We start from the raw sequence: 72,089 nt of genomic DNA, 5'->3' as shown, positions 1-72,089 counted from the left end.
ATGAGAATTGATTGATATATTATTCAAATAACTTATTTTAACTGCATATCCTTTTTTGACTTGCCAACGTGACATATATATAAAATTAATCTCAAATTAATGTTAAATGCAGCTCCAGTGGCCCTTACAAAAATGCTTTAAAGAAGTTTAAAATAAGGAGTCTATAAGTTTTAATGCTACAGGATCTCTGTTTGCTACAACTAAGCAATCAATTTCAGAATTACTTTTATTAAGTTTTGATTATATATTCAGGACTAGAACTAAGAGTTCTTGCTGAAATGTTCACAAGCTGTTTTTTTCCCGAAACAACTAGGTTACACACCTTGATATCATTCCGGAGAACAAACCGGATGTCTTGAAGGTTCATGGTCCGATTCTGAGGCTTTACTTGAAGCCCAGTTCGCACAATGTCGTAGTATGGCTTAGGAACTTGTTCATCTACGGCTAAATATCGCCCAGCTGCTATTAACTCCTTCAGTGCGAATCCATCCAGATCTTCCCAGGGAACTGCATCTGCAGATAGGTGGGAAGTTCATCAATGAGAAACTTGGTAGTCTATCACTAACTGACCTATTGAAATAAAGTAGGGCACTAGATAAATGAGTTGCCCACAATACCACAAATTTTAACAGCTTGGCAAAAGAACCAGAGGGGAGATGAGCAGAATTTTTTTTTTACGCAGCGAGTTATTATGATCTGGAATGCACTGCCTGAAGGGTGGTGGAAGCAGATTCAATAATAACTTTCAAAAGGGAATTGGATAAATACTTACAGGGGAAAAAATTCCAGGGCTATAGGGAAAGAGCAGGGGAGTGGGACTAATTGGATTGCTCTTTCAAAGAGCCGGCACAGGCACGATGGGCTAATGGCCTCCTTCTGTGCCGTGAGATTCTACAATTCAGCCCAGTCAGTCGAAATGATCCATATGATGAACCAAAATGTAATTAAAAAGAAATACCTGAAATGCATGTTACTCCACCCTTGCTGTGACTCACTTATAATGATCTAAGTATTAGGATTTCAGTAAAGCATAATGTAGGAGAAGTTTTCATCCTAAGTCCACTTGAACTGCGAAAAGCATGTAATAATGCAATTATAGAGTTTGGGGATGAAATTCTATGGGGATTCCACTGGTCTCCCACTCTAACACTGGAACTCCCAGGGAAATGGCAGAACTAGTGGTCTATTTTACAGAAACTCTGGGTGGAATTGTTCAGTATACAATATCCCTACCAACATTTTGCGGGGGGTGGAGGGGAGGGGGAGGTGATGATGTGCAACAATACCCTCTATTTTGGGCTGCACATCAACCAGGCAGGGAGGGGGGAGTACCTGTAGAAAATGACCTGACCAGCAGGGAAGTTCCCAGCCATTGCTCAAAACTGGAAAACACACATGGGGAATTGCAGGCACAAGCCCGTGTTCTTCTACTGTATAACATAGTACGTTGGAACTCCAAGGTGGTGTGCCTTTGTGCCACCTTTATGTGTTTTTATTTGTACTTCTCAGAAACTTTGTGATTATCAGGAATAAACATAAGGAAATCGAACACCAGGAGTAAATGCAGAGTACTCTCTGATGACACTCATGTCCCGACTCTATAAATAAGTCCTTGTAGAATTTTGTTGCCCATATGTAATTTATATTCATATTATATAGTATTACATAGAATTTGCAGCACAGAAACAGGCCATTCGGCCCAACAAGTTTATGCCGTGTTTGTGCTTCACACGAGCCTATTAGGATATTAACACCATCCTATACATTAGGACTCTGGACTATACCTGTAAACAGTTCCTGAATAAGAGTACAAAGGCTGTAGATGTCTGACTTGATAGTGGCAGGTTTGCCCCGAATTATCTCTGGTGCTAGCCAGTTATAAAACTGTGGAGGGAGAGGGAATCGGGAGAGATTGCTGTGCGTTCCTCCATCAGTGCTGTGGAAGTATTAAAAAAAAATTATATTCATGCATTTCTGAACTAAATTTGATTAAGGTGTTTTGAGTTTTTTTTCTGTACTATAATGATTAGGGAAACTTTAGATTGTGATTGTAAACTTTATTTTACATTTTAAAGTTTAAGTCTTCATTTTAAACTTCTCCCTTGCCCGAGTGGTAGGGAGCTTGGAGAAGAGACAGGGAAGCAGCAGAGGGTGGGTGGGAGAAGGTCAATGCCGGGCAAGACTGGGTAAAGGTGTCAAAGGCTGCCAAGCAGCAGCAAGGTGGCCGTGGCCAACAATGAGTCAGAGAAGCGGAGAATAGGCCAGGGAACGGCAAAAAATGGATAGGAGGAAGTTCACGCCAGCCAAGACTAGGTATAAGAGAAGCCAAGAACAGACGGGAAGGGGAGAACTGACTCCCTGTCTGTCTTTTTGGTATCATTTTGATACGTTGAAACGTGACGGTTTCACACTAGATGCCAGACTCTCAAATAGATACACAATTGGACAGACATAAAGACCTATGACAGAGAGACGGAAGTACAGATCCTCAAGCAGTCAACAGAGGTCTCATTGCCTGAATCCCGGAGCAGACTGTCAATGTCATTTGGCAGAACGCCTCATTGCCAGAGCTTTCAAACAAGCACCAAGACCTAGCTTGGCTGGTGGTGAGAAGGGCCCTTCCCGTCGGATCCTTCATGCACTCCCGGAGTCTCAGCGCCACCGCGCGCTGTCCCAGAGGAGGCTGCGGTGGAGACGAGACCGTCAGCCATCTCCTTCTGGAATGTGCCTTTGCAAAGAAGGTCTGGAGAGAGATGCAGTGGTATCTGTCCAGGTTCATCCCGAGCAGTTCCGTAACACAGGATTCTGTGCTCTTCGGGCTGTTCCCGGGGACGCACACTGAGACGGACATCAACTGCTGCTGGAAGACCATCAACTCGGTGAAAGACGCCCTTTGGTCTGCCTGAAACTTGCTGGTCTTCCAGTGCAAGGAGCTGTCCTCGACCGAGTGTTGCAGACTGGCACATTCCAAGGTCCAGGACTACGTGCTGAGGGACGCACTGAGGATGGGTGCGGCCGCCGCAAAGGCTCTGTGGCAAAAGGCAACCGTTTAGAGCCTTCCCGCCATTGTATACCAAGGGGCTGCAATCATGGAAAACCCCCCCCGGGCAGAATGTAAAATTCTAATTGATGTAATGTAACTGTAATGAACCTGTAAAGAATCTGTAACGTACCTGTTATCAATAATCTGTATTGAGTGTAAGGCAATGAGGCACCCTAGAGTGTCATGAACTGTAATTATGTCCAATGTGTTCATTGAACTGTACTTGACGTAACCTGCAAATTGTATGATCTGTATTGTGTACGTTTGGAATGTGATATGACAACTGTATTGTATGTATTGCTGCAAATTTTATGAATAAAGTATATTTTTTGAAAATAAAACTTAAGGTTCTATCATGAATCTGTAATGTACCTGAAATGAATCTGTAATCAATAATCTTTATTGAGTGTAAGGCAATGAGACACCCTAGAGTGTCATGAACTGTAATTATGTACAATGTTGTGGAGATGCCGGTGATGGACTGGGGTTGACAATTGTTGGACTATAACTTGGTGTTGTAAAATTATGTACAATGTGTTCATTGAACTGCACTTGATGTAACCTGCAAATTGTATAATCTGTATTGTGTACGTTTGGAATGTGATATGACAACTGTATTGTATGTATTGCTGCAAATTTTACGAATAAAGTATATTTTAAGAAAAAAAAATCACTTAAGGTTCTATCATTTTTTTCAGCTGCAGTACCTCATAACACCAACAGAGGCCTCACTGTCACATCTCAGTTATTCTTCATGTAATAACTGATAATAGGGACAGAGACTGCCCACACATTAAGTACTTTGCACTGCACTACCATAGGAAACCAACAGAGGCTTTTAAAACTACAGCAACATCCAGTGTCTTACTGAACAATAGGGGTCTCTGCTTCTTGTTTGTAAGGGTGTACATAGTTTTAGATTACTGGAGTCTCAAGCACAAGTCTCTGCCTTGTCACCTCTCATCTTGCTTTCAAAGAAATCCTCAAGACATTTATTTTCAACTGTATCTTTGGTTCCCCATCCCAGCTTCTCCATTCTCCTCCCTTTCCCCATACTCAGTGTCCACTATATATCTTTCCTCCTTCTTGTATATCACAGGATATTAGGTTCCTGTCAAGAGGACCTCAAGGGCTGCTGGATTAAATTTGCTGGTGAATTATAGAGAAACGCACTATCGTACAGGTATAATAGATATTGGAAATCAGTAGATTTGTACCTTTCGACCATGAATTCAAAGTTGCTTAATTTGGCAATGCCCGGCAAAACAAGCTGCACAGCATGAGAGGTGACAGCTCGATGGATGTACCCCCGTGAGTGAAGGTAAAGGACAGCATCAGTAATCTGCAGTAGCATCTGTACAATCGTCTCCACCAGCAAGATTGGGAAATCTGAGCGCTGAAAGACAAAACAGTTAAATAAAAGAAACTGTACGTCAACATCAAGTATAAACGTCATTACTACCATATAGCAGACCCAGCATTAATAATGACCTTCATGGGCAGTATACTGATCTGCTGACTGGGTTTTGAAACAAATTATTTTTTCACTTTCCCTGTCCTCTCCTGAAAGTGTGGATGCATACAGTTCTACTAGTGTTGGCACCATTGAGGCCAATTTTAGCACTCCCACTGCTGTCCCAGATGTCACAGAACAGAACAGGTATCGATCCTACAACCTTCAGGCCTGTTTGGCTTAGTACAATACTGGATAGTATGTTTAGCCATTAGTCTATCTGGGGAGCCCAAAATTATTAATTCTGAATCTAATTCTTCATTTTCACATGTAAGCTGACTATTAAGTAACGGGACTGGCACATTATACTGGTAATGCAGCAGAACAACACTGATACTGTTAACTGCTAAATATTACACCAGAATGCACCCATTTTCCAGTTCTAATCCTGTGATTCATTGTGCACACTACGCCAGATTCCTCTTTAATGGAAATGATGGAAAACAGTGCATCCTATATTAAATATCGTGCAACAGATCCTAAAACCCGTCCAGTTTCAATTCATTCGGAATTTTATACTTGTATGTTTTTATATGAATTTGTAGTTTGCCTTAGGCACTGGAATCTTTGAAGTGGAAGTCATTGCTGCTGTGATTCAACATTGTACTTCTGCTGGGACCATTCTTTCCTATGTGAAACACTGTGGGATATTTTATTATAATAAAGGCATTACATAAAAGCGAGTTGTTGTTCAGTTTTCTCTTCTGCCGTACTGCTATATGAGTTTATAGTGGCTCCGTGAAGTTAATTTCTCAAGTTTTGCAACATGGACTCATGTTCAAAAGTTACTGATGAGAACTGTTAAGACTTCAAAACGTTTATTGTTATGGAACAGGTGGTATAAAGTTAAGTTATCTAATCTGATGATTTATTATTTTGCTTCTGTATTTTTTTCTTATAATAAATTGAATTAGTAATTTTTAGCCTGAGCTACATGGTCCAAATTGTAATAATATTACTGAAAAAACATTATTTATTTCAACAGGCTGTCCATTCAGCAAATAGTATCTAACACAACCCAACATTAATCACTGTAAGATCTAAGTTATAATAAGAATTCAAATTTTAAGTATTGACGTACCCTCTCATGCAATACACCATAAAGGGAACCAAGATTAATCCTCTCATAAACTAATCGGATCTGATCGAGATCAGACAACTGGCACACAGCCATCAGCAGCAAGAAGTTTGGGTGCCGTAGTTTACTGCAAGACACAACAGAGTGTGGACATTGTTTGTGAGGAAAAATGTGGGGGTATTTCTAACCTAACCCGCCCAGTGAGACGGGGGCAGTTTCGTGTCGGACGCCTGTTTTACACCCCACCTGACTTTACGCTCCATTAACTAAAATCGCGCTGGGTATAAAACGGGCGGCTGACCCGGCGAGTGAGGTTAAAATGACCCTCCGCGTGTTAACAGTTTAAGTCAATGACCTAACGTCGTAGTGATTACTCTATTTATAATATAATGACACTTTTACAATTACCCCAGTAATCGCTGCTGATGTTTTCTCAATAGACTTGCAGTAATTACAGCTGATAACCCTCCTGTGTGAATATAATCAAGCATCAAAGACATTCAGTATACTAACATTATATTAACAATCAGTGTTCATCACTGCTCTATTTACAAGAAGTCACAGTGTAGCAACAGGTTTGCTGTTGACAATTATTTCCCAATGGCTTTGATATTTTAACAGCTAGTTCACTGGGTTAGCTGACATAATGGACACTGGGTAGTTTAATTGTTATTTTGTCAATCAGATTGAGAAATTTACTTTATTAATAACCAGAATTGGGTGCTACAATTAGAGCATTTTCCTTAACCCTTGGGCCCTGAGTTTAAATCCAGACTGGGCTGATGGGACAGTGTCCAATCTCTCACCCTGACAGCCCATATGGAAAGTCGGTGTGGGAGAAGGAAAACGTCACACGAGCAGTGGAAGGAGTGCTCTTCTGATGTTGAGGTTAAAGTGCTTTGTTGGAGCAGCATTGAGGGAGCTTTACTCTCTACCTGGCCACGCTGCACCTGACTTGGGGGTGTTTGAGAAGTTCAACAAAAAATAAATGATTTAAAAGAAATTGTTGACACCAAACCAATCACCAAATGTTGTTTGTATCAAACCGTTTATAAATAGATTTTCTAAGACAAATTTCACATTTACATGGGTTAAAATAGGAGGTTAAGTGGAACAAGATACTAGGCTAAATCCTTTAAAATAAATGGGGGTTAGTATCTGTTAAAATAGCAGATAGAGAAATGCCAGATGAACATGTTAGGTGTCCATCTGCTAGTATCAACAACAGTAATTTCTAGCATGAGCTGTGCAGCATGCTTCTGCTCCAAAGATCTGTGCCGTAAAGTGGTAGGATGTGGGTTTGACTATGTGATAACCAGATCTTGGCTATTCAGGCAGGCAGAAGTGATGAATTAAGGATAGGCACTTCTCTAGAGGGAGATTTACCTAGGTCACTTTCACATTCCTCCTAGCAATTATCTCAAAAGCAACAGAGGTGAATGACTAGGAGCAGATTTCCTGCACGCTCCAGCCTGTGTTATCCCGTACACAATGCACTCCCAGCTGTCTATTATCCTGTAGGTAACACAAATCAGGCTGTATTATCTGTATATTACAAACTCCAAACTGAAAATGATCCTGAATGTAACACATTTAGACCACTCCCCTGACAAACCCCTCCTCTGATCAAAAAATGTTGAAATTGGTGTTTATGGATGACAACACAAAAAGCGTCTTAACAACACTTACCATTTTGAACCGCTCATTGTTCGACATGACATCAAAGGCATCATTCTCACAGGGAAAAAAAACTTTGGACCCCGCTCCCAATTCCTGTTTCTCCCGTTGTCTGGCACAGCTAACTGACATAGCGTGAGACTAATTTCCCCCTTCTGTGCAGAGCCAAATCATTTAAAGTGGAGACATTTTCAGACTAACCTTCAGAAACAACGCCGTGAATTCACCCAATTTTGCTCTGATTCTACATTTTTATACAATGGAAAGCACTGATGAAATAAGTATATTTTATTCAACCGAATAATGGCGAAACCCCAAAAATTAAAACCGGAAACCAGAAACTCGCTCCAGCCTATATGTTATCTTGTGTGCCACACATGCTGGTCTGTGTGTTATCTTGTATGTCACACACTCTGACCTGTATGTGTGTGAGTCACACTCTCCAGCCTGTCCATGTCTCACACTCTCCGGCCTGTCCGTGTCTCACACTCTCCGGTCTGTATCCCGAGTGTAGCACACTCTTGGCCAAGGAATGGTGAATGATGCAGGGGAGCCTAAAAGAAAATCAAAATTCTAGCCCTACTGGAGCAGAAATATGCCATAATACCGAATAATATTTATAAAGCTGTTATCTTTGTTAGCTGACCTGTTGTATTCTTGTTCTGCAATCAGCAAGTCAGCCGACAATCGTTTGCTGCAGTTTTGATGTGTGGGAAGATTCATATGTTTCACTGTGACACGATTTCCATTCCAGGTTAAACTGAATCAGAAATAATATTAAACGTACTACAGCTTATCCAATACAAAACTAATTTGTCATGAAGATCTTGACTTCCTTACCTTCCACGTATGGAAGTTGATGAAAGTGGATCTCCTTGGCCACTTAGCGAGATTATAAGGAGACACGAGGCACACATAACAGGATGGTCCCAGGTTGGTTGGTTGATAACTGATCTCAGCCAGGGCATAGGTAAGGGAATACAATTGGCCTCAGCATGTTTTGGTTAAGGAGGTAAAAACTGGCCAGGGTTTCTGCCCCTGATTGCTATTCAGCAACCCCCGGAGGAAGTACAGCTGTGATTGTCAGGTGACGACAATATCAAGCTCAAATGTCATGCTCATGAATGTCATATATAACCATTCTGTCTGGACATACATATGAAGAATGGCCACTTGTGCAAGGTAGCAAAGGGCAACTAGCACAAGTGGAACAATATTCCAGTAAGAAGTCAACATCTTCAAAAAAGTTGGTGGGGTGGGGGGAGCTGGGGAGAAATTCAATGTTTGGATCATGATTGTGCTTTACTCAGTTCTGAGCTGATGCAGATTACGCACTCCACCAGAAAAGGGCACATTTTCCTGCCTCTCCCCTTCACCAGCACTAGACAGATGTAATACACCTGAGGTGCACTAGAAATTCCTGTCCTGGGCCATTTCCATGGCCCAGGGCGCATCCTCAGCATGGGCCTGCCCCTTGGAAGGGGCTGGCGAACATTTTTTTGGGGGGGGGGATGGAATTTTAAAAATAGTAAATGTCCTCACCTTCAAGTCTTTGACCTGTCTTCAGGACCTCCAAGGACCCTCCAGTCAGTAGGGGTGCGTTGGCAGGTCACATCACCATGTTCTTTGGGCACACCTGCCCTGGGACACCCAGCACGCAATCAAACAGGGAAATGAGGCGAGAGGCCAAAAACATCCACTCCCATCCCAAAAGCGTCTGAATGGCCTATGCCTGCAGCAGGCGCAGGCCAAGCTCCACCCCCTGAGGAAAGCCTCAGAAATCCCTTGTGCTAGTTGCCCTTTGCTACCTTGCACAAGTGGCCATTCTTCATATGTATGTCCAGACAGAATGGTTATATATGACATGCATGAGCACGACATTTGAGCTTGACACAAAAGGGGCGGAGACCTGGACGATCGGGATCTCCACCTCTTTTTCCTGCTCTTTGCGCTTAGAGAGCTGGGTGTTCCCTGGGGACAGGAAATCTACCCTAATGAGTTATTCGTTCACTTTGGCTCTCAGTTGAAATCAGCCAAGTGGGAAAGGAGTGGGACATTTCTAAAATATATATTTTTAAAATTTTCTTTGGAAGAAGTGAAGACTTGAAAGCAATTCCTCTACCAGAGCCCCAATCACCATATTCCACTCACACCAACAGTAAGCCCTGCCACCAGTGTGGGCATCAAGTTTTCCCTGGTAGGCATTATTACTGTCAGGGGAAACCATTACAACACTGGGTAGTAAGAGAAAGACTTGCATATGTATATAGCAACTTAGAAACATATTAGAAACATCCCAAGATGCTTTATATACAACGAATCACTTTGAAGTGCAGTTGGTGTTGTTTGTAGACAAAAGTAGCATCCAACACAACATTTGGCTTATAATCATTAACCCAACAGCTTTCGGTCATTGCCCTTTCAGCACTCACACCAACCTCACTCCAAGACAACAGAATTCTGACTAGTGCCAAACAAAAAGATGTTAAAAATGAACCATATTCCTTTTATCTGTTTGAATTATTGATCTATTTATCACAAGATCAATTCGGATGATTCCCATTCACCCCATTCCAGCTCATCCATACAGAAAAAAGTCTACTGTCCCCTAAGATTGTGAGATTTTGTCTCCATGCCCTACATGCAAGTCCAATTCATGTACTGATCACTTTTTGTATAAAGACCCTCCTCACATCAGTCCTAAATTTGCCTTTCACCAGTTTGAGCCTGTGCCCCTCGTCCTACAGCAGCAGTTTAACTTGAAATAGTGTCTAAGTAGATCTACCGTTCTATACATTGAATAGTTTATGCATTTCAACAAGGTTCCCTCTCAGCTATTTCCTTTCACAGATGAAGAGCCCATGTTTTTCCAGTCATTCCTCATAACTCAGTCCTCCGACACAGGAGTCAGTTTCTTGCCTCTTCTCTGCACTGCCTCCAGGGCTTGAATGTATCTCAGTATCCAAAACTGGACATAGTACTCCAGGTACAGTCTAACCAGCACAGCTTGAGCATGATTTCTTGGCATTTCACAATGTACATAAATCCTTCTGATTTACCATACAGCACAATATATACTGTACATAGATCATCCTGATTTTCACAAATCAATATAGAAATATAAAAGGATATTGTACCTTAAACACTTACTTAGTCATTGTCGTGTAAGGACCATTTGCATAGGAGAAAGTTGGTTCATCATCTGCCTGCACCAATTCCTTCTCATTAACAATTGGGATGGAAGCAAGATAAGCCAAATGTGCTGGTCCATGCACATAGAACTGTAAATACATAGATCTAAGATAAGGAAGCAGTGTGAAATTGGATAGTTATCTCAAGGAGAGAAAGGGAAAGGAGGAAAGCTTAGTTTTGTAAAAGACTTAAGGGAAAGGGGTCTCTCCCAGTCAGCTGAGAAAAACATTTGATTTTATTTTCTCAAATCTATTTTATCATTTATTTGTTTACCCTTTTTTCCCAACTGGTTGGTGGGAGGGAAATGGAGGTAATTGAGTATTCCAGTTATTGATATTAGTACTATATACTTAACCCAAGGAAGGTTGGTCTCCCATCAGCACAAATAAAAAGAAAAATGGCAAATGCTGGAAAAACATGGCAGTTCTATCTAAAAACAATTAACTTTCCAGGTGTAGCTCCTACATCAGTTCTTTTCAAACACATTTAGGATTTCACTAGAGTAGCAATCAGAGAAAAACTTCCCACTATGTTTATGATGCTACTAACACATAGTGATCAGAGGAAACCTTCCCGCTATGTTTCCAATGTTACTAGCACACAGCAATTGGAGGAAACCTTCCTCCACAACCTCTGCAGCACTTGTCACTATTGCAGGTCCCTGTTGTGTGACCATGGGCAAGCATGGGTTATATCCAGGGCCAATCATTTGTGGTGACAGAATAAATCAAATTCACTTTTATTACATGGTATTCTGGGAATTTTAATTGGTGTTTTTGGGGATTAAGCGCCTTGGGATGTTTTACTACGATAATTGCAGGTTGTTGTTGTTGATTACATTCCATAATTTTGTTTGCCTACAATTAGGGCCATTGGTTTATTGTGGCTGAATAAGTTAAATTCCATTTCTATCACATGGTGTTTTGGGGATCAAATTCTATGATTCTGTCCATTTTACTGTGAAAATTGTCAGTCAGTGGCTTTGGCCATACTTTGCTTTTAATTAGAACTTATTAGTGAGCTTCTGATCTCAGAAAGAACTGAGTGGATTCCATGTAGTTCCTCGTCAATTGTCCAGTTTAAGAGTGAAATAAGACAGAGGCCTGGGAGAAGGTTACTTGGTTTGGTGTTTGCCACAGGAGAACTTAAGGAGGTGAGAAAAGAAAATAGCATAAAGGGACGATTTTGTAAAGTGTCAATTGTGATAAGGATATCATGAACGTTTATATCTTCCGTTTTAAACATTTCTGCACATATGTCCAGGTCTGAATCCTTACCTTCCCAAATCCAAAGCATTGAACACCTTGTGTTGAAATACTTCTGGCTGCAGGGATGCTGAGAAACTCCACATCTTTATTTCTTAAGAACAAAAAGGATCATAGTTTACTACTACACAATCAATATAAAATTATGCATTAACATGTATTCCATTATTTTTATAAGTAAAAATGAACTTTTAATTCTTAACAGCATTATAATCAGCCTACCATGTCACCGGGTAATAACTGAAAGTGCAGTCTCTGGAAACTGCACGACAGGTGAGGACAGGACTGGGCTCGGTTGTGAGGACTCCACAGTCATATAGCTTCCTGTCACTCACCGTCAAGGCCACTTGACCACAGCAAACAGTCAGTGGCTTCCACAGAGGAGAGGGAAGAAAACTGTGGTAGACAGTAATACAAGTAACAGTAATGAACTGGAGCAACATTTGGCAACAATGGATAAAAAAAAATGTTTCATTCCCCAAACACTAATATTATTCACATAATGACTGACCACAAACATTTACACCCCAAATACCTTTTAACTTATTTTTCACTTCTATGAAAGATACTAGAAAATTGCCAGGTTTGACTGAGTTAATGATTGGCACACAAATTGTGTCTGAGTTGACTGCATAATCAAATAGAATTTGTATCTCCTGAGTAGCTTTCCTCGGACACTGCTTTTTCATTTCAAATGTAAACTTTATTCAGAAATCATAATAAATATACATTTGGGGTTTCACATCCTCTGGTAATGCACTGGTTAATATGTTTATATAAAATTGCTTTGTGCAGTATTTTGATGCCATAGTTAACCCATTAGATAAATAAGCAACACTATTAATATAGCACACAAAGGTACTTTACTTAAATGAACCGACCAGTGCACTACCAGAGAAAATTAAACCCTATATTCAGCATTCAGTTCCCACACAATACAGTTAAGATGCAGTATAGTGCAAATACAGTGTGCAGTATCAAACTTTGTTGCCTGTCTATTGATTTTACTGTTGGGTTGTACCTCTCCCGGAGGCTCTGGTTGTCTATTGTTTTTAATCAAATATACACATGGTTAACTTTACTGATACCATGCAGTTTCAGAATGCCTTGAATCTGAGGGTAGACACAGTGAACAATATCAACAATGTGTATTTCCAGAATTTTCTGCTTTTTGAGGACAGTGTGTTGAGTTGTAGAATCTTTGTCTGGTGCATGAAAGACTTGACAATAAATCCACCAGCCAGGTGGTACTGTGGTGCCTGTTTGACAGAGCTAGTGATGTGGCATTCTGTTCACATAGCACTCTGTTCAGGAACTGTCTGACATTGTCCACCACCTTCACCTTTCAGAGTGCTCTGAGGGCATTCGGTGTGGACCACTGCCTGCTGGACTTGCCTATTTTATTGTTACTAGAAATGGTATAAATCTCTCACCCATAAGTGATTTTGTTCAGTATGGAAGGGTTCCGTATCAGTGCTTGTGACGAACTGCCAAATCGGCGTGAATTACTAGAGACAATCTGTTGTGTGATTCCCTGCATGTGTGAAGCGCACCTCTGCATGAACTCCAGTATCTGGAACAGAGAATTATTTGGGAAATTACAAGCAAAATGGTTTTAGTATAGTATAACGTTATAGTATCTCACATGGAATTGTGTAACTCCAAATACTTTCTCAAACAATAGCTTTTATATCCAGTCCCTGGTCTGTGCTAAGTTAACTGATCTAGGCATGGTGGCAATAGGGGCACTCCTCCCGGGGATGCACACCGAGACGGACATCAGCTGCTGCTAGAAGACCATCAACTCAGTGAGAGACGCCCTTTGGTCTGCCCGAAACCTGGTCTTCCAGTGCAAGAAGCTGTCCTCGACCGAGTGTTGCAGACTGGCACATTCCAAGGTCCAGGACTACATGCTCAGGGACACAATGAAGCTGGCTGCGGCCGCCGCAAAGGCTCTGTGGGGAAAGGCAACCGTTTAGAGCCTTCCCGCCATTGTATACCGAGGGGCTGCAATCAGGGGGAAAACCCCCTCGGGCAGAAGGTAAAATTCAAATTGATGTAATGCACCTGTAATTAATCTGTATTGTACCTGTAATGAATCTGTAATCAATAATCTGTATTGAGTGTAATGCAATAAGGCACCCTAGAGTGTCATGAACTGTAATTATGTACAATGTGTTCATTGAACTGTACTTGATGTAACCTGCAAATTGTATAATCTGTATTGTGTACGTTTGGAATGTGATATGACAACTGTATTGTATGTATTGTTGCAAATTTTATGAATAAAGTATATTTTTTGAAAAAAAAAGGGCAAGGTTTCTGCTCCTGCTCGCTATGCAGGAACCCCGTTGGAATTGCACAGGGGTAGGCATCAGGTGAGAACAGGATTGGGTTCAGCTGTGATGCCCCTGTAATTGAATAAAGAAAGAATAAACTAGCAGTTATGTAGTGCCTTCATGACCTCAGGACATCCCAAAGCGCTTTACAGCCAATGAAGTACTTTTGAAGCGTAGTCGCTGTTGTAATGAGGGAAACGTGGCAATGAGATAAATGACCAGATAATCTCTTTTAGTGATGTTGTCTGAAGGATAAATGATGGCCAAGGCACTGGGAGAACTCTCCTGCTCTTCTTCAAATAGTGCCATTGGATCTTTTACATCCACCTGAGAGGGCAGACAGGGCCTTGGTTTAATGCCTTACCTGAAAGATAGTGCCTCTGATAGTTCAGCACTCCCTCACTACTGCACTGAAGTATCAGCCTAGATTATGTGCTTAAGTCTCTGGAGTGGGCCTTGAACCCACAACCTTCATGAGTCAGAGGCGAGAGTGCTACCACTGAGCCAAGCTTGATAAATCAGCACTCAGTAACATATCCACGGGCGAAATACCAGAGGGCACCCAGCATGACCCATTGCCTTCAGGATCAGAGGGAAGGAAATTGGCAAGGAAAAATAATATATCCCTTTTGAAAAATTATACTTTCACCCCTCTTCTCAGACCTCTCCATACCACACAGTATTCCCTGGTCAGGATGTAGGCAGGTAGAAAACCTAGTCCTTTGCCTTTGCTAACGTCACTCTGTAACCAGCTGCTAGGAGATACACAAAAGGTGATTCGCTCCCTAATTGTCATCCCTTTTCTCTGGGAAAACATCCCTGCACCTCCAGCAGTCCACCCATGAATGGGGACTTACTGTGTGGGAATTGGTTGTAATAGTGACCTCTAAACTACTAACTAAACATCAATAAACCAGTTAAACTCAGCTCCATCGCTTCGTACCCGAGTACTGCGTTCCTTCCCAGCTGACTTGGCCCAGATACGGGGTATTCTTCCATTTTTATCATTCAGTCGCAGATCACCACCAGCATCCAGTAATTTACTGAGAATCCACTGATTGCATGAAAAAGCTGCTGCATGCACTGGAGTACTCCGATCTTCACACCGACTAGATAGAATGAATTGTTTAAAAGAAACAGATTAGTCCACTGGTGTTCTTCCCAACCCAAATGTCAAGTGGTTACTATTCCCTTTATTTAGGATTTTGAATTTTCCAAAAAAGCTTGCTAAACAGCTCTGGAGCTTTGCTAAACTGGTTTGCTCAAATATCTGCATAAATATTTGACTTCTAAGTTAACCAGCATTTTTTTATGATGTGGAGATGCCGGTGATGGACTGGGGTGGACAAATGTAAGGAATCTTACAACACCAGGTTATAATCCAACAGTTTTATTTGAAAATCACAAGCTTTCGGAGGCTTTCTCCTTCGTCGGGTGTGTGACGAAGGAGAAAGCCTCCGAAAGCTTGTGATTTTCAAATAAAACTGTTGGACTATAACCTGGTGTTGTAAGATTCCTAGCATTTTTTCAGAAAGCGTTAATAGGGCATTGCATCGATTTTTGAGGATTGAATCTGGATGGACAACTTTGGGTTAACCACTCAGAACAATGAATTTCTTCTGCAACTTTCAAAGTATTCTACATGTGTCCCTACCATGCAACCTCTGCAAAACACGATGTCCTGCAAATTTCCAGCAATAAATGTTAAAATTCAGAATAACAAGACTATGTAAAACCACACGAGGTATATTTATTCATAGCTTTCAGTAGTAAAGGGAAAGAATTGATGGCGTCATCTCCAAAATGTTAACTTAATCTATTTATTTTCCGTTATCATATTGTTCACTTGTTTAGAACTGAGCCACCTGCACCCTGTCCCGCACTAAGACCCACTTGCCCATCACCTCCTACCATACCCCCCCCTCGCTGACCTAGACAGGCTCCCTGTCCCACACTAAGTCTCACTTGCCCATCACCTCACCCCTCACTGACCTACACAGGCCTCCCTCTCCCGCAGTGCATTAAATTTGGCATCTTCATCCTAATCTTCAAATCCGGCCATGGCCTCACCCCACCCTTACTCTGCAACCTCTTCTAGCCTACTGCACCCTTCAGTCCTCTGAATCTGACCTTTTGTGCAATCACTCCTCTCTTTACCCTAGTTTTGATGGCAGAGTCTTCAGCCGCCTTGGCCCTACTCTCTAGAATTCCGTCCCTAGCCTCCTCTACCTCGCCACCTTTAAAACCCTTCTCAAAACCCATCTGTCCGATCATGCTTTTGGTCACCTCTCCCAACTCTCCCATCATTGCTCGGCATCTTTTCCTTCATCCCTTATATCTATTTCATTTATTTTCTTCTCCCCATTCTGCAAAGCGATTTGTTCTATGTTAAAGGTGCTATATAAATGCAAATCGTTTTTTTTCAAATCTGCAGATACTTACTGGTTAGGGTTTGCTCCAAACTCCAATAGTACATCAACAACCTTGACAAGGTCCAGCAATGCAGCTATAAACAGTGGAGTCTGCCCCAAACTATTTATAGTGTCTACTGCAGCACCTGGAAACAAGAAACGGAAATTAGGCCATGCAAAACTAAAGCGGTGATATGCGATTTAATTTCATATACTTGTCAGTTTCGGAGCAATATCATGTACACATTATGTCCAAACGTGCAGGTTACATGATGTATTTGCAACCTTTGATATCAGATGATCATTGTGCAGCTGCACTCACAGCTCCCAATGTTCACTGCCAACAGCCTCCTCGTCCAGTCCACTCACTCCAAAAGGATGCTGCCCATTTTCCAGAGGTGAAAATGGTGCTGAGGAAAACAATGTGAGATATATTCTACAAAATAACAAATGATGCATGAATAAATTACTGGTCCTTATCAGGTGCTGTGTTGATTTTGACAGTGTACATTTTGACAACCCTTGTTTAACAAAGGATGCATACGTTGGTCCCAACCATAAAGGGCAAAAGAGTAACTAGGGAGAGAGTAGGGCCTCTTAAGGATCAACAAGGTCATCTATGTGCGGAACCACAAGAGATGGGTGAGATCCTGAATGAATATTTCACATCGGTATTTACGGTTGAGAAAGGCATGGATGTTAGGGAACTTGGGGAAATAAATAGTGATGTCTTGAGGAGTGTACATATTACAGAGAGGGAGGTGCTGGACATCTTAACGCGCATCAAGGTAGATAAATCTCCGGGACCTGATGAAATGTATCCCAGGACGTTATGGGAGGAAATTGCGGGTCCCCTAGCAAAGATTTTTGAATCATCGACAGCTACAGGTGAGGTGCCTGAAGATTGGAGGGTAGCAAATGTTGTGCCTTTGTTTAAGAAGGGCGGCAGGGAAAAGCCTGGGAACTACAGACCGGTGAGCCTGACATCTGTAGTGGGTAAGTTTTTAGAGGGTATTCTGAGAGACAGGATCTACAGGCATTTGGAGAGGCAGGGACTGATTAGGAACAGTCAGCATGGTTTTGTGAGAGGAAAATCATGTCTCACGAATTTGATTGAGTTTTTCGAAGGGGTAACCAGGAAGATAGATGAGGGCTGTGCAGTAGACGTGGTCTACATGGACTTCAGCAAAGCATTTGACAAGGTACCGCATGGCAGGTTGTTACATAAGGTTAAATCTCACGGGATCCAAGGTGAGGTAGCCAATTGGATACAAAATTGGCTTGATGACAGAAGACAGAGGGTGGTTGTAGAGGGTTGTTTTTCAAACTGGAGGCCTGTGACCAGCGGTGTGCCTCAGGGATCGGTGCTGGGTCCGCTGTTATTTGTTATTTATATTAATGATTTGGATGAGAATTTAGGAGGCATGGTTAGTAAGTTTGCAGATGACACCAAGATTGGTGGCATTGTGGACAGTGAAGAAGGTTATCTAGGATTGCAACGGGATCTTGATAAATTGGGCCAGTGGGCCGATGAATGGCAGATGGAGTTTAATTTAGATAAATGTGAGGTGATGCATTTTGGTAGATCGAATTGGGCCAGGACCTACTCTGTTAATGGTAGGGCGTTGGGGAGAGTCATAGAACAAAGAGATCTAGGAGTACAGGTTCATAACTCCTTGAAAGTGGAGTCACAGGTGGATAGGGTGGTGAAGAAGGCATTCGGCATGCTTGGTTTCATTGGTCAGAACATTGAATACAGGAGTTGGGATGTTTTGTTGAAGTTGTACAGGACATTAGTAAGGCCACACTTGGAATACTGTGTACAGTTCTGGTCACCCTATTATAGAAAGGATATTATTAAACTAGAAAGAGTGCAGAAAAGATTTACTAGGATGCTACCGGGACTTGATGGTTTGACTTATAGGGAGATGTTGGATAGACTGTGACTTTTTTCCCTGGAGAGTAGGAGGTCAAGGGGTGATCTTATAGAAGTCTATAAAATAATGAGGGGCATAGATAAGGTAGATAGTCAAAATCTTTTCCCAAAGGTAGGGGAGTCTATAACAAGGGGGCATAGATTTAAGGTGAGAGGGGAGAGATACAAAAAGGTCCAGAGGGGCAATTTTTTCACTCAAAGGGTGGTGAGTGTCTGGAACGAGCTGCCAGAGGCAGTAGTAGAGGCGGGTACAATTTTGTCTTTTAAAACGCATTTGGACAGTTACATGGGTAAGATGGGTATAGAGGGATATGGGCCAAGTGCAGGCAATTGGGACTAGCTTAGTGGTATAAACTGGGCGACATGGACATGTTGGGCCGAAGGGCCTGTTTCCATGTTGTAAACTTCTATGACTCTATAACTATTTTCTGTGATTTAAACAATCTTTCCGGTAGTCTACATGTACCTTTGCACACTTTTGTTCCCCAACCACTCTTTCCCCTCATTATAAATCCATCTGCAGCAGGGAGGCAGAACACGCAGGTGAAGGATTTATCAATGATCACCATCGATGGTGCTCTGTACTTGACTATTGGAATATACAACTGTATCGGGTGGAACAGTACCTTTCAGCACGGGCTGCATTTGGACATGCTACTGAGGGATGGGCAATAAATGCTGGCCTTGCCAGCGACGCCCACATCCCGTGAACGAATAAAAAAAAAAGTGCAATGTTCTTGTGTAACAGAAACCAACAGTCCAGCATGAGCTCAGAAAACAGCAACTCGAAGATAAGTAAGAACAGTACAGGTTGACTCATGCTCTGATTAACCTCCTGATCACAGTACACTCAGATGGCTGGCTGAGATCAAGAACTCATTGCAAATAAAATCCATAATCTGTGTCAATAATGCAACACTCAGTCTCAGACAGCTGCTTGCTCTGGAAGACTGGCAAGTTTTGGGCAGACAGAAAGGTCGTTTTCACCGAGTTGAAGACTTTCCAGCAGCAGTTGATGTTTGTCTCGGTGCTCCCCCCCCCCTCCCCGGAACAGTCCGTAGAGTCCTGTGTTACAGAGCTGCTCAGGATGGACACTGACAAAAACCACTGCATCTCTCTCTAGACTTCCTTTGCAAACGCACATTCCAGAAAGAAGTGGGTGATGATCTCTTCTCTACCGCAGCCATCTTGAGGACAGGTGTGTATGAAGAATCTGATGGGAAGGGCCCCTCTCACTGTGAGCCAAGCCATGTCTTGGTGTTTGATCGACAGCTCTGGCAATGAGTCTGCCGAATGGCTTTGACAGTCTGCTCGGGGAACCTTCCCACAGGATCCACCATCTCCTTTCCCTGCAGGGCCTCCAGGAAGTTCCCCGCAGACCACTGTCTGATTGATTTGTGATTGATGATGGTGTGGTCTTGAATGGAGCCCTCCACCGCAGAGCCGAGTACAGCTCAACCTGTAAGCTGTCGCTTTTGGGAGTTTTATTTGTCTTCACGTATAGCCCTGTATAAAAGGATTTGCTGATCCTTACTATGCCAGGCTGTGAGGATGTCACTGAGCCGTCTTCCTTCTTCAGGCTGCTGATCACAGATGTTTCTCTGTGCAGCTTCTGGAAGAAGAAGCGCGAGCACTTCTCGCCCTGCTCCACAGAGCAGACTCTGGACCGGAAGATGATCTTTGAGACCTCGGAGGTGAAGAGCGAGGCTTGCTGACCCTTCACCTCTCGGAGTTTCTCCCTGATATCGACTCCTATCGACTGCAGCTGGAGCAGATCCTGCATGCTTTTTTGGAGTTGTGACATTTCCTCTTTCTCTCTGTCTCGCCTTCTGAATGCCTTTGAGGATAAAGAACTTCTTGATGTTGGCCTTGATCGCTTTCCACCCGTGCACGGTGGAGTCAAAGAGGGTTTTCACAGTCCTCCGACCTGTATAATCCCTCCTTAGTTCCATGATGTTCTCCAGGGTCAACGGTCTCATGTTCAGCTTCCATATCCCCCTGCTCAACTTCTGGTCCTCCTGCGGTTAATATTCGGCCAGTAGGAAGCAGTGGTCAGAAAACAACACCAGCTGGAAGTTGGTGGATCTGACGTTGAGCATTGCGGACACAAATAGTAAGTCTGTCCTGGAACGGTCAGACCCGTCTGGCCTGGGCCAGATATATCTCCACGGCACTCCGTCTGCAGGGTTGCTGAAAACGTCGCGAAGCTTTGTGTCGTTCACTTCATTCATCAGGAGTTTGGATGTATCATCCAGTATTCCGTGGGCCCTGCTGGATCGTCCAGCCGCATCGCTGATACAGTTGAACCGTCCAGCGAGAACAACCGGCCTGGAGATCACCAGCAGCATGGGGAGATGTTATTAGACCTACGGCTGCTCGCTCTTGAATGTCAGCGCAAACACACTGATCAGTCGGAGCGGGGCATTCTTATACAGTCTGTTACGAGTAGGCGGCCCACATCTACTATTGATGAACTCTAATGTAACAGCCTACCTTATTATCACAAGCAGTCTGAGAACCAGGACAAGTGAAACACCAGCAGCTGCTCACTATTGTATTGACACTTGAAAATATATAAGAAAACTGTTTTTTTTAAGTTAAATAAAGACGAACCACTCAGACTGTGTCCTCTTCCTCCAGCTCTCTATGAGAGAGAAGGAACGCTCATTTTTTTTTTCAAAAAATATACTTTATTCATAAAATTTGCAGCAGTACATACAATACAGTTCCAATATCACATTCCAAACATACACAATATAGATTATGCAATTTGCAGGTTACATCAAGTACAGTTCAATGAAACACATTGGACATAAATACAGTTTTGTTTTCCAAAAAATATGCTTGTGGTAAGAAGGGCCCTTCCCGTCAGATCTTTCATGCACTCCCGGACTCTCAGCCCCACCGCACACTGTCCCCGAGGAGGCTGCGGTGCAGACGAAACCGTCACCCATCTCCTTCTGGAATGCGCCTTTGCAAGGAAGGTCTGAAGAGAGATGCAGTGGTATCTGTCCAGGTTCGTCCCGAGCAGTTCCGAAACACAGGACTCTGCTCTACGGGCTGTTCCCGGGGACGCACACCGAGACAGACATCAACTGCTGCTGGAAGACCATTAACTCGGTGAAAGACACCCTTTGGTCTGCCCGAAACCTGCTGGTCTTCCAGTGCACGGAGCTGTCCCCGACCGAGTGTTGCAGACTGGCACATTCCAAGGTCCAGGACTACGTGCTCAGGGACGCACTGAAGCTAGGTGCAGCCGCCGCAAAGGCTCTGTGGGGAAAGGCAACCGTTTAGCGCCTTCCCGCCATTGTATACCGAGGGGCTGCAATCAGGGAAAACCCCCCCGGGCAGAATGTAAAATTCAAATTGATGTAATGTACCTGTAATGAATCTGTAATCAATAATCTGTATTGAGTATAATGCAATGAGACACCCCAGAGTGTCATGAACTGTAATTATGTCCAATGTGTTCATTGAACTGTACTTGATTTAACCTGCAAATTGTATAATCTGTATTGTGTACATTTGGAATGTGATATGACAACTGTATTGTATGTTTTGCTACAAATTTTATGAATAAAGTATATTTTTTGAAAAAAAAGTCTGAGAATCAGGACAAGTATTTTTTTCAAAAAATATACTTTATTCATAAAATTTGCAGCAGTACATACAATACAGTTGTCATATCACATTCCAAACGTACACAATATAGATTATGCAATTTGCAGGTTACATCAAGTACAGTTCAATGAAACACATTGGACATAATTGCAGTTCATGACACTCTGGGGTGCCTCATTGCATCACAATCAATACAGGTGATTCATTTCAGATACATTACAGATTTATTACGGGTACATTACATCAATTTGAATTTTACATTCTGCCCGAGGGGGTTTTTCCCTGATTGCAGCCACTCGGTATACAATGACGGGAAGGCTCTAAACGGTTGCCTTTCCCCACAGAGCCTTTGCAGCGGCTGCACCCATCCTCAGTGCGTCCCTAAGCACGTAGTCCTGGACCTTGGAATGTGCCAGTCTGCAACACTCGGTCGAGGACAGCTCCTTGTACTGAAAGACCAGCAAGTTTCGGGCAGACCAAAGGGCGTCTTTCACCGAGTTGACGGTCTTCCAGCAGCAGCTGATGTCCGTCTCAGTGTGCGTCACCGGGAACAGCCCGTAGAGCACAGAAACCTGTGTTACGGAACTGCTCGGGACGAACCTGGACAGATACCACTGCATCTCTCTCCAGACCTTCTTTGCAAAGGCACATTCCAGAAGGAGATAGGTGACGGTCTCGTCTCCACCGCAGCCTCCTCGGGGACAGCCCGCGGTGGCGCTGAGAGTCCGGGAGTGCATGAAAGATCTGACGGGAAGGGCCCTTCTCAACACCAGCCAAGCTAGGTCTTGGTGCTTCTTTGAAAGCTCTGGCGATGAGGCGTTCTGCAAAATGACATTGACAGTCTGCTCGGGGAACCAACCGACAGGATCCACCATCTCCTTTTCCCGCAGGGTCTCGAGGACGTTACGTGCGGACCACTTGCTGATCGCCTTGTGGTCAAAGGTGTTTTTCTGCACAAACTTTTCCACGAAGGACAGGTGAGGCAGAACTGTCCAACTGGACGGAGCGTTCCGTGTCAGCGTGGCCAGGCCCATCCTTCTCAACACCGGGGACAGGTAGAACCTCAGCACGTAGTGACACTTTGTGTTTGCGTACCGAGGGTCTATGCACAGCTTGATGCAGCCGCACACAAAGGTGGCCATCAGGATGAGGGCCACATTGGGCACGCCTTTCCCCCCTTTCTCTGGAGATTTGTACATCGTGACCCTGCGGACACGGTCCATTTTTGATCTCCAGACAAAGCGGAAGATGGCTCGGGTGACTGTCGCGGCGCGCGAGCGAGGTATGGGCCAGACCTGCGCCACGTACAGCAACACCGAGAGCACCTCGCACCTGATGACCTGGTTCTTGCCCACGATCGAGAGGGATCGTCGATCCCACAGTCCCAGTTTCTGCTTAACCTTGGAAATACGCTCCTTCCAGTTCTTGGTGCACGCCCCGGCCCCCCCCCGAACCAGATCCCCAGCACCTTCAGGTAGTCCGACCTGACGGTGAAGGGGACAAAGGATCGGTCGGTCCAGTTCCCAAAGAACATGGCCTCACTCTTGCTACGATTTACCCTGGCCCCCGAGGCCAATTCGAACTGGTCGCAGATGCTCATCAATCTGCGGACTGACAGCTGATCCAAGCAAAAGACAAGTGAAACACCAGCAGCTTCTCACTATCATATACACAAACACTTCAAAATATATAAGTCTGTTTTTGTAAAGTTCAAGACTAACCACTCAGACTGTGTCCTCTTCCTCCAGCTCTCTATGAGAGAGAAGGAACACTCATCAATGGTAGAGTGCAGCTGCCAAAAGCAGCACTCACTACCTGCTTCCTGCTCAGAAGAGAACACTGTAAATCCTCCTCGTGGTTAGTGAGACCAAACACTCCAGAAACACATTTCTCTAGAAAAAAACTATAGAAATGATCCCTAAAAGTATAGTCTTAAAAAAATACAAGCACAAGCTCAGGTGGCAATACCAGGGATACACATCACAGTCATAGGCATGATCTCTAAATTATAGTTTTCTTTACTTATGTATTTGCCTATTATTCAATCAACGACTGTATTCCAAAATAAATATACCAAAAAAGGATTCTTTTTTTCACATGTAACATTGGAACCATCAGATCAGTGAGCTCTAATTTTCATAACACAGTCAATTCACCAATCAAAAGCTACGAAATGTGTCACTGACAACCAGCAGGCAGTGTCACGTGACATATCCTTTTCATATTCACCAATCAGTGTGACACTGTACGTCATCTAAATAAGTCAGTCAAATATTAACCAGGAAGTGTTACTGGATAGTCCCCAAGGGTTAGGTTGGTAAAAATACACTGAAGTCCACATTTTGGGAATTATTTTTAGCTCAAAATAAACTTTTTTCATAAAATTTAAAGATACACACAGTTCAATGTAAAAAGACACACTTTCAAGCAACGTAGTTCAAACCAATACAATACAGATCGTACACAGTACATATCTTCTAATACATACTGTACAATGCAAAGTGGAGTGGCCTTACACGGTGCCCTTTCCCCATAGAGCCTTTGCGTAGGCCACGCTTCGCTTCAGTGCGTCCCACAGCACGTACTCACGGACCTTGGTGTGTTCCAGTCGGCAACACTCGGTCATGGACAGCTCCTTCAGCTGGAAGACCAACAGGTTTCGGGCGGACCAAAGGGCCTCCTTCACCGAGTTGATGGTCTTCCAGCAGCAGTTGATATCTGTCTCGGTGTCCCCCCCGGGGAACAGCCTGTAGAGCACGGTGTCCTGTGTTACCGAACTGGGACAGATACCAACGCATCTCTTTCCACAACTTCTGTGCGTAGGGGCAGTCCATCAGGTGGTGGACGACAGTCTCGTCCCCGTCCGCAGCCTCAAGGGCAGCTCGCGGTGGCACTGAGATTCCGTAAGTGTTGGAAAGACCACGCTGGGAGGGCCCTTCTCATCACCGTCCAGGCTACATCCTGGTGTCTGTTGGTCAGTTCTGGTGACGAGACTTTCTGCCAAATGGCATTGACCGTCTGGTTGGGGAAGAAACTGATCAAGTCGACCCTCTCAGTTCTTTGAAGGACTCTGAGAATGTTTCGTGTCAACCACTGTCTGATGGCCTTGTGATTGTAGGGGTCCCTCCTCAGGAACTTTTCCACCTGGGTCAGGTGGGGGTGGACGGTCCAGCTGGGAGGAATGTCCTGCGCCTGCTCAGCCAGCGTGGCCAGACCTAGCCTTCTCAGTGTGTTGGACAGGTAGAAACTCAGCATGTAGTGACATTTGGTGTTTGAGTACTTTGACTCTACACATACCCTGAGGCACCACACACAAAGGTGGCCATCAAGATCAGAGCGGCATTGGGGACGCTCTTCCCCCCTTTGTCTGGGGTCTTGTACATGGTGGTCTTGCGGATGCGTTTTACCTTGGACCTCCGCACAAAGTGGAAGATAGCTCGGGTGACTGTGACGGCGGAGCGGCGGGGAATGGGCCGGACCTTGGCCACTTAGAGCAACACCACGATTACCTCACACTTTATCACCAGGTTCCTGCTAGTTATGGAGAGGGATCGCCCCAACCTCATACCAAGCTTCTGTTTGGCCTTGGCAATCTGCTCCTCCCAGTTCTTTGTGCAGGCCGGGGGCCCCCTGAATCAGATCCCCAGCACTTTCAGGTAGTTGGACCTGACGGTAAAGGGGACAAAGGATCGGGTCTCCCAAAGAACATGGACTCACTTTTATTTTGGTTCACTCTGGCCCCCAAGGCCAGCTTGAAACGGTCGCAGATGTCCATCAGTGTGTGGACTGACTGCTGGTCGGAGCAGAAAACGGTGATGTCGTTCACGTACAGGGAGGCCTTAATCTGAGAGCCTCCACTGCCTGGGATCGTCACCCCGCTGATATCTGCGACCTTCCTGATGGGCACGGCAAACGGCTCGATACAACATACGAACAAGACGGCGGAGAGAGGACAGCCCTGCCTGACTCCAGATCTGATCGGAGAGCTCTATGACTCCCACCCGTTGATTAGGACTGCGTTACGGATGTCCGTGTAGAGCAGTCGGATCCAATTGCTGATTCCATCCCCAAAAACCATTTTGGAGAGCACGTGTGTGATATTCTGTCAAAGGCCTTCTCCTGGTCCAGGCTGATGAGGCGGGCGTTTACCCCCCTGTCCTGCACGTAGACAATTGTATCCCTGTGCAGCACAAGGCTATCAGAGATCTTCCTGCCGGGTATAGTGCAGGTCTGATCCAGGTGGATCACCCTCTCCAGAACAGACTTGACAATGGCCTTGGACAGAATCTTGTAGGTGACATTTAGCAAGGAAATGGGTCGCCAATTTCTGATTTCTTCCCTCTCCCCCTTCCGCTTGTAGATGACAGTGATAATGCCTATCCTCATGGACTCTCACATGCTGCCTGCCAGAAGCATACTCCCGTACACTTCCAGTAGGTCTGGGCCTATCCAGTCCCACAGAGCCGAGTACAACTCAACTGGTAAGCCATCGCTTCGGGGAGTTCTACTCTTCTCGAACGCCTTTGTCAGCTCGTCCAAGGTCCAAGGCTCTCCCCCTCGGTGTTCTCTAAAACATCTGTCATAGGACAGGAAGAACTGGGAGTCTGTGCTGTCTGTGGGCTTCGCGTCATACAGCCCGGCATATAAGGATTTGTTGATCCTCAGTATGTTGGCCTGTGAAGACGTCAGCGAGCCGTCTTCCTCTTTCAGACTACTGATCACAGATGTTTCTCTGTGTAGCTTCTGGAAGAAGAAGCGCGAGCACTTCTCGCCCTGCTCCACGGTGCGGACTCTGGACCGGAAGTTCATCTTTGAGACCTCGGAGATGAAGAGTGAGGCTTGCTGACCCTTCACCTCTCGGAGTTCCTCCCTGACATCGACCCCCATCGGCTGCAGCTGGAGAAAATCCTGCATGCTTTTTTGGAGTTGTGACACTTCCCTCTCTCTCGCCTTCTGAACATCTTTGAGGGTAAAGAACCTCTTGATGTTGGCCTTGATCGCTTCCCACCCGTGCACCGTGGAGTCAAAGAGGGGTTTCACGGTCCTCCAACCTGTGTAATCACTCCTTAGATCCTCGATGTTCTCCGGGGTGAACAGTCTCATATTCAGCTTCCATATGCTCCTGCTCAACTTCTGGTCCGCCTGTGGTTAATAGTCGGCCAGTAGGGGGCAGTGATCAGAGAAGAACACCAGCTGGACGTCCGTGGATCTGACCTCAAGTAAGACTATCCTGGAACGGTCAGACCCCTGGCCTGGACCGGGTGTATCTCTGCGGCATTCTGTCTGCAGGGTTGCTGAAAACGTCGCGAAGCTTTGCGTCTTTCACCACTTCCATCAGGAGTTTGGATGTATTGTCCAGTATTCCGTTGGTCCTGCTGGAGTATCCAGCCGCATCGATGATGCAGTTGAAGTGTCCGGCAAGAACGACCGGCCTGAAGGTCGGCAGTAGCATCAGGAGATGCATGAAGACCTCCAGCCACTCGGTCTTGAATGTCAGCGGGTACACAATGATCAGTCGGAGTGGAGCATTCTTCTACAGAATGTCGACTACGAGTAGGCGGCCCCCAATTTCTATTGATGAACGGTAATGTAACAGCCTGACAATTTTTTTTCAAAAAAATATACTTTATTCATAAAATTTGCAACAATACATACAATACAGTTGTCATATCACATGTCAAATGTACACAGTGCAGATTATACAATTTGCAGGTTACATCAAGTACAGTTCAAATATGATTCTAACAATACAGTTACACATCGTACATAATTGAAGTTCATGACACTCTAGGGTGCCTCATTGCATTACAATCAATACAGATTATTGATTACAGGTACATTACATTTCATGACATCAATTTGAATTTTACATTCTGCCCGAGGGGGTTTTTCCCTGATTGCAGCCACTCGGAATACAATGGTGGGAAGGCTCTAAACGGTAGCCTTTCCCCACAGAGCCTTTGCGGCGGCTGCACCTAGCTTCAGTGCGTCCCTGAGCACGTAGTCCTGGACCTTGGAATGTGCCAGTCTGCAACATTCGGTCGAGGATGGCTCCTTGCACTAGAAGACCAGCAAGTTTCAGGCAGACCAAAGGGCGTCTTTTACTGAGTTGTAGGTCTTCCAACAGCAGTTGATGTCAGATTTTTTTTTCAAACCAGCCTGCCAATTACTATTGATGAACGCTATCATAAGCAGGGGAGAGACCTTGATCACGAAGGAGGACGGACAATCAATCGGACCTTTTAGAGCCAACCTTAGATCTGAGCTAACCAGAACGCCGGCTTTGATCTTATGTGCTTGCGAAGTGCTCACTTTGCAGCGATAGGTCGTTTTGTGTGCTGGCTATGCCCCTACATTCGCATAGGGGCTCCATCAATACTGCAATGGCAGTGAAGGGCAACCAGGGACTCGGCCATGGTGTGCGAAACACCGTCAGGGTGACGGTGAAGACAGTTGAAAGCGTTACGCCGATGGATCGTGCGTTTTTTGTGAAACAAGTTTTGTTGCACAGTTGTGGATTCAAAGCAACAGACATCTTCTGCCTACAGGATTTCCCTCGAAGCGGATATTTCGATGTCACTTTCAAGACCATTGCTGGATGCCAAAAGTTTCTTCAGGTGTTCAAGGAGAAGGGGAGCGAAGGACCGCTGGCGATTCTCACTGGGGAGCCGCTCTTCACCCTCCCAACGCAGAGGAATTGGAAGCTGATTGTACACATGTACAACCCACACGTCCCGGTCATCAATGTGCTGACCTTCCTCGCCAGATACGTCAACGGGGCGGAGAACAGCGTTGACACCAACGGCAATTTCGGGATCTGGACCAATAAGAGAGAGATCACAGCAACGTTGAGAGTGGACGCCCATGGCAACATCCTCCACCCCCCCTCCAGCTTTGCCATTGGAGGAAGTCGAGGGTACATCATTTACGTGGGGCAACCCAGAGTCTGTCGCACCTGCGGCAAATCCGGCCTCATGGCGGCCTCCGGCACTGCAACTGTCTGCAAGAACTGCAAGCAGGAAGGGCACCAGAGTAAGGAATGCAAGGAGAGCAAGCGCTGCAACCTGTGCGGGGAGGAAGGCCATCTCTACAGGGCCTGCCCCAAACGCAGCTTCAGCTACGCCCAGGCGGCCAAGAGCAACACAACGGAGGAGGAGGGGGCAACAAGCAAGGCTGCCCCAAAGAAGGCCAAGAACCCTCGCCCTGCTGCGACCCCCCCCGAAAAGACCCTGACCCAGGAAGACAAGGAGTGAGGAAGGAGTCAGGCTGGAAACTGCCAGACCTCGACATCCAACTCCGAGCCTCCCCACCAGACGACAGAGTCCATGGACGAGGAGGCAGCAGAGGGAGAATGGCAGCTTGTCAACAAAAAAAACAGGAAAAGAAAGCCAGAGGAAAAGAAACGAGCCCCTACTGACACTGCAACCAGGGGGTAAAAGAGCGCTCGAGTCGCAGTCGGACTGCAGCGACTACCCCGCGTCTGACGAGGAGGGACGACAGAAGCAAGGCAGCCAGGTTTCACATCGAAAGCGTAAAAATACACAAGGCGACAGCGACGGGATCAACAGCCCCCATCTCCAGAACACTGGAAGTGACAACGCCTCCAGCACCCTCCAGCTCCGGAATGCCGGGAGCAGTGAAGTGCCCAGCGCATACAAGCTCCGGGAAACCGGGAGCAGCAACAACGAGGAGCCCCAGCCGATCGAGGATCGCACGGGCCCTCCCCCTGACACCAAGCCGCCGATGTCACCCAGGCGGAACTACGACCCCCTCTCTGAGGCAGAACAGGACTCGTACCTTAACTCAGGGAACGTGGAACACTTTGCAAAGATCACCTGCATGCAGAGACACGGCCAAGAGCTGGAAACAGCAAACGGACTGTTGGGTGAGACTTTAAACTGTTGTTAAAATGGGTCTGAAAGTCGCATCCATTAACGTGCGTAGCGTTAAATGCACTACACGATGTGTGTCGACCCTTGGACTACCTGGCCAAGGTCAAGAGCGACCTGCTGTTCTTGCAGGAGTGTGCACCTCAGCAATTACCGGCAATGGTCGCAGCGGTGGGCCCACGGGCCGTCGGTCTGGTCGGGAGGCAATGACAGCCGTGCCTCTAGCCTGGGGATTCTGCTGCGGGGAGGCAACTTCTCGTAGCAGACATAATGTACAAAAACACTCCGCTCCAGCTGATTAACATGTACGCCCCGACTCTAAACAGCGAACGGCTGGCCGTCTTCCAGCAGCTCCCACTGCTGCTGGCCACGTCCAAGTCGGTCATTCTCAGCGGGGACTTCAACTGCATCATCGATGCGGCTGGACGATCCGACAGAGCCGACAACAAACTGGACACAACATCCAAACTCCTAATGGAAGCGGTGAAAGACGCCAAGCTGTGCGACGTCTTCAGCAACCCTGCAGATGGAGCGGCGCGTCAGTACACCTGGTCCAGACCAGACGGGTCCATCCATTCCAGGATAGACTTCCCATTTGTGTCCCCGAAGCTCAAGGTCAGATCCACCAAAGTCACACTGGTGTTCTTCTCTGACCACTGCCTCCTCCTGGCCGACTGTCACCTACAGGACAATCAGAGAGTGGGCAGGGGCACATGGAAGCTGAACGTGAAACTGTTGACCCGGGAAACAATGAGGAACTGAAGAGGGATTACAAAGGTTGGAGAACCGTAAAGCCCCTCTTTGACTCCCCAATGCACTGGTGGGAAGCCATCAAGGCGAACATCAAGAGGTTCTTCATCCTCAAAGGTGTTCAGAAGGCGAGAGAGAGGCAGAGGGAAACATCCCGACTCCAGAAAAGCATGCAGAATCTTCTCCTGCTGCAGTCGATGGGGATCGATGTCGGGGAGGAACTCAGAGAGGTGAAGGACCAGCAAGCCTCGCTCTTTGCCTCCGAGGCCTCCAAGATCATTTTCCGGTCCAGAGTCCGCTCCGTGGAGCAGGACGAGACTTGTTTGCGTTTCTTCTTCCAAAAGGTGCACAGAGAGAGCTCTGTGATCAGCAGCCTGAAGGAAGAGGACGGCTCGGTCACATCCTCGCAGCCCGACATAATGAGGATCTGCAAATCCTTTTATGCCGGACTGTACGACGCGAAGCCCACAGACAGCGCGGCCTCCCAGTCCTTCTTGTTGTCTATCACGGAGGTTTTAGACGACAGCAAGCAGGAGAGTCTGGATCAACAGCAAACTCTGGACGAACTGACAAAGGCCGTCCGTTCCTTTGAGAAGAGTAGAAGTCCCGGAAGTGACGACTTACCAGTGGAGTTGTACTCGGCTCTGTGGGACTGGATAGGCCCAGACCTGCTGGAAGTGTACGGGATTTTGCTTCTGGCAGGCAGCATGTCAGACTCCATGCGGAAATGCATCATCACCCTCATCTATAAGCGGAAGGATGTAAGGAATCTTACAACACCAGGTTATAGTCCAACTATAACCTGGTGTTGTAAGATTCCTTACATTTGTCCACCCCAGTCCATCACCGGCATCTCCACATCATAAGCGGAAGGGGGAGAGGGAAGAAATCAAAAATTGGCGACCCATCTCACTACTTAACGTGGACTACAAAATTCTGTCCAAGGTCATCGCCAATCGGGTCAAGTCAGCCCTGGAGGTGGTAATTTACCCCGATCAGATCTGTGCCATGCCCAGCAGGAAGATCTCTGATAGCCTGGCGCTACTCAGGGATACGATCGCCTACGTACAGGACAGGGGGGTGAATACCTGCCTGATCAGCCTGGACCAGGAGAAGGCCTTTGACAGAATATCCCACACGTACATGATGGACGTGCTCTCCAAAATGGTGTTTAGGGAGGGAATCCTCAATTGGATCCAACTGGTCCACACAAACATCAGTAGCGCCGTTTCAATCCACGGGTGGGAATCAGAATGCTTCCCGATTAAAGATGGAGCCAGGCAGGGCTGTCCTCTCTCCTCCGTCTTGTTCGTGTGCTGCATCGAACCCTTTGCCGAGTCCATCAGGAGAGATGCGGGCATAAGAGGGCTGACGATCCCAGGCAGCGGAGGCACTCAGGTCAAGGCCTCCCTGTACATGGACGACGTCGCCGTCTTTTGCTCGGATCAGCTGTCGGTCCGCAGATTGATGAGCATCTGCGACCAGTTCGAACTGGCCTCAGGGGCCAGGGTAAATCGCACCATGAGCGAGGCCATGTTCTTTGGGAACTGGACCGACTGATCCTTTGTCTGCTTCACCGTCAGGTCGGATTACCTGAAGGTGGTGGGGATCTGGTTCGGGGGGGCCGGGGCGTGCACCAAAAACTGAGAGGAGCGTAATTCCAAGGTTAAGCAGAAACTGGGACTGTGGGATCGACGATCCCTCTCGATCGTGGGCAAAAACCTGGTCATCAGGTGCGAGGTGCTCTCGGTGTTGCTGTACTTGGCACAGGTCTGGCCCATACCTCGCTCCTGCGCTGTGACAGTCACCCGAGCTATCTTCCGCTTTATCTGGAGATCAAAAATGGACCGTGTCCGGAGGGACACGATGTACAAATCTCTGGAGAAAGGGGGGAAAGGCGTGGCCAACGTGGCCCTCATCCTGATGGCCACTTTTGTGTGCGGCTGCATCAAGCTTTGCGTGAACCCTTGGTACGAAAACACAAAATGTCACTATGTGCTGATGCTCTACCTATCCCTGGTGTTGCAAAGGATGGGCTTGGCCACGCTGCCACGGAACACTCCGTCCAGTTGGACCGTTCCGCCCCACCTGTCCCTTGTCGAAAAGTTTATGCAAAAAAACACTTTCGACCACAAGGCGATCAGTAAGTGGTCCGCACGTAATGTCCTCGAGACCCTGCGGGAAAAGGAGACGATGGATCCTATCAGTTGGTTCCCCGAGCAGACTGTCGATGTCATTTGGCAGAATGCCTCATCGCCAGAACTTTCAAACAAGCACCAAGACATAGCTTGGCTGGTGGTGAGAAGGGCCCGTCCTGTCACATGCTTCATGCACTCCCGGACTCTCAGCGCCACCGCACACTGTCCCCGAGGAGGCTGCGGTGCAGACGAAACCGTCACCCATCTCCTTCTGGAATGCGCCTTTGCAAGGAAGGTCTGGAGAGAGATGCAGTGGTATCTGTCCAGGCTCGTCCTGAACAGTTCCGTAACACAGGACTCTGTTTTTTTTTCAAAAAATATACTTTATTCATAAAATTTGCAGCAGTACATACAATACAGTTGTCATATCACTTTCCAAACGTACACAATACAGATTATACAATTTGCAGGTTACGTCAAGTGCAGTACAATGAACACATTGGACATAATTACAGTTCATGACACTCTAGGGTGTCTCATTGCATCATACTCAACACAGATAACACAGGACTCTGTGCTCTACGGGCTGTTCCCGGGGACGCACACCGAGACAGACATCAACTGCTGCTGGAAGACCATTAACTCGGTGAAAGACGCCCTTTGGTCTGCCCGAAACCTGCTGGTCTTCCAGTGCATGGAGCTGTCCTCGACCGAGTGTTGCAGACTGGCACATTCCAAGGTCCAGGACTACGTGCTCAGGGACGCACTGAAGCTAGGTGCAGCCGCCGCAAAGGCTCTGTGGGGAAAGGCAACCGTTTAGAGCCTTCCCGCCATTGTATACCGAGGGGCTGCAATCAGGGAAAACCCCCCCGGGCAGAATGTAAAATTCAAATTGATGTAATGTACCTGTAATGAATCTGTAATCAATAATCTGTATTGAGTATAATGCAATGAGACACCCCAGAGTGTCATGAACTGTAATTATGTCCAATGTGTTCATTGAACTGTACTTGATTTAACCTGCAAATTGTATAATCTGTATTGTGTACATTTGGAATGTGATATGACAACTGTATTGTATGTTTTGCTACAAATTTTATGAATAAAGTATATTTTTTGAAAAAAAAAGTCTGAGAATCAGGACAAGTATTTTTTTCAAAAAATATACTTTATTCATAAAATTTGCAGCAGTACATACCATACAGTTGTCATATCACATTCCAAACGTACACAATATAGATTATGCAATTTGCAGGTTACATCAAGTACAGTTCAATGAAACACATTGGACATAATTGCAGTTCATGACACTCTAGGGTGCCTCATTGCATCACAATCAATACAGGTGATTCATTTCAGATACATTACAGATTTATTACGGGTACATCACATCAATTTGAGTTTTACATTCTGCCCGAGGGGGTTTTTCCCTGATTGCAGCCACTCGGTATACAATGACGGGAAGGCTCTAAACGGTTGCCTTTCCCCACAGAGCCTTTGCAGCGGCTGCACCCATCCTCAGTGCGTCCCTAAGCACGTAGTCCTGGACCTTGGAATGTGCCAGTCTGCAACACTCGGTCGAGGACAGCTCCTTGTACTGAAAGACCAGCAAGTTTCGGGCAGACCAAAGTGTGTCTTTCACCGAGTTGATGGTCTTCCAGCAGCAGTTGATGTCCGTCTCAGTGTGCGTCCCCGGGAACAGCCCATAGGGCACAGAATCCTGTGTTACGGAACTGCTCGGGACGAACCTGGACAGATACCACTGCATCTCTCTCCAGACCTTCTTTGCAAAGGCACATTCCAGAAGGAGATAGGTGACGGTCTCGTCTCCACCGCAGCCTCCTCGGGGACAGCCCGCGGTGGCGCTGAGAGTCCGGGAGTGCATGAAAGATCTGACGGGAAGGGCCCTTCTCACCACCAGCCAAGCTAGGTCTTGGTGCTTCTTTGAAAGCTCTGGCGATGAGGCGTTCTGCAAAATGACATTGACAGTCTGCTCGGGGAACCAACCGACAGGATCCACCATCTCCTTTTCCCGCAGGGTCTCGAGGACGTTACGTGCGGACCACTTGCTGATCGCCTTGTGGTCAAAGGTGTTTTTCTGCACAAACTTTTCCACGAAGGACAGGTGAGGCAGAACTGTCCAACTGGACGGAGCGTTCCGTGTCAGCGTGGCCAGGCCCATCCTTCTCAACACCGGGGACAGGTAGAACCTCAGCACGTAGTGACACTTTGTGTTTGCGTACCGAGGTTCTATGCACAGCTTGATGCAGCCGCACACAAAGGTGGCCATCAGGATGAGGGCCACATTGGGCACGCCTTTCCCCCCTTTCTCTGGAGATTTGTACATCGTGACCCTGCGGACACGGTCCATTTTTGATCTCCAGACAAAGCGGAAGATGGCTCGGGTGACTGTCGCGGCGCGCGAGCGAGGTATGGGCCAGACCTGCGCCACGTACAGCAACACCGAGAGCACCTCGCACCTGATGACCTGGTTCTTGCCCACGATCGAGAGGGATCGTCGATCCCACAGTCCCAGTTTCTGCTTAACCTTGGAAATACGCTCCTTCCAGTTCTTGGTGCACGCCCCGGCCCCCCCGAACCAGATCCCCAGCACCTTCAGGTAGTCCGACCTGACGGTGAAGGGGACAAAGGATCGGTCGGTCCAGTTCCCAAAGAACATGGCCTCACTCTTGCTACGATTTACCCTGGCCCCCGAGGCCAATTCGAACTGGTCGCAGATGCTCATCAATCTGCGGACTGACAGGTGATCCAAGCAAAAGACAAGTGAAACACCAGCAGCTTCTCACTATCATATACACAAACACTTCAAAATATATAAGTCTGTTTTTGTAAAGTTCAAGACTAACCACTCAGACTGTGTCCTCTTCCTCCAGCTCTCTATGAGAGAGAAGGAACACTCATCAATGGTAGAGTGCAGCTGCCAAAAGCAGCACTCACTACCTGCTTCCTGCTCAGAAGAGAACACTGTAAATCCTCCTCGTGGTTAGTGAGACCAAACACTCTAGAAACACATTTCTCCAGAAAAAAACTATAGAAATGATCCCTAAAAGTATAGTCTTAAAAAAATATGAGCACAAGCTCAGGTGGCAATACCAGGGATACACATCACAGTCATAGGCATGATCTCTAAATTATAGTTTTCTTTACTTATGTATTTGCCTATTATTCAATCAACGACTGTATTCCAAAATAAATATACCAAAAAAGGATTCTTTTTTTCACATGTAACATTGGAACCATCAGATCAGTGAGCTCTAATTTTCATAACACAGTCAATTCACCAATCAAAAGCTACGAAATGTGTCACTGACAACCCAGCAGGCAGTGTCACGTGACATATGCTTTTCATATTCACCACTCAGTGTGACACTGTACGTCATCTAAATAAGTCAGTCAAATATTAACCAGGAAGTGTTACTGCATAGACCCCAAGGGTTAGGTTGGTAAAAATAAACTGAAGTCCACATTTTGGGAATTATTTTTAGCTCAAAATAAACTTTTTTCATAAAATTTAAAGATACACACAGTTCAATGTAAAAAGACACAATTTCAAGCAACGTAGTTGAAACCAATACAATACAGATCGTACACAGTACATATCTTCTAATACATTCTGTACAATGCAAAATGGAGTGGCCTTACACAGTGACCTTTCCCCATAGAGCCTTTGCGTAGGCCACGCTTCGCTTCAGTGCGTCCCACAGCACGTACTCACGGACCTTGGCGTGTGCCAGTCGGCAACACTCGGTCATGGACAACTCCTTCAGCTGGAAGGCCAACAGGTTTCGGGTGGACCAAAGGGCCTCCTTCACCGAGTTGATGGTCTTCCAGCAGCAGTTGATATCTGTCTCGGTGTCCCCCCCGGGATTACGCTGAGAGACTCTGCCGCCGTACCTCTCGCACACTCCGCAACCATCTCATACACCAACTCTACAGCAGACGCCACAACCTCGAAACCAAGATAGAGTCCATACTCTCAACCTGTACTCAGGACACAGCAGACCAGCTACGTTATACCGCCAAACAGACGAGGCAACGGAACTACGCTGCCTACATGAAAACCAAGAGCAGGAAGCTTGAGAAACTCGGCATCACCACCAGCATCGACCAAGCTTCCCCTGGTACCACGGTTCCAACCACAGGGAAGTCTATCGTCAATTTGTCCGACCACACCCTTCAACCAGACGAAATCGAAGTTCTCAGCCGAGGGCTCAATTTCTGCCCCACTACCAAAATGGACCCCACGAGTCTCGCGGCGGACACAGAGGAATTCATCAGGAGAATGAGGCTCCGGGAATTCTACCACAAACCCCAAGATTTCAACAGCGAACCCAATGAGACAATCGACGATCCGGAACAGCAGACAGAGGGATCCGCGGTACAGCAACCGAAGAGGAAAGAGTCAAACTGGACTCCTCCGGAGGGTCGCTGCCCTCAGCTGGACATGTATGCTCAAGCTGTCAGGAAATGCGTCAATGTCAGATTCATCAGCCGCACTCAGAAGACAGTCCAGAATGTCACCCGAGCACAACGCAACGCCATCAACGCTCTCAAGACCAACCGCAACATCGTCATCAAACCAGCGGACAAAGGAGGAGCCATAGTCATACAGAACAGAACGGACTATTGCAAAGAAGCATATCGACAACTGGACAACCAGGAACACTACAGACGGTTACCCGCAGATCCGACCAAAGAACACACCCACCAGCTCAACATACTGATCAAGACCTTCGATCCAGACCTTCAAAGCATCCTACGCACTCTCATCCCACGTACTCCCCGCGTGGGAGACTTCGACTGCCTCCCAAAGATACACAAAGCCAACACACCCGGACGTCCTATCGTATCAGGCAACGGAACCCTGTGTGAGAACCTCTCTGGATACATCGAGGGCATCCTGAAACCCATCGTACAGGGAACCCCCAGCTTCTGTCGCGACACTACAGACTTCCTACAAAAACTCAGTACCCCGGACCAGTTGAACCAGGAACACTTCTCACCACGATGGACGTCTCGGCACCAGTATCCCCCACGATGACGGCATCGCTGCGACAGCATCAATACTCAACACCAACAACAGCCAATCTCCGGATGCCATCCTACAACTCATCCGCTTCATCCTGGATCACAATGTCTTCACCTTCGATAACCAGTTCTTTACCCAAACACACGGAACAGCCATGGGGACCAAATTCGCACCCCAATACGCCAACATTTTCATGCACAACTTCGAGCGGGACTTCTTCACTGCACAAGACCTCCAACCAACACTATACACCAGATACATCGACGACATTTTCTTTCTATGGACCCATGGCAAGGAATCACTGAAGAGACTACACGATAACATCAACAAGTTCCATCCCACCATCAAGCTCACCATGGACTACTCCTCAGAATCAGTTTCTTTCTTGGACACACGAATCTCCATCAAAGACGGGCACCTCAGCACCTCACTCTACCGCAAGCCCACGGACAACCTCACGATGCTCCACTTTTCCAGCTTCCACCCTAACTACGTCAAAGAGGCCATCCCCTATGGACAGGCCCTGCGAATACACAGGGTCTGCTCAGACGAGGAGGAACGCGATGGACACCTATAGACGCTGAAAGACGCCCTAGTAAGAACGGGATATGACGCTCGACTCATCGATCGACAGTTCCGACGGGCCACAGCAAAAAATCGCATAGACCTCCTCAGGAGACTAACACGGGACACAACCAACAGAGTACCCTTTGTCGTCCAGTATTTCCCCGGAGCGGAGAAACTACGCCATGTTCTCCGCAGCCTTCAACATGTCATCAATGAGGACAAACACCTCGCTATGGCCATCCCCACACCTCCACTACTCGCCTTTAAACAGCCACCCAACCTCAAACAGACCATCATTCGCAGCAAATTACCTAGCTTTCAAGAGAACAGCGTCCACGACACCACACAACCCTGCCACGGTAACCTCTGCAAGACATGCCAGATCATCGACACAGATACCACCATCACACGAGAGGACACCACCCACCAGGTGCATGGTTCATACTCCTGTGACTCGGCCAACGTTGTCTACCTCATACGTTGCAGGAAAGGATGCCCCAGAGCATGGTACATTGGTGAGACCATGCAGACGCTGCGACAACGGATGAACGGACAGCGCGCAACAATCGCCAAACAGGAGGGTTCCCTCCCAGTCGGGGAACACTTCAGCAGTCCTGGACATTCATGCACCGACCTTCGGGTAAGCGTACTCCAAGGCGGCCTTCGAGACACACGACAACGCAAAATCGTCGAGCAGAAATTGATAGCCAAGTTCCGCACCCATGAGGACGGCCTCAACCGGGATCTTGGGTTCATGTCACGCTACACGTTACCCCACCAGCGAATAAATGTTATATGTTTTTAATATAACGGGTCAGTTGCTGTCTTTTCTATGTTTCTACCTCTCTATCTCTGTTTTTTTTGTTTGTTGTTTTTTTTTGGTGATTTGTATATTCTGAGACCTGGCAGGTAACACCTGTCTGTCTGCACAATGATTGCCTTGGCAACGGGCAGTTGAAAAAACTGTCTGTAATCACCAAGCATTGTTCTGTGAATTATAAATGCGATTTCATTTCGAGGATTTCATTTTCACATCGTTCACCTGACGAAGGAGGAAGCCTCCGAAAGCTTGTGAATTTAAAATAAAATTGCTGGACTATAACTTGGTGTTGTAAAATTGTTTACAATTGTCCCCCCCGGGGAACAGCCTGTAGAGCACGGTGTCCTGTGTTACCGAACTGGGACAGATACCAACGCATCTCTTTCCACAACTTCTGTGCGAAGGGGCAGTCCATCAGGAGGTGGACGACAGTCTCGTCTCGTCCCCGCCCGCAGCCTCAAGGGCAGCTCGCGATGGCACTGAGATTCCGTACGTGTTGGAAAGACCACATTGGGAGGGCCCTTCTCATCACCATCCAGGCTACATCCTGGTGTCTGTTGGTCAGTTCTGGTGACGAGACGTTCTGCCAAATGGCATTGACCGTCTGGTCGGGGAACAAACTGATCAAGTCAACCCTCTCAGTTCTTTGAAGGACTCTGAGAATGTTTCGTGTCAACCACTATCTGATGGTCTTGTGATTGTAGGGGTCCCTCCTCAGGAACTTCTCCACCTGGGTCAGGTGGGGGTGGACGGTCCAGCTGGGCGGGATGTCCTGCGCCTGCTCAGCCAGCGTGGCCAGACCTAGCCTTCTCAGTGTGTTGGACAGGTAGAAACTCAGCATGTAGTGACATTTGGTGTTTGAGTACTTTGGCTCTACACATATCCTGAGGCACCACACACAAAGGTGGCCATCAAGATCAGAGCGACGTTGGGGACGCTCTTCCCCCCTTTGTCTGGGGTCTTGTACATGGTGGTCTTGCGGATACGTTTTACCTTGGACCTCCGCACAAAGTGGAAGATAGCTCGGGTGACTGCGACGGCGGGGAATGGGCCGGACCTTGGCCACTTAGAGCAACACCACGATTACCTCACACTTTATCACCAGGTTCCTGCTGGTTACGGAGAGGGATCGCCCCAACCTCATACCAAGCTTCTGTTTGGCCTTGGCAATCTGCTCCTCCCAGTTCTTTGTGCAGGCCGGGGGCCCCCTGAATCAGATCCCCAGCACCTTCAGGTAGTCGGACCTGAAGGTAAAGGGGACAAAGGATCAGGTCTCCCAAAGAACATGGACTCACTTTTATTTCGGTTCACTCTGGCCCCCGAGGCCAGCTTGAAACGGTCGCAGATGTCCATCAGTGTGTGGACTGACTGCTGGTCGGAGCAGAAAACGGTGACGTCGTCCACGTACAGGGAGGCCTTAACCTGAGAGCCTCCGCTGCCTGGGATCGTCAACCCCCGATATCTGCGACCTTCCTGATGGACACGGCAAACGGCTCGATACAACATACAAACAAGACGGCGGAGAGAGGACAGCCCTGCCTGACTCCAGATCTGATCGGATCCGGAGCTCTCTAACTCCCACCTGTTGATTAGGACTGCGTTACGGATGTCCGTGTAGAGCAGTCGGATCCAATTGCTGATTCCATCCCCAAAAACCATTTTGGAGAGCACGTGTGTGATATTCTGTCAAAGGCCTTCTGCTGGTCCAGGCTGATGAGGCGGGCGTTTACCCCCCTGTCCTGCATGTAGACAATTGTATCCCTGTGCAGCACAAGGCTATCGGAGATCTTCCTGCCGGGTACAGTGCAGGTCTGATCCAGGTGGATCACCCACTCCAGAACAGACTTGACAATGGCCTTGGACAGAATCTTGTAGGTGACATTTAGCAAGGAAATGGGTCGCCAATTTCTGATTTCTTCCCTCTCCCCCTTTCGTTTGTAGATGACAGTGATAATGCCTATCCTCATGGACTCTCACATGCTGCCTGCCAGAAGCATACTCCCGTACACTTTCAGTAGGTCTGGGCCTATCCAGTCCCACAGAGCCAAGTACAACTCAACTGGTAAGCCGTCGCTTCGGGGAGTTCTACTCTTCTCGAAAGCCTTTGTCAGCTCGTCCAAGGTGCAAGGCTCTCCCCCTCGCTGTCCTCTAAAACATCTGTCATAGAGGACAGGAAGGACTGGGAGTCTGTGCTGTCTGTGGGCTTCGCGTCATACAGCCCGGCATATAAGGATTTGTTGATCCTCAGTATGTTGGCCTGTGAAGACGTCAGCGAGACATCTTCCTCTTTCAGACTACTACTGATCACAGATGTTTCTCTGCGTAGCTTCTGGAAGAAGAAGCGCAAGCACTTCTCGTCCTGCTCCACGGTGCGGACCCTGGACCGGAAGTTGATCTTTGAGACCTCGGAGGTGAAGAGCGAGGCTTGCTTGCCCTTCACCTCTCGGAGTTCCTCCCTGACATCGACCCCCATCAGCTGCAGCTGGAGAAAATCCTGCATGCTTTTTTGGAGTTGTGACACTTCCCTCTCTCTCTCTCTCGCCTTCTGAACATCTTTGAGGATAAAGAACCTCTTGATGTTGGCCTTGATCGCTTCCCACCCATGCACCGTGGAGTCAATGAGGGGTTTCACGGTCCTTCAACCTGTGTAACCACTCCTTAGTTCCTCGATGTTCTCCAGGGTGAACAGTCTCATATTCAGCTTCCATATGCTCCTGCTCAACTTCTGGTCCGCCTGTGGTTAATAGTCGGCCAGTAGGGGGCAGTGGTCAGAGAAGAACACCAGCTGGACGTCCGTGGATCTGACCTCAAGTAAGACTATCCTGGAACAGTCAGACCCCTGGCCTGGACCAGGTGTATCTCCGCGGCATTCTGTCTGCAGGGTTGCTGAAAACGTCGCAAAGCTTTGCGTCTTTCACCACTTCCATCAGGAGTTTGGACGTATTGTCCAGTATTCCGTCGGCCCTGCTGGAGTGTCCAGCCGCATCGATGATGCAGTTGAAGTGTCCGGCAAGAACAACCAGTCTGGAGGTCAGCAGTAGCATCAGGAGATGCATGAAGACCTCCAGCCGCTCGGTCTTGAATGTCAGCGGGTACACAATGATCAGTCGGAGTGGAGCATTCTTCTACAGAATGTCGACTACGAGTAGGCGGCCCCCAATTACTATTGATGAACGGTAATGTAACAGCCTGACAATTTTTTTTCAAAAAAATATACTTTATTCATAAAATTTGCAACAATACATACAATACAGTTGTCATATCACATTTCAAATGTACACAGTACAGATTATACAATTTGCAGGTTACATCAAGTACAGTTCGAATATGATTCCAACAATACAGTTACACATCGTACATAATTGAAGTTCATGACACTCTAGGGTGCCTCATTGCATTACAATCAATACAGATTATTGATTACAGGTACATTACATTTCATGACATCAATTTGAATTTTACATTCTGCCCGAGGGGGTTTTTCCCTGTTTGCAGCCACTCGGTATACAATGGCGGGAAGGCTCTAAACGGTAGCCTTTCCCTACAGAGCCCTTCAGTGCGTTCCTGAGCATGTAGTCCTGGACCTTGGAATGTGCCAGTCTGCAACATTCGGTCGAGGATGGCTCCTTGCACTAGAAGACCAGCAAGTTTCGGGCAGACCAAAGGGCGTCTTTTACTGAGTTGTAGGTCTTCCAACAGCAATTGATGTCAGCTTCTTTTTTCAAACCAGCCTGCCAATTACTATTGATGAATGCTATCATAAGCAGAGGAGAGACCTTGATCACGAAGGAGGACAGACAAGACCTAGCTTGGCTGGTGGTGAGAAGGGCCCTTCCCGTCAGATCCTTCATGTACTCCGGGACTCTCAGCGCCACCGTGCGCTGTCCCAGAGGAGGCTGCGGTGGAGACGAGACTGCCACCTATCTCCTTCTGGAATGTGCCTTTGCAAAGAAGGTCTGGAGATGCAGTAGTATCTGACCAGGTTCGTCCCGAGCAGTTCCGTAACACAGGATTCTGTGCTCTATGGGCTGTTTCCGGGGACGCACACTGAGACGGACATCAGCTGCTGCTGGAAGACCATAAACTCGGTGAAAGACGCCCTTTGGTCTGCCCGAAACTTGCTGGTCTTCCAGTACAAGGAGCTGTCCTCGACCGAGTGTTGCAGACTGGCACATTCCAAGGTCCAGGACTACGTGCTCAGGGACGCACTGAGGATGGGTGCAGCCGCCGCAAAGGCTCTGTGGGGAAAGGCAACCGTTTAGAGCCTTCCCGCCATTGTATACCGAGGGTCTGCAATCAGGGAAAAACCCCCTCGGGCGGAATGTAAAATTCAAAATTGATGTAATGTACCCGCAATAAATCTGCAATGAATCTGTAATCAATCACCTGTATTGATTGTGATGCAATGAGGCACCCTAGAGTGTCATGAACTGTAATTATGTCCAATGTGTTTCATTGAACTGTACTTGATGTAACCTGCAAATTGCATAATCGAAATTGTGTACGTTTGGAATGTAATATGACAACTGTATTGTATGAACTGTTGCAAATTTTATGAATAAAGTATATTTTTTGAAAAAAAAATTGATGTCAGATTTTTTTTTCAAAACAGCCTGCCAATTACTATTGATGAAAGCTATCATAAGCAGTCTGAGAATCAGGACAAGTGAAACACCAGCAGCTTCTCACTACCATATACACAAACACTTCAAAATATATAAGAAAACTGTTCTTGTGAAGTTAAAGACTAACCACTCAGACTGTGTCCTCTTCCTCCAGCTCTCCATGAGAGAGAAAGAACACTCATCAATGGTAGAGTGCAGCTGCCAAGAGCAGCACTCACTACCTGCTTCCTGCTCAGAAGAGAACACCGTAAATCCTCCTCGTGGTTAATGAGTCCAAACACTGTAGAAACACATTTGTCTCGAAAAAAAAAATTTTCAAAAAATTTACTTTATTCATAAAATTTGTAGCAAAAGATACAATACAGTTGTCATATCACATTCCAAACGTACACAATACAGATTATACAATTTGCAGGTTAAATCAAGTACAGTTCAATGAACACATTGGACATAATTACAGTTCATGACACTCTGGGATGTCTCATTGCATTATACTCAATACAGATTATTGATTACAGATTCATTACAGGTACATTACAGCAATTTGAATTTTACATTCTGCCCGGGGGAGGGGGGGGTTTCCCTGATTGCAGCCCCTCGGTATACAATGGCGGAAAGGCTCTAAATGGTTGCCTTTCCCCACAGAGCCTTTATGACGGCCGCACCTAGCTTCAGTGCGTCCCTGAGAACGTAGTCCTGCACCTTGGAATGTGCCAGTCTGCAACACTCGGTCGAGGACAGCTCCGTGCACTGGAAGACCAGCAGGTTTCGGGCAGACCAAAGGGCGTCTTTCACCGAGTTAATGGTCTTCCAGCAGCAGTTGATGTCTGTCTCGATGTGTGTCCCCGGGAACAGCCTGTAGAGCACAGAGTCCTGTGTTACGGAACTGCTCGGGATGAACTGGGACAGATACCACTGTATCTCTCTCCACACCTTCCTTGCAAAGGCGCATTCCAGAAGGAGATGGGTGACGGTTTCGTCTGCACCGCAGCCTCCTCGGGGACAGTGTGCGGTGGCGCTGAGAGTCCGGGAGTGCATGAAGCATCTGACAGGAAGGGCCCTTCTCACCACCAGCCAAGCTATGTCTTGGTGCTTGTTTGAAAGTTCTGGCGATGAGGCGTTCTGCCAAATGACATTGACAGTCTGCTCGGGGAACCAACTGACAGGATCCATCGTCTCCTTTTCCCACAGGGTCTCGAGGACATTACGTACGGACCACTTACTGATCGCCTTGTGGTCGAAAGTGTTTTTTTGCATAAACTTTTCGACGAGGGACAGGTGGGGCGGAACGGTCCAACTGGACAGAGTGTTCCGTGGCAGCGTGGCCAGGCCCGTCCTTCGCAACACCGGGGATAGGTAGAACATCAGCACATAGTGACATTTTGTGTTTTCGTACCAAGGGTTCACGCAAAGCTTGATGCAGCCGCACACGAAAGTGGCCATCAGGATGAGGGCCACGTTGGCCACGCCTTTCCCCCCTTTCTCCAGAGATTTGTACATCGTGTCCCTCCGGACACGGGCCTTTTTTGATCTCCAGATAAAGCGGAAGATGGCTCGGGTGACTGTCACGGCGCAGGAGCGAGGTATGGGCCAGATCTGTGCCAAGTACAGCAACACCGAGAGCACCTCGCACCTGATGACCAGGTTTTTGCCCACGATCTAGAGGGATCGTCGATCCTACAGTCCCAGTTTCTGCTTCACCTTGGAAAAACGCTCCTTCCAGTTCTTGGTGCACGCCCCAGCCCCCCCGAACCAGATCCCCAACACCTTCAGGTAATCCGACCTGACGGTGAAGGGGACAAAGGATCGGTCGGTTCAGTTCCCAAAGAACATGGCCTCGCTCTTGGTGCGATTTACCCTGGCCCCTGAGGCCAGTTCGCAGATGCTCATCAATCTGCGGACCGACAGCTGATCCGAGCAAAAGACGGCGACGTCGTCCATGTACAGGGAGGCCTTGACCTGAGTGCCTCCGCTGCCTGCGATCGTCACCCCTCTTATGCCCGCATCCCTCCTGATGGACTCGGCAAAGGGTTCGATGCAGCACACGAACAAAACGTAGGAGAGAGGACAGCCCTGCATGACTCCAGATTTGATCGGGAAGCTTCTATATGTGTCACTGACAACCCAGCACGCAGTGTCACGTGACATATGCTTTTCATATTCACCACTCAGTGTGACATTATACGTCATCTATATAAGTCAGTCAAATATTAACCAAGAAGTGTTACTGTATAGACCCCAAGAGTTAGGTTGGTAAAAAATAAACTGAAGTCCACATTTTGGGAATTTTTTTTAGCTCAAAATAAACTTTTTTTCATAAAATTTAAAGATACACACAGTTCAATGTAAAAAGACACAATTTCAAGCAACGTAGTTCAAAGCAATACAATACAGATCGTACACAGTACAAATCTCCTAATACATTCTGTACAATACAAAATGGAGTGGCCTTACACAGTGGCCTTTCCCCATAGAGCCTTTGCTTGGGCCACACTTCGCTTCAGTGTGTCCCGCAGCATGTACTCCCAGACCTTGGCGTGTGGCAGTCGGCGGCAGTCGGCAACACTCGGTTGTGGACACCTCCTTCAGCTGGAAGACCAACAGGTTTCAGGCAGACCAAAGGGCCTCCTTCACCGAGGTGATGATCTGCCAGCAGCAGTTGATATCTATCTCGGGGTCCCCCCCGGGGAACAGCCCTCAGAGCACGGTGTCCTGTGTTACCGAACTGGGACAGATACCAACGCATCTCTTTCCACAACTTTTGTGCAAAGGGGCAGTCCATCAGGAGGTGGACGACAGTCTCGTCCTCGTCCGCAGCCTCAAGGGCAGCTCTCAGTGGCACTGAGATTCCGTACGTGTTGGAAGGACCACATTGGGAGGGCCCTTCTCATCACCATCCAGGTTACATTCTGGTGTCTGTTGGTCAGTTCCGGTGACGAGACGTTCTGCCAAATGGCATTGACCATCTGGTCGGGGAAGACTTTCACCACTTCCATCAGGAGTTTGGACGTATTGTCCAGTATTCCGTGGGCCCTGCTGGAATGTCCAGCCGCATCGACGATGCAGTTGAAGTGTCTGGCGAGAACGACCGGCCTGGAGGTCGTCAGCAGCATCGGGAGATGCTGGAAGACCTCCAGCCGCTCGGTCTTGAATGTCAGCGCGGACCCAATAATCAGTTGGAGTGGAGCATCTTATACAGAACGTATGCTACAAATAGGCGGCACCCAATTACTATTGACAAACACTAATGTGAAAGCGCCCTCGTAAGAACGGGATATGACGCTCGACTCGTCGATTGACAGTTCCGACGGGCCACAGTGAAAAATCGCATAGACCTCCTCAGAAGACTAACACGGAACGCAACCAACAGAGTACCCTTCGTAGTCCAGTACTTCCCCGGAGCGGAGAAACTACGCCATGTTCTCCGCAGCCTTCAACATGTCATCGATGACGACGAACACCTCGCTAAGGCCATCCCCACACCTCCACTACTCGCCTTCAAACAGCCACCCAACCTCAAACAGACCATCGTTCGCAGCAAATTACCCAGCTTTCAGGAGAACAGCGTCCACGACACCACACAACCCTGCCACGGCAACCTCTGCAAGACATGCCAGATCATCGACACAGACACCACCCACCAGGTACATGGTTCATACTCCTGTGACTCGGCCAACGTTGTCTACCTCATACGTTGCAGGAAAGGATGCCCTGGAGCATGGTACATTGGTGAGACCATGCAGACACTGCAACAACAGATGAACGGACACCGTGCAACAATCGCCAGACAGGAGGGTTCCCTCCCAGTCGGGGAACACTTCAGCAGTCAGGGACATTCAGCCACCGATCTTCGGGTAAGCGTTCTCCAAGGCGGCCTTCGAGACACACGACAACGCAAAATTGTCGAACAGAAATTGATAGCCAAGTTCCGCACCCATGAGGACGGCCTCAACCGGGATCTTGGGTTCATGTCACGCTACACGTAACCCCACCAGCGAAAAAAAGTTATCTGTTTTTAACACAACGGGTCATTCTCTGTCTTTCTCTTCCTTTCGGATGTTTCTCTCTCTCTCTCTGTCTGTCTTTTGTTCTGGCAGTCTGTATTCGGGGGTCCTGTAGGTAACATCACTCTGTCTGAACACTTTGATTGCCTTGACAACGGGCAGTTGGAAAGATTATCTGTAATCACCAGGTATTGTTCTCTGACTATAAATGCGGCAACCTTCCATGGAATCCCACACTCGCTCACCTGACGAAGGAGAAAGCCTCCGAAAGCTTGTGATTTTCAAATAGAACAGTTGGACTATAACCTGGTGTTGTAAGATTCCTTACATAATGTGAAGGGGACAAAGGATTGGTCGGTCCAGTTCCCAAAGAACATGGCCTCGCTCTTGCTACGATTTACCCTGGCTCCCGATACCAGTTCAAACTGGTCGCAGATGATCACCAATCTGCGGACTGACAGCTGGTCCCAGCAAAACACAAGCAGCTTCTCACTATCATATACACAAACACTTCAAAATATATAAGTCTGTTTTTGTAAAGTTCAAGACTAACCACTCAGACTGTGTCCTCTTCCTCCAGCTCTCTATGAGAGAGAAGGAACACTCATCAATGGTAGAGTGCAGCTGCCAAAAGCAGCACTCACTACCTGCTTCCTGCTCAGAAGAGAACACTGTAAATCCTCCTCGTGGTTAGTGAGACCAAACACTCTAGAAACACATTTCTCTAGAAAAAAAACTATAGAAATGATCCCTAAAAGTATAGTCTTAACAAAATATCAGCACAAGCGCAGGTGCCAATACCAGAGATACACATCACAGTCCCCATGTGAAATTCACATGCATACTTTACCTCAATGTTTTTAATAGATGAAGATACGGTAACAATAAGTCTACAAAGAACTCATATTTTTAAACAAGTAAAACACAGAGGCGAAGCAAACTGTAAACAGTATTCAAAGTCAAATAGAAATCTGCATAATAGTCAGCTTGTGCAATCAAAGCTCAAGTTTGAGTGGGGCGGGGCAGCACCGCTGCACTATGGAGCTTCTATTCACGGTCTGATAGTTGAAGGATCGCTATCCAGTGACCCCTGCTGGAAATCCGCATTGGGAAGACGGCCTGAGGACAGCACCGGTTCCGTTATGATGCTCTCCGCCATCGAATAGCCGGCGGCCACTCGCCGACCAGGATGACACATGAATAATGTGACAAAATGGAGCTATTTTCTTAACTCCAACTCTCACTGAATAGCATTTCATTTCAAGGACATGTTTTTAAATATGAATGTAATGTAAATTTCCCAAGGTGAAAATTTTGAGCATTTTAGCAAAATTATAATTTAGGAAATTAATCACCCAACCCCTTTTGAGGCCAGATGCAATAACGGACTAACTGCAGCTGCTTCTACACCCATTATTGTTCGGTAAATAGGGTAGCCTATCGGCTGGCAGGGGCCCATTGAGATCTTACCAAAATTATGAAAAATATCTTCATTAATAAAGAAGATTTAACGAAATATTATGAGTAAATTGCTACTTCACCAAATAACCTGAACCATTTAAAAGTTGAGAGTCAAACATGTGACTTCATCCACAGCACTGAACACTGGCTGCTATAAAGTCATGATGTGGAGATGCCGGTGATGGACTGGGGTTGACAATTGTAAACAATTTTACAACACCAAGTTATAGTCCAGCAATTTTATTTTAAATTCACAAGCTTTCGGAGGCTACCTCCTTCCTCAGGTGAACTTGGTGTTGTAAAATTGTTTACAATTGCTATAAAGTCAGCCTTGACATGTTACTTAGGCAACACAGAAGAAAATAGTTGAGTTTTGGGCCAGTATATAACACAGGCGCCCGTACATATTCTACTATTGCTATTTGAAATCTAAAGTGTAACAAAAATGAAACTGGGACTTTAAAAAAAGGTTAAAAATAAAAACAGAAAATGCTGGAAACACTCAGCAGGGGAGGCAGCATCTGTGGCGAGAGAAACAGAGTTAACGTTTCAGGTCACAGATCCAGCATCTTCTGTTTTTATTTCAGATTTCTAGCATTTTGGCAGTATTTCTAGCAGTATTTTGCAGAGCAAACGAAGTAAATTGGTTAAACCTTTAATATGATAACATTGTGACTCTTCAATCTAAACAGACACCAAAGCATTTGTTGTAAAATTATATCATTAAAAAACAGACCCATTGCCGTGTCATTGCATAACCGCAATGCCGTGACTCGGATTCGAACCGAGGTTGCTGCGGCCACAACGCAGAGTACTAACCACTATACGATCACGGCGTGCTACATGGGCCGTGAGAATAAAGCGCTGAAAATTAGTGCCATGTGTAACAATATTTCCAATTAAATTATTATCAATGAATTGATTATCATTCTCACTGATACAATGCCTCAACACTACTGAACAGCAGGCACTTCTTAACGTTCTATCCGATTTACAAAGTATCTGTTCTCTCTGCTCGCCTTTAGTTACCAATCTCTCGGTAGAATTATACGCCTACCTCCAGAAAATGGACAAATAATTAATTTCGCCTGAAACAAATTGCATTTTTGAATCGATCTGAGAACCAATATATTCATTCCTTTTGCCGCTTTAAATAGGGGGCACATTTTATGTTGGCGAAAGCTCGGCTCATTGTCGGGTGAATGGGGCTCGGGTTGATTCTAGTTTTTGTACCACTCATTATTTTACGGCGAAACTTGAAAGAAGCTTTTGTCCGAGAGCAGATGAGCCGGGTAGCAAGCTATGGTCGTATAGTGAGTGCTTGATACTATTGTATTGTGGCTGCAATAGTTTCATTATTTAACAAGGAAAATTGGTGAGTAAAAGTATTTTAATCAATAATAAAATATTAAAATGCCTTCAAATTTTTAGCAGGCAAAAGTATTAAAAGAATTTTTCATAATTTAAAAATGTTAACATTTTTGGTTTCATTCTCACAGAAGAAAGCACCTAAATTAATTAAATCATTGTGGTTTCTTGGAGCTTTCCTGATTGTCTGCAGGCGGTGAAGAGGGATTTCACAGAGCTTTTTCCTAAAATGGCCTGCGCTTTTTTTGCTTCTCTGGAAGATTGCATGGCTGCAGGGGGGGCAGGTTTAAGTCTGGGCGGAAACAAAATTCGTGCCTTTTAAAAATGGCGTCATTTTGGGCGTGAGTTAAGCGCCTAACTACAATACTCCAGAGTCTCCTCCATATTTTACTTCCATCCATCCATCAAACCCTCCACCTGAACGAATCTCCGCCCACAAACCTGGTCACACCCCGACTCTCAAAATTGAGTATCCTCCATTTGCGCTTATTTGGAGGGTCTCCTATTCTCAACCAGATTTTCAGGCGTAGCAAGAAGCAAAGTATTTTTTTCTGATCTTTTAATTGCAATTTGTTGAGCATTATACATTGTGGAGACCAAACGCAGATTGGGTGATCGCTTTGCTGAACACCTCAGCTCAGTGTCCCTAACTGCCGGTTGCTTGCCATTTTAATTCCCTGTGCCACTCCCACTCTGACCTCTCTGTCCTCGGCCTCTTACACTTCCATTGAAGCTCAAGGAACAGCAGCTCATCTTTTGACTAGGCACTTTACAATCTTCTGGACTCAATATTGATTTCAATAACTTCAAATCATAACCACTGCTCCCATTTTTTCGGACAGCAGATGCTGGTAATGGTTCTGATGTTGCCATTTGCAGCTCCTCTAGACCCGTCTTTTGTTTCTTTATTTGTCCTCCTTGCCTTGCACCATCATCCCTTTTGTCATTTAATCCCTTCTGCCCTCCACCCCATCGGAGACCTTCCCTTTTGTTCTTTTCTCCCTCCCCTTCCTCCCCCCTTTCCCTTGCTCTGTATTTGCTTAAAAAACTATTTAATCTTCAACTTCTACCAGTTCTGATGAAGGGTCATTGACCTGAAATGTTAACTCTTTCTTTCTCCACAGATGCTGCCTGACTTGCTGAATATTTCGAGCATTTTCTGTTTTTATTTCCGATTTCCAGCATCCGCAATATTTTGCTTTTACTATGCCAGCTGAGGCCTAACAAGTTGATGAAGTGGCACTTTAGCTAATGCCTTTTGAGGTGCCATATACATAACATCAAACCCACTGCACTAATTTCTGCCCTCTCCATTACTTCATCGAAGAACTCAATAAAGTTTACTTAAGCTAAGATTAAAGGTGAAATGTTCTTTTTAATTTAATTATAGGTTGATTAAGTCTCATAATACACTTTTTTCTAATACCATTGAATTACTTCAATTCTATTAATAAATTGAAGCAATATGTCAGTTCATTTCAGGTTCTGAATAAAATCCAAGCCCATGGCCATATCATTGCTTATCCACAATGCCGTGACTCGGATTCGAACCGAGGTTGCTGCGGCCACAACGCAGAGTACTAACCACTATACGATCACGGCGTGCTACATGGACTTTGGGACACAGTATTCCAACATTGTGCTAAAGTGCACAACAAAATAGTTTTAATTACTACTTGTGCCTCATTTCTGCACACAAGAACCAGAAATGTTCCTGTTCTCCAGGCAGCATGCCGTGATCCTATAGTGCTTAATACTCTACCTTGTAGCTACACTGGCTTTTTAATTGGGGTCAAAGCATTGGGCTTTGGTTTTCACTGCACATCCTAACAAAAACTGAAGGAATTTAAACAAGAAAAAGACGACACCTTCAAACATTAACAATTCTTTTCTCCGAGTGGCTCTGTGAGCTTATCCAGTGAATAGCTGAGCCACACCGTACAGGAACATCCCAGATTGGATCCTCATTTTGTGCTGTCTTAACTGATCTCTGCCAGGGCGAGTCAGCTTGCTACAATTGATCTCAGCATCTCTGGGATAGTAAAAGGGAAATTGGATAGAGTTTCTGCTTCTTATCGTTGTGCAGTGACCCTTGTTACAAATATCGAGTCTTCCATAGATATTCTCTTGGGTACTTTGGTGCTGATGCCAAACTTTTGTTTAATTTGAAAATATATTTATTTCATAAAATTTAAAGATACGCACAGTTTACACACAGTTCAAATATAGGGCACAAAATGCAGCACAGCAGTTCAAAGCAATACAGAACAGATTGTATACACTATGATCTCATTGATACAGTGCTATTGCCGAGCTTCCTACTTTCAGGTGTGTGGCCTGCACTACCCATAATTTAATTATACGATAACATAATCCAAGGGTGTAACAATACAACACCTTTGTGTTGTGCTGGCTGATCGTTGCATTGGGGGTGGGGGGCAGGGGGTGTCCCGGTGCTACAATTGGTCTCAGAGCTCCTGTGATAGCGAGGGGAAAATTGGATACAGTGCCTACTTCTCATCAGCCTCCAGCAACCCCGGTGGGAGTGCATAACTGTGGATTTCGAGTGAGGAGAGGATCAGGTTTAGTTGTCAGGTTTAGAGTAATGTTGATTTTTCCACTTGCCCTCGTGCCCTGACTGCCTTCACAAGCACTGCCTCTGTCCAATTAGAAGACCAAAATCCAGCAACTTTGCAATGAGAACTCTAACATTCCGTAGCTGGTGTACACATCAATTAATTCCAGTTTCTGAATAAAATCTGAACGCATTTTTTTTATACTTCAAAATATACTTTATTTCATAAAATTTAAAGATACACACAGTTCAATGTAAAAGGACACAATTCCAAGCAATGCAGTTCAAAACAATACAATGCAGATCGTACACAGTATGATCTCATTATTAGAATTCAAAACACGGTATATATCTTCTAATACATTCTGTACAATACAAAGTGGGGTAGCCTCACAAGGTGGTCTTTCCCCATACAGCCTTTGCGTAGGCCGTACCTCGCTACAGTGTGTCCCGCAGCACGTACTCCTGGACCTTGGAGTGTGCCAGTCGGCAAAACTCGGTCATGGACAGCTCCTTCAGTTGGAAGACCAACAGGTTTCGGGCGAACCAAAGGGCCTCCTTCACCGAGTTGATGGTCTTCCAGCAGCAGGTAATATCTGTCTCGGTATGTGTCCTGGGGAACAGCCCATAGAGCACAGTGTCCTCTGTTACCGAACTGTTGGGTATGAACCGGGACAGATACCAATACATCTCTCTCCACACCTTCTGCACAAAGGGGCAGTCCATCAGGAGGTGGACGACGGTCTTGTCCCCGCCGCAGCCTCGAGGGCCGCTTGCGGTGGTGCTGTGATTCCGTGTTGGAAGGACCGCGCTGGGAGGGCACTTCTTACCACCATCCAAGCAACATCCTGGTGCCTGTTGGTCAGTTCTGGCAATGAGACGTTCTGCCAAATGGCATTGACCATCTGGTCGGGCAACTGCACGATCGGATCCACCCTCTCCTTTCCCTGCAGGACTCTTAGAACGTTCCGTGCCCATCACTGTCAGACAGCCTTGTGGTCGAAGAGGTTCCTCCTCAGGAACTTCTCCACCTAGGACAGGTGAGGGGGAAGGAAGACGGTCCAGCTGGACGGGATGTCCTGCGTCTGCTCGGCCAGTGTGGCCAGACCTAGTCTTCTCAGTGTGATGGGCAGGGGACAAATGATCGGGTCTCCCACCTGCCAAAGAACATGGCTTCACTCTTACTTCGGTTCACTTTGGCCCTCGAGGCTAGCTCGAAACAGTCGCAGATGTCCATCAGTCTGTATACCAATCGCTGATCGGAGCAAAAGACGGTGACGTCGTCCATGTACAGGGAAGCCTTAAGAGCCTCCGCTGCCTGGAATCGTCAACCCTCTGATACCTGCGTCCATTCTGATGGATGTGGCAAAAGTCTCAATACAACATACGAACAAGACCGTAGACAGAGGGCAGCCCTGCCTGACTCCAGATCTGATCGGAAAGCTCTCCAACTCCCATCTATTGATTAGGACTGAGCTGCAGATGTCCGTGTAGAGCAGTTGTATCCAATCGCGAATTCCATCCCCAAACCCCATTTCAGCACATCCATCATGTACGTGTGGGATATTCTGTCGAAGGCCTTCTCCTGGTCCAGGCTGATGAGGCCCCATGTCCTGTACGTAGACAATCGTATCCCTGAGCAGCGCAAGGCTATCAGAGATCTTCTGGCCAGGTACCGTACAGGTCTGATCCAGGTGGATCACCAGCTCCAGAGCAGACTCAAGCCTGTTGGCAATGGCCTCAGACAGAATTTTGTAGTTGACATTTAGCAAGGAAATGGGTTGCCAATTTCTGATTTCTTCCCTCTCCCACTTCCGCTTGTAGATTAGGGAGATGATGCCTTTCCTCATGGACTCTGATGTGCTGCCTGCCAGAAGCATACCCCTGTACACTTCCGGTAAATCTGGGCCTATCCAGTCCCACAGAACCAAGTACAACTCAACCGTTAAGCCATCGTTTCCGGGAGTTCTACTCTTCTCAAAGGACTGGACAGCCTTTGTCAGCTCGTCTAAAGTTAGCGGCCGATCCATGCTCTCCTGCTCGCTGTACTCTAAGACCTCTGAGTATCGGGGTTTGGATGACTCTCCCTTCCTGCTCTTTGTCCTCCTGGTCTTGGGCTCTTTCACGTGGGGCCGTAGTCGGGGGGAGCGGTCTGGCCTCCTTTGGGGCAGCCACGACTGCTGCTCTCTTCTCCTGCATCACTTCGCCTCTCGCTACCCGTGCAAAGCTGTGTCTGCGTTTTGGGCAAGTCTTGTACAGGTGACCTGCCTCTTCATACAGGTTGCAGCACTTGGCCTCCTGACAATCCAGTGTCTGAAGGCCCTCTTTCCTGCAGATCACCGCCTTGCAGGAGGCCGCCTTGTGCCCAGGTTTGGCACAGGATCGACACACTCTGGGCTGCCCCGGTACACCACATACCCACGACTCGTCCCAATTGCGAAACTTGACGGGAGGTGGATGATGTTTCCGTTGGCATCGGCCATCAGTGTCGCCTGGATGCTCCTCATGCTCGTCCAGATCTCGCTCATGTCCTCGATGTCAATGCTCCAATCCGCTCCGTCCACATATCTCTTGAGGAACATCAGCACATCCATGAGGGGCACATGCAGGTTGAACATGTGGACTGTTAGCTTCCGTTCCTTCTCCTGCGGGAGTGCGAAGAGCAGCTCCGCAGTGAGGAGCGACAACGGCGCTTCCTTCCCCTTCTCCTTGAAGGCCTGGGGCATCTTCAGGCATCCTGCGACATCCCTGAAGGTCACGTCGAAATATCCGCTTCTCGGGAAGTCCTGCAGGCAGATGTCTGCTGCCTCGAATCCACAGGCTACGAAAAGAACCTTCCTCACGAAAACGGTCCGCCGCCGTCCTTGTGGTCAGCCTGACGGTGTTGCGCACCCTGTGTCCAGGTGCTCAGGAAGCTCTGGCTGCCATGTCCGCTGCAAAAAAGATCGTTTTCACCCTACTGGGAAAAGGTTTTAGACCGGTCCCTGGCCAGCATTAGGATCCACCTCTACGTTAGCAAAGCTCCAACGGGTTATAGCTGCTTCTGACTATCTAGCCTCATCCTCGTCCTCAGAGATCTGCCTTTTGGATCACGGACTCTCCCCTGCCAGGTAAGTATAAAATCTAAGTGTATTTCTGTTTTATTACTTACCCACATGCTGTGACTCAGACTACGAATCGAGGTTGCTGCGGCCATGATGCAGAGTACTAACCACTATACAATCATGTACATGCTAATAGGGCCTGGTGCTCAGTAGCCGAACATTATTCTAAAGTACACAACAAAATAGTGTTAATTACTAGTTGTGCCCATTTTCTGTGCACAACAACCAGAAATGTTCCTGTTCTCCAGGCAGCATGCCGTGATCCTATAGTGCTAATACTCTACCTTGTGCCTACGCTGGCTTTTTAATTGGAGTCAGAGCATTGGGCTTTGGTTTTCACTGCACATTCTTCCTAAGAATTGAAGTTACTTGGACAGACTGGAGAAGCTAGGGTTGTTCTCCTTGGAACAGAGAAGATTGAGAGGAGATTTGACAGAGGTATTTAAAATCATGAAGGGTCTAGACAGAATCGATAGAGAGAAACCGTTCCCGTTGGCACAAGGGTCAAGAAGCAGAGGGCATAGATTTAAGGTGCTTGGCAAAAGAACCAAAGGTGACAGGAGGAAAAACTTTTTTACACAGCGAGTGGTTAGGATCTGGAATGCACTGCCAGTGGAGGCAGATTCAATCATGGCTTTGAAAAGGGAACTGGATAAGTACTTGAAAGGAAAAAAAATTGCAGGGCTACTGGGATAGGGCGGGAGAGTGGGATTAGCTGGATTGCTCTTAGAGCTGGCACAGACTCGACTGGCTGAATGGCCTCCTTCCGTGCTGTAACCTTTCTATGATTCTAATACCAGGGAACTATAGACCAATTAACTTAACATCGGTGGTAGGAAAGATAATGGAATCCTTACTCAAAGATGTAAAAGAAAAACATATAGAAACCGAAAATATAATAAAGACTAGTCAGCAGGATTTCAAAAGAGGTCATGCTGGACCAACTGTATTGTATATTGCTGTACATTCTATGTAATTCTATGATAACATAACCCAAGGGTGTAACAATAGAACATCTTTGCGTTGTGCTGGCTGATCATTGCATTGGGGGGAGGGGCTGTTCAGGTGGTACAAGGTCAAGGCCTCCCTGTACATGGACGACGTCGCCGTCTTTTGCTCGGATCAGCTGTCGGTCCGCAGATTGATGAGTATCTGCGACCAGTTCGAACTGGCCTCGGGGGCCAGGGTAAATCGTACCAAGAGCAAGGCCATGTTCTTTGGGAACTGGACCGACCGATCCTTTGTCCCCTTCCCCGTCAGGTCGGATTACCTGAAGGTGCTGGGGATCTGGTTCGGGGGGGCTGGGGCGTGCATCAAAAACTGAGAGGAGCGTATTGCCAAGGTCAAGCAGAAACTGGGACTGTGGGATCGACGATCCTTCTCAATCGTGGGCAAGAACCCGGTCATCAGGTGCGAGGTGCTCTCGGTGTTGCTGTACGTGGCGCAGGTCTGGCCCATACCTCGCTCCTGCGCCGCGACAGTCACCCGAGCCATCTTCCACTTTATCTGGAGATCAAAAATGGACTGCGTCCGCAGGGACACAATGTACAAATCTCCAGAGAAAGGGGGGAAAGGCGTCCCCAACGTGGCCCTCATCCTGATGGCCACCTTTGTGTGCGGCTGCATTAAGATGTGCTTAGACCCTCAGTACGCAAACACGAAGTGTCACTACGTGCTGAGGTTCTACCAGTCCCCAGTGTTGCGAAGGATGGGACTGGCCACGCTGCCACAGCACGCTTCATCCAGTTGGACCGTTCCGCCCCACCTGTCCTTCGTGGAGAAGTTTGTGCAGAAAAACATCTTTTACCACAAGGCGATCAGCAAGTGGTCCGCACGTAACGTCCTCGAGACCCTGCGGGAAAAGGAGATGGTGGATCCTGTCGGTTGGTTCCCCGAGCAGACTGTCAATGTCATTTGGCAGAACGCCACATCGCCAGAGCTGTCAAACAAGCACCAAGGCTTAGCTTGGCTGGTGTTGAGAAGGGCCCTTCCCGTCAGATCCTTCATACACTCCCGGAGTCTCAGCGCCACCGCGCGCTGTCCCCGAGGAGGCTGCGGTGGAGACGAGACCGTCGTCCATCTCCTTCTGGAATGTGCTTTTGCAAAGAAGGTCTGGAGAGAGATGCAGTGGTATCTGTCCAGGTTCGTCCCGAGCAGTTCCGTAACACAGGACTCTGTGCTCTACGGGCTGTTCCCGGGGACGCACACCGAGACAGACATCAACTGCTGCTGGAAGACCATCAACTCGGTGAAAGACACCCTTTGGTCTGCCCGAAACTTGCTGATCTTCCAGTGCAAGGAGCTGTCCTCGACCGAGTGCTGCAGACTGGCACATTCCAAGGTCGAGGACTACGTGCTCAGGGATGCACTGAGGCTGGGTGCGGCCGCCGCAAGGGCCCTGTGGGGATAGGCAACCGTTTAGAGCCTTCCCGCCATTGTATACCGAGGGGATGCAATCAGGGAAATAGCCCCTCGGGCAGAATGTAAAATTCAAACTGATGTAATGTACCTGTAATGAATCTGTGATGTATCTGCAATGAATCTGTAACGTACCAGTAATCAATAATCTGTAGAGTGTAATGCAATGAGGCACCCTAGAGTGTCATGAACTGTAATTATGTACAATGTGTTCATTGAACTGTACTTGATGTAACCTGCAAATTGTATAATCTGTATTGTGTACGTTTGAAATGTGATATGACAACTGTTTTGTGTGTATTGTTGCAAATTTTATGAATAAAGTATATGTTTTGAAAAAAAAATTGGTCTCCGAGCTTCTGTGATAGCGTGGGGAAAATTGGATAAGTTCCTACTTTTTATTGCCCTCCATCAACCCTGATGGGGGTGCACACATGTGGATTTTGAGTGAGGATAGGATAGGGTTTGGTTGTTAATCCACCTATGAGCAAATAGCTTGCTGACGCTCATAGTCACCAATCGCACATGAATAATGGCCAATACTGGAGGCTGATAAAATCAGAGCCCTTTGCCATATCATTACACATCCACAATACCATGACTTGGATTTGAACCAAGGTTGCTGTGGTTATAGCACAGAGTACTAACCACTATACGATCACAGCATGCTACACAGGCACGGGTAGTTAGTAGCCCAATGTTATTCTACAACCACAAAATAATTTTAAGTCTTACCGTGCATAAGAACCAGAAACGTTCCTGTTCTTTAGACAGCATGCCATGATCCTATAGTACTTAACACGCTACCTTGTAGCTGCACTGGCTTTTTAATTGGAGGCAGAGCATAGGGCTTTGGTTTTCACTGCACATTCTTCCTAACAAGACTGAACGATTTTAACCAAGAAAAAGCTGACACCTTCAAACATTAACAATTCTGTTCACCTAGTGGCTTAGTGAGCTTATCCAGTGAATAGTTGAGCGAAACAGTACAGGAATGTCCCAGATTGGATTCTTCTTTTGTGTTGTCTTAACTGATCTCTGTCAGGGCAAGTCAGCTTGCTACAATTGGTCGCAGCATTCCTCGGATAGTGTGGGGAAAATCAGTGAGAGTTTCTGCTTATTGCTGTGCAGTGACCCTTGTTACAAATATCGAGTATTCCACTGATATTCTCTCACGTACTTTGGTGCTGATGCCGAGCCTCCTACGTTCAGGTGTGTGGCCTGTACTACCCATAATTTAATTATACGATAACATAACCTTTCTGTTATGCTGGCTGATCATTGCACTGGGGATGGGAGGAGGGGTGGGGTCCAGGTGCTGCAATTTATCTCAGAGCTCCTGTGGGGAAAATTGGATAGAGTTTCTTCTTCTCATCACCCTCCAGCAAACCTGATGGGAGTGCATATTTGTGGATTTTGAGTGAAGAGAAGATCAGGTTTGGTTGTCAATCCTCCTCTGGACAAATAGCCTGCTGACGACCATAGTCAGCAATCACACATGAATAATGGCCAATATTGGAGGCTGCTCAACACTTCAAAACCATGCTTTAGTATCAATCACTGTCTCAGGAGAAGAGAAAAGCACAGATGAAAATTGGTGATAAGCAGCGATTTAAAATATAACTGAATTATAAAATTGCTTCAAGTTATTACTGTAGTAGGCTAAAGTGAAGTTAAATCAGTATTCCAGCATACTCTAAGTTGCAAATATAAACCTCAATATTTAAAAATATATTTATAATTAAAGAAATTGGTTTCATGTTCACCAAATATAGCTACCTTGTTGATGAAAGTGACATGTTTTTAATTTAATTATAGGATGATTAAGTCTTATGAATACCATTGCAATACTTGAATTTTTCTAATATATTGTTTGATTGAAGCAACATGTCAGATAATATCAATTTCTGAATAAAATCTGAGCCCATTGCTGTGTCATTACTTATTCACAATACCATGACTTGGAGTCGAACCGAGGTTGCTGCGGCCACAACGCAGAGTACTAACCACTATACGATCACGGCGTGCTATATAGGCTCTGCTGTTTATCAGCCCAACATTATTCTACAACCACAAAATAGTTTTAAGTATTACTTGTGCCCATTTACTGTGCCTAAGAACCAGAAACGTTCCTGTTCTCCAGGCAGCATGCCGTGAACCTATAGTGCTTAACACTCTACCTTGTGGCTCCACAAGTAGTTTTAATTACTACTTGGGCAACACGTCATGATCCTATAGTGCATGATACTTTGCCTTGTGGCTACACTACCCGGGCTTTTTAATTGGAGTCACAGCATTGGTTTTCATAATCGCTGCACAATCTTCCTAACAAAAACTGATGGGTCTTAAACAAGAAAAAGCCAAGATGTTCAAATATTAATGATTTTGAAAATTGGATAGAGTTTCTGCTTCTTATTGCTGTGCAGTGACCCTTGTTACAAATCTTGAGTCTTCCTTAGAAATTCTCGCGGGTACTTCGATGCTGGTCACTCCCATAAACGTGACGAGCTTCCTATGTTCAGGTGTGTGCCTGTACTGCCCACAATTTAATTATATAATAACATAATGCAATAGTGTAACCATGCGACTCCTTTGTGATCCGAACTGAATATCTTGTCGTCTCCAATCATTCTGAAGGCAGACTGAAAAACTTTAGGGATGAGGCCAAGCATGAATCTTTAAGCTGCTTTATTTACAGACAGCAAGTTATCGTAAAGAGTAACAAGTGTGATCAAATCGCACCTTGATTTAACCAACTACAGAACCCTCTTCCTGAACAAGAAAAATATTTTTTTTAAATACCCCACACTGTCCTTATTAAAGGTCTTGCTTAACTTTTCCCAGTCAGCCTTCTGATTCTGACTAGCTCTTGCCTTGAGATGAGAAGTTTCTCCTCACCAAGCCAGGCTTCCTCCCCAGATCTAGCTGGCTGACTGCCCAAGTGTCCTTTTGTCTGTTTCTCTCTCTCTCTCTCTGTCTGTCCATTCTCAGCCAGTGGGTAGGCAGTCCATGTAATTTCTTCTCCATTCATTGATTTACCAGTAGGCCTATCAATAAAACCAGCTACCCCTCCTTTGCTGTGGGGTGTGGGTTTAAAGAAAACATTTCTAGTTATTCTCAAAGTGAAAATGGGCCATCTTTACTTGCTGGGCCTAATATGAGACAATTAACCATAAATGTTTCAGTTCAAAATAAACTGTGAGCCATAACATTCCACACAATGGCTCATCTGGCTTTATTACACAACTTCAAGGGTTGGTTAGCTCATTAGTAAATAAACTCATTTGTTTAAGTGGTTTTAGCCTGTGGCATTTAAAACACGTGCAAATTTGCTTTGTTTTAAAAGACAAAATTTTTAAATAACTCTCAAATCCTTTTTTTAAAAAAAATGACACTGACCCTGTTGGGAGTATATTTCCAAGTGTATATATATGTACTTTGAGTAAGCTGGGGATCAAGCTTGACTGTCAAGAATCCTACAGTCAAATAGCTTGCTAGTACTCATAGTCACCGCTGACATAAATAACAGCTGTAAACAATTTTACAACACCAAGTTATAGTCCAGCAATTTTATTTTAAATTCACAAGCTTTCGGAGGCTACCTCCTTCGTCAGGTGAACGATGTTCACCTGAGGAAGGAGGTAGCTTCTGTCATTAATAATTCACAAAGCTTGTGAATTTAAAATAAAATTGCTGGACTATAACTTGGTGTTGTAAAATTGTTTACAATTGTCAACCCCAGTCCATCACCGGCATCTCCACATCATAAATAACAGCCACTGCTAGATACACCCCGCACCCTGGGACCACAACTCAACACGAGCAAAACTTTCCAGGAGAGCAAAAAATTAAAAGGTGAAAAGTTTCTGACTTAATTATACATTCATTCTGAAACGAGACTGGGCTACTTTTTTTCTGTATTAAAATAAACTAAATTTGTAATAAATAGTGATTGAAGCAACGTGTTACATAATACTTGCCTAATGAATAAAATAAGAACCCATTGCCGTGTCATTGCTTTAGCCGCAATGCCGTGACTCGGATTCGAACCGAGGTTGCTGCGGCCACAACGCAGAGTACTAACCACTATACGATCACGGCGTGCTACATGGGCCATGTGAAAAAATTGCTGAAAATCAGCCTCAAATACAGCAAGGTGGAAATCTCAATCTATGAAATTGACATCGTTATTAAACACGGCGATAAATAACCGTTTTCTTCAGTAACTTTATATCTGATTCGCAGAATATCTTGTTCTCCTGATTTCACAGTTAATTTGTGCTGGCCACTTTCCGAATAAGAATTTATTTTTGCACAAAGCCACTGCAAATTGCAGAAACGTGGGGAAGGTTAAGTAGCCGGATAAATTTCAAGGCCGTTACACTGTCCGAGCCGGGGTGATACAGTAGTCCCGGAGTCGGAGCAAAGTCAATTTAGATTCGATGTTGCTACTCCCGCTGCTGGGAAGAGCACTGCTCAGAAACAGGCTTAGTTTGCACGATTTATAAAATCAGGCAGTGGTTTTCTGTCATTAATAATGACAGAGCAGCATCTCAGTAAAATAAAGTTACGCATCCCCTTCTAAGTATGAGATCATTTAACATTTAAACAAACTCCTCACGCAATCAAAGCTGTGGGTGCTTGAATATTCTGCTGAATAAAACTAAATTATGTCTCTATGCCCAGAGATGCATCAACAACCTACATGTTAAAACCACCGAAAGTTATTCACTCCTTAATTGCCACCTCTAACTTCAACAAACTTCAAAGGCCTAGTTTAATAAAAATCTCTATTTTGCAACTTATTTTCTCCTTGATCTTTGCAGGTTCCCATGTGCCCCTGTGAAGAGGGAGGGGGAATATCTTTGCCTTCTTTTGGCTCCTCCCCGCACAGACACAAAAGATTTTTTGTGCTTCTATAATAGAGAGCGACTTCCATGCGGTGCTGTCTTGGTTTTACATTAGGTACTGGACAGCCCATCTCTGTAGGTGCACTGGGCTCTGCCTTTATAAAGTCCCGCTGACAGCAAAATGCGCAGGTCCAGCTTTCCACTATTACATAACTAAAACCGGTCTCGTAATCCTGGCAATGGAATTGTAAAAACGCACATTTTTGTGGGTCTGCGATGCCGTTGGAATAAGGAAGCCAAGCTTTGGAAAAGATGCTAAATTCTTTTTCCACTATACATGAGTACACTGGATATGGACAGGATCCATCTGGATCAAGGTGCCCACTCTGTTGTAATTTGGCAGCACAGTGGCCGCCAAAATGGGAACACACAGGTTATTACTTATGATCAGTACAATTCATTACGCCCTTAGCCAGCTCGAGTTGAATCTGTCAAGGCAATTTGGACGAGTAATTACATGGCAATGGGCCTATATCTTCCTTTAAGAAAAAATCTCTCCCATCCCTCCCCCAAAAGAGTTCACCTCCTTAATGGAGTATCCTTCCATTGACACCAGAGACCATTATCATTTGAGAGTCTTTATAGTGAGTGTTGGGCAGTAGAAGTCACAGGCAAGCTTGTCCATACATTGTCCACACATTCAAAATCATGAAGGGTCGAGACAGAGTAGGTAGAGAGAAACTGTTCCCATTGGCGGATGGGTCAAAAACCAGAGGACATAGATTGATAGGTGATTGGCAAAAGAACCAAAGGTGACATGAGGAAAAGCTTTTTTACACAGTTAGGATCTGGAATGCACTGCCGGGGTCGGAGGGAGGCAGATTAATTTGTGGCTTTCAAAACGGATCTGGGTAAGTATTTGAAAGGAAATAAATTGCAGGGCCAGGGATAGTGCGGGGGCACAGTACAGATCTGGAATCCAATGTGGGACCTTGTTGTCTGCATGACTCTTTGATAACTGAGCCATTAGGGGAGTTGTCACTTTACATTAATAAAACATATACAAAAACAATTTTCTGTACACTTCTAATACTGCGTGTTATTCAGTATTTTCAGAGGAATGTACCAAACTGAACAATATCGCTTAAATCATGGTATTGCTAGGATAAAGTGAGTATTCTGGAACCGTCTGAGTGAGAAGGGTTAATTGAATTACTCCATAGTTCAGAAGAATCTCAGTAAGAAAGCAAAAGGTTTACCAGTTCTTGTAATTCTCCGAATTCAAGCATTAATGATGATTTTGCTGCATTTGGTACTAGAAGAATTTGTTTCACTAATGTTCAGTACTGTTACAATGGTATAACTGTTTGAATATGTATAGTACAAGAAACATTAATAATAAAATGGTTACCAAACTACACAGACTTATTATTCCAAGGAAACACAGCAATTAATTAGTTAATCCACCTGTAGCATGGAAATACGATACTGATAACAAGCTGAACTAACACAGCCAAGAATGAGGCCTAATTTCCAAAGATCATGTTAATTACTAACCAACATACTGGCTCAAAAGAGACATTCAGCAATTTTTTATGAATAGAGATAGATTTTATTTTACCTTTACTTTTGACTTTTTAAAAATTCGTTCATGGGATGTGGGCGTCGCTGGCGAGGCCGGCATTTATTGCCCATCCCTAATTGCCCTGGAGAAGGTGGTGGTGAGCCACCTTCTTGAACCGCTGCAGTCCGTGTGGTGACGGTTCTCCCACTGTGCTGTTAGGAAGGGAGTTCCAGGATTTTGACCCAGCGACGATGAAGGAACGGCGATATATTTCTAAGTCGGGATGGTGTGTGACTTGGGAGGGGAACGTGCAGGTGGTGTTGTTCCCATGTGCCTGCTGCTCTTGTCCTTCTAGGTGGTAGAGGTCGTGGGTTTGGGAGGTGCTGTCGAAGAAGCCTTGGCGAGTTGCTGCAGTGCATCCTGTGGATGGTACACACTGCAGCAACTGTGCGCCGATGGTGAAGGGAGTGAATGTTTAGGGTGGTGGATGGGGTGCCAATCAAGTGGGCTGCTTTATCTGTGGCTGAGGTAAGGTTCCAAAGTCGATGCCTACCCTCCAGTAGCTCACCCATGTGGCATAGACAGTGAATACCAGCAGGCTATTTGACTATGATGTGGAATCATTACAACCGCATCTGATCCTGTCACCTTCCAACCGCCATAATTTATTGGCTTCAACACCTCAAGTTTAAAATTCTCATCTTAAATCCATCCGTGCTCTCGCCTCTCCATATCTCTATAACTTGTATCTCCTGTAATCTCTTGTATCTCCTGCGTTATAACCGCCCCCCCCAACTCTTCATTCCTGTCTCCGGTCTCTTAAGCATCCGCCCCCTTCTTCCCACCATTTGTGGCTGTGCCTTCAGCCGCCTAGGCCCCATGCTCCAGAATTCCTTCCCTAAACTCCTCTGCCTCTTCAGCTGTTGTTTCCCAGCAAGAGTCACTGGATAGCAATCAGCAGCAGAGATCCTGGCTGATTTTCCCCTCCCTAGCCCAGGGTATCGACGCTATTTGTATTGTACCCCAGCTAATTCAGCACCAACCAGCTATTAAAACAGCTGGTCTGCATAGTTTAGTTACACACTGCCTTTACCAATCAAACCATTGGGGAAGCCATATAGTTTAAAATGTTGCAAATGACTAACAACTGGCAAAATTAATAAGCTTTTATTTTGCATCACATACACTTGTGTAAGTTTTCGGGCTGGTGGTGAAGCACAGTCCATACATTATTTTAAAAAGAAATTTGATTTTTTTGCTTGAAAAAGAGGAAAATGAAAGGTTGTGAGGAGGGAGTAGGCGTGTGATTTTAGACCGGGTTGCTCAAAGGGAGAATAACAATGGTGCACACCTGATAGGTCAAACAGCCTGTTTTAGTGCTGTGCTGTAATATTTTATGATTCTATGATAATTATTTCATCTGCAAATTTTTCAGCAACATTAGGCTGTACAAAGACATTTACAGAGACAGCTTAGCACTAAGTCCATTTCTTTCTTAACAAAAATAATAAATTCAATAAATTTATACAGTAAATCCAAAGTCCATGCCCAACCTTAATACAGAATCCTCAAATGCAAGATTCCCACCTTTCTTTAGGATTTTTTTCACCTTGGTGTGGTTGCCCTCTCTAACAAATTGTTGTAACTGTGACCCTGGTGTATCAGCCTTCATTGAACCAAGTTGTACAGGGCAGGGCACAGGGAGTGGTACCAGGTGAGACATCCTAAAACAAATCAAACAAAAAGTAGGAACTCAGTACAAAATGAACTTACAATCAATGCTTATATGAAAGCTAAAAGAAAAACTGCATTTTGCTTCATAAACGTCTTTAATACTGAGCAGATCTATGAAACATCTTCATGTGTTTCATGTACAGAAGAATCACAACACAAAAGCAGGAGGTAGAAAGGAACTGAGGGACAACGGGGCTGGGACCTGGGAGTGAGGCAGATGGGAACTGGAGGATAAGTAAGGCAGGGAGAAGAAGATTGAAACCAGGAGAGGTAGGCGTCAAAGGCCAAAGTAAAGGGAGATGGACTGGGAGAAGATCAGAACAATGGAAGAGTAAGGGACAGGAGCAAAGGGGCAGGAAGGAGATTCAAACTAGGAGAGATTGGGTCAAGGGGTTGTAGATCATAGAATCAAAGAATGGTTTCAGCACAGAAGGAGGCCATTCGGCCCATCGAGCCCATGACGGTGAGGGACAAATGGAGCAGGTTGCCAATGGGGCATTGGGCAGGGGAAGAGGAAGAAGGGAGAGTGGGGCAGCAGCTGGGACAGAGATGGAAACACAGTGCCTGGTGGGGTTTTGGTATGGGTCAGGGGTGAGAGTGCTATCACTGAGCCAAGACTGTCACATTAAAGTTATAATTCAGCTGAAGAAAGGTTGAAAAGAGACTGTATCCAATGAATATCTATCTAAAAAGTTGTCAGCCTTGGCTCAGTGGTAGCATTCTCACCTGAGTCAGGAGGTTGGGGTTCAAATCCCACTCTAGAAATTTGAGCACATAATCCCATCTGATTTGGATTCTAATTCCCTCTATTTAAGGATTAGTCTGATCAAATTTCTAATTGGAGGTGCCGTCTTTCGGATGAGACATTAAACTGAGGCTCTGTCTGCCTTTTCAGGTGGACTGCTCTTGCAGAGGAGTTCTCCCCGGTGTCCTGGCCATCATTTATCCCTTAACCAACATCACTAAAAAAAAGATCATCTGGTCATTATCACTCTGTGGTTTGTGGGACCTTGCCGTCTGCAAATTGGCTGTCACATTTCCTACATTAGAACAGTGACTACATTTCAAAAGTACTCCATTGACTTTAAAGCTCTTTGGGACATCCTGAGGTTGTGAAAGGAACTATATAAATTAAAGTCTGTTCTTATATGGGGTTAGAAAAAACCATGGTGGAGTGGAAATGAGACAATGCAGAGTACAAAAGGTGCAGCCCTAGCGTCACAGGTGCCCCTCAAAGCCCAGATAACTCAGTGCTGTTTGCGCTAAGTTGTTCTTATTTGTTTGAATGCTGTGAGCATGGAGGTTTGAAAGGGGCCGTTCTTAGCACTGTTGCCTCCTTGGGGGATAAATCCTAAATCATCACTGTCAACAGCCTTATATATATACGCAAATTGATGGGACCCCTAATACTCTGGAAAGGGTTAAATGCCCGTGGTTTAATGCTGCCCCTCCCCAGGGCCCTGTCCCCATTATGGGAAGATGGGGTTGGGCGCCATTTTGCCCCTCTCCCACCTCCAATTCAATTCCAACCGTCGAATTTGACAAATTAGTGCCAGGTTTGGTTACAGAGTGTTGTTATAATATAATCCTGGCTATTATTATTTATTTTACCTCAATAAACGCTCTTCTTGCCGGCTACGGTTCCGATTTTATTATCGTTTTCTTTTAAAAATTCTACCTCGCAGCCTTGGCAACGCCACGAGGAAGCAAGGAGAACGCGCCAAGGCTACGGGAACAGGGAGAGACCCGACCACGCCCTCCCGCGGTATTCCGAAACGCAATCTCATTCATGATCGTAGCACATGACTTAAGTGGCTTTGTCGGCCGCACCCCTATGGGTCCTTGTAACGACGTTCCGTAACTTCCAAGCTGAATTGTTTGGACGGACCAAATGATGCTAACTACTTTTTTTTTGCTAGTTGAATATCACCCTTCAGAAGCTAATTTTATCTAGCACTCAACTAGAATCATAGAATGGTTACAGCAAAGAGGCCATTTGGCCCATCGAGCCTGTGCCTGCTCTTTGTAAGAGCAATCCAGTTAGTCCCATTCCTCCTGCTCTTTCCCCATTGCCCTGCAATTTTTTTCTCTTCAAGTATTTATCCAACTCCTTTTTGAAAGCCACAATTGAATCTGCTTCCACCACCCTTTCAGGCAGCACATTCCAGATCATAACTACTCGCTGCATAAAAAAGTTTTTCCTCATGTCGCCCTTGTTTTTTTTGCCAATCACCTTAAATCTGTGTCCTCTGGTTCTCAACCCTTCTGCCAATGGGAACCGTTTCTCTTTATTTACTTTATCTAAACCCTTCATTTTGAACATTTCTACCAATTCTCCTCTCAATCTTCACTGTTCTAAGGAAAACAACCCCAGCTTCTCCAGTCTATTCATGTAACTGAAGTCCCTCGTCCCTGGAACCATTCTAATAAATCTTTTCTGCACCCTCTCTAAGGCCCTTGTATCCTTCCTAAAGTGTAGTGCTCAGAATTTTTTTATTCATTCATGGGATGTGGGCATTTATTGCCTATCCCTAATTGCCCTTGAGAAGGTGGTGGTGAGCCGTCTTCTTGAACCGCTGCAGTCCTTGGGGTGAAGGTTCTCCCACAGTGCTGTTAGGTAAGGAGTTCCAGGATTTTGACCCAGCGATGATGAAGGAACGGCGATATATTTCCAAGTCACAAGCCGATTATGTGGCTCTTTATCAAATGCCTTTTGAAAGTCCAGATACACAACATCAACCTTCTCTGTTACCTGATCAAAAAACTCAATCAAGTTAGTTAAACATGATTTGTCTTTAACAAATCCATGCTGGCTTTCCTTTATTAAACCACACTAGTCCAAGTGACTGTTAATTTTGTCCCGGATTATCGTTTCTATAAGCTTCCCCACCACCGAGGTTAACTGATTGGCCTGTAGTTGATGGGTTTATCCTTACACCCTTTTTTGAACAAGGGTGTAGCATTTGCAATTCTCCAGTCCTCTGGCACCACCCCCATATCTACAGAGGATTAGAAGATTATGGCCAGCACCTCACAATTTCCACCCTTACTTCCTTCAGCAACCTAGGATACATCCCATCGGACTGGGTGACTTATCTACTTTAAGTACAGCCAGCCTTTCTAGTCCCTCCTCTTTATCAATTTTTAGCCCATCCAGCATCTCAACTACCTCCTCTTTTACAATGACTTTGGCAGCATCTTCTTCCTTGGTAAAGACAGATGCAAAGTACTCATTTAGTACCTCAGCCATGTCCTTTGCCTCCATGTGTAGATTTACTTTTTGGTCCCTAATCAGCCCCACCCCTCCTCTTACTACCCGTTTACTAGTTATATCTCTATAGAAGACTTTTGGATTCCCAGTTTGAAAGTTCTCCCTTTTCCTCTGGCCTTCACATTACGTTGCTTTTGGATAACCATTTAGCCCCCTCTCCCCAGCCCATTAAAGGACATTGTAAATGTCCAGTGTAGTAACACAGGCGTTTGATAAAATGCCACATAATAGGCTTGTCATCAAAGTTGAAGCCCATGGAATAAAAGGGGCAGCGGCAGCATGGATACGAAATTAGCTAAGTGACAGGAAACAGAGAGTAGTGGTGAAAGGTTGTTTTTCAAACTGGGGGGAGGTGTACAGTGGTGTTCCCCAGGGGTCGGTACTAGGACCACTGCTTTTCTTGATTATATTAATGACTTGGACTTTGGGTGTACAGGGCACAATTTCATAATTTGCAAACGACACAAAACTTGGAAGTGTAGTGAACAGTGAGGAGGATAGTGACAGAGTACTTTTTTTAATATTTCAAAAATATACTTTATTCATAAAAATTGTAAAGGTAAACAGAACAATGCAACTATCACAATATAAGTACAGGTCATACATGATAAATACAGTTCATGACACTCCAGGGTGCCTCATTGCACTTGCAATCAGTACAGATTACAGTTACATTACAGCAATTACAGTCATTACACATTCATTATGAGGAGTTTTTTTTGGTTTCCAGTCCCTCGGCCTACGATGGCGAGAGTGTCCTAAACCGTGGCCTTTCCCCATCGAGCTTTTGCAGTGGCTGCATCTCAGTACCCAGTCCTGGAAATGCTTTAATATCTAAGGGTTGCTAGGTATTTTGCTGAAAAACTAACGGGATGCAAACGATGAACACCACTATTAATCGGCCAGCAAGTCCTTCACGCTGATCACTCGGATAGACATTGATTAGAGCTTGGTAGTTACTCCATTAAAAACTGACCGCATTGAGAGCGCATGTTATTTCTATTTTTAGTCACAAGCCAGGGGAGAGCGCGAACGCAGTCCCCCACTACCACAAATTTTGCAGTCGAGTATCCCGCATTTGGGGACATCGCAGGCGTCAGCACACCTGAAGTGCAATGAGCTGGCCTCGTCCTGGGAGAACCTCCTTTTTGTTTTCAAAAAATATACTTTATTCATAAAATTTGTAGCAAAAACATACAATACAGTTGTCATATCAGAAATGTCAGCCTAGATTATGTGCTCAAGTCCTGGAATGGAGCTTGAATCCTTGAAATTCTGAGCTAGAAGCAAGAGTGCTACTACTAAGCCAATCTGACACTTTGAACATTCCTTATTAAATCCATCATTTCAAATACATTGAGAAAATAGACTGCATAACCCATAACTAGAAAGTTATTTGTGTGGATTAGATAGGTATTAAATAGGTACAAAGCACAGGCAACTAGATCAAGGATAGAAGTCTCACATATGTGACCTTAATGCAAATGATTTGAAGGAACTGTACCAATGCACAGATTTCTCATTGTCTGCGCATGGTCTAGTGATCCCATTGCTTTGCTCACACCAAAAATATCACAAGTTTGGGGGAAGAGAGTGAGATTCCTCCTGTTGATAATTTTACCAAAACAGTTTTCATCTGTATAAGTCTTGTTCAGCGCTACAATTATTAATGTACGGAGTTGTACAACACCAGGTTATAGTCCAACAGCTTTATTTGAAATCACAAGCTTTTGGAGCTTTGCTCCTTCGTCAGGTGAGTCACCTGACGAAGGAGCAAAGCTCTGAAAGCTTGTGATTTCAAATAAAGCTGTTGGACTATAACCTGG

The 72,089-nt window shown here is 46.0% G+C and overlaps 7 non-coding genes and 1 pseudogene across 7 annotated transcripts; all 8 read right to left on the bottom strand.

Moving 5' to 3' along the window:
* Positions 1-23,794: 23,794 nt before the first annotated feature.
* Positions 23,795-24,009, bottom strand: LOC137299301 (small nucleolar RNA U3). The gene has a single exon (XR_010957873.1). It is a non-coding gene; the product is annotated as a small nucleolar RNA U3 (small nucleolar RNA).
* Positions 24,010-35,717: 11,708 nt separating this feature from the next.
* On the bottom strand, positions 35,718-35,932 carry LOC137299300 (small nucleolar RNA U3). Its single transcript, XR_010957872.1, has one exon. It is a non-coding gene; the product is annotated as a small nucleolar RNA U3 (small nucleolar RNA).
* An 8,107-nt stretch (positions 35,933-44,039) lies between these two features.
* LOC137299303 (small nucleolar RNA U3) lies at positions 44,040-44,233 on the bottom strand (annotated as a pseudogene).
* A 4,236-nt stretch (positions 44,234-48,469) lies between these two features.
* Positions 48,470-48,685, bottom strand: LOC137299302 (small nucleolar RNA U3). The gene has a single exon (XR_010957874.1). It is a non-coding gene; the product is annotated as a small nucleolar RNA U3 (small nucleolar RNA).
* Positions 48,686-50,143: 1,458 nt separating this feature from the next.
* On the bottom strand, positions 50,144-50,215 carry trnah-gug (transfer RNA histidin (anticodon GUG)). The gene has a single exon. It is a non-coding gene; the product is annotated as a tRNA-His (tRNA).
* Positions 50,216-52,277: 2,062 nt separating this feature from the next.
* trnah-gug (transfer RNA histidin (anticodon GUG)) lies at positions 52,278-52,349 on the bottom strand. Its single transcript has one exon. It is a non-coding gene; the product is annotated as a tRNA-His (tRNA).
* Positions 52,350-62,873: 10,524 nt separating this feature from the next.
* Positions 62,874-62,945, bottom strand: trnah-gug (transfer RNA histidin (anticodon GUG)). The gene has a single exon. It is a non-coding gene; the product is annotated as a tRNA-His (tRNA).
* Positions 62,946-71,280: 8,335 nt separating this feature from the next.
* LOC137299311 (U1 spliceosomal RNA) lies at positions 71,281-71,446 on the bottom strand. Its single transcript, XR_010957880.1, has one exon. It is a non-coding gene; the product is annotated as a U1 spliceosomal RNA (small nuclear RNA).
* Positions 71,447-72,089: the final 643 nt, after the last annotated feature.

The sequence above is a fragment of the Heptranchias perlo genome, chromosome 28 (assembly GCF_035084215.1).
Source record: "Heptranchias perlo isolate sHepPer1 chromosome 28, sHepPer1.hap1, whole genome shotgun sequence".
NCBI lineage: Eukaryota > Metazoa > Chordata > Chondrichthyes > Hexanchiformes > Hexanchidae > Heptranchias > Heptranchias perlo.
This window is presented reverse-complemented; position numbering and strand designations above follow the sequence as displayed.